This window comes from Bubalus kerabau, chromosome 2, assembly GCF_029407905.1.
Source record: "Bubalus kerabau isolate K-KA32 ecotype Philippines breed swamp buffalo chromosome 2, PCC_UOA_SB_1v2, whole genome shotgun sequence".
NCBI classification, from domain to species: Eukaryota; Metazoa; Chordata; class Mammalia; order Artiodactyla; family Bovidae; genus Bubalus; species Bubalus kerabau.
The window spans coordinates 46,390,864-46,462,952 of NC_073625.1; positions in this window are offsets into that span (position 1 = coordinate 46,390,864).

Consider the following 72,089-nt stretch of genomic DNA (forward strand, 5'->3'; position numbering starts at 1 on the left):
CAACACAGGCGCTGCAGCTCGGTAAAACCACCGAGACCCGCCGTCATCGTGAGATGAGGGCCTTCTTTTCCTGCATGTCCTGGAGTGCAATCACGAGTCCTCTCTCCAAACTCCAGAGGAGGCTTGACTCCCTTTAGTCCACTCAGTGGGCTCCAAGAAATACACGTCGCGACTCGAGAAGAGAGAGAAGTCCTTTGTTTCCCCTCGAGATGACGCCTGACTCCCGGGTGAGTCTGGAATGCAACCGCAAGATCCCAGTCATCCCTTGAGAGGAACATTAGGTCCTAGACACAAGCCTGGATGAGGTCTCTTTTGCCCTGCAGTGACTCGAGCGCAACCCCCGGCTCTCCCTCGCAACTCAAATGGAAGATTGGGCTTCCCTGGGCCAACACAAGAGGAAGCCAGAAATCCCCTTCATAACTCGAGAATCCTGCCGCAACTCGAGAAAAACCACGTGTTTCCAACGTCATCCCAAGATGAGGCCCTTGCCTGCTATGGCGTCTCAAGAAAAGAACCACGTTCCATCTTGAAGTGTGAAACGGTACTTTGCACCCTTGATGCGACACCAAATGTTCCCGGACACGCCGGTCTCACTCGACAGGAACACCGAGGTTCCCGCACCACTTCATCTGAGCACCTTCTCCCCTCCTGTTTGAGACAGGAGGGTCTATTCCCCTGCTTTGTATGGAAGGGGTTCCCCACATTCCCGGCGCACCTCAGGTTGAGGCCGGTCTCATGAGGAAATTCGAGACGTAGCGTCGTGGGTGGTGTCACATGCCGAAAGACCCCGATTTCCCGGCCCTCTCTTGAGAAGAACCCGATGCCCGGACACCTCTTCGAAGGCAACCCTGTGGACGAAGGCACAAAACGAAGGGTCACTGACACTCCCGTGCATCATTCGGTAAAAGCCGCAGGTTCCACACACAGCTCGAAAAGAGGCCTGTCATCCCATGAACAACTCGAGAGGCAAGCAGAGTTCCATTCCTCCACTCAAGACGAGGCCTGACTCTCTGGTCCCAACTCTGAAGGGACCCTGCGATCCGAGTCCGAAATGGAGAGGAACCCTGAGTTTCCTGACTCCACTCGACATGAGGCCCTCTTCCATTACACCAAAAACAGTGGAGGCCCGAGAGGCCCCTCCCAAATCCACAGTATCCCGACTTCTCAGAGGCACCCTTAGAAGCTCCCTGAGGTCACCGGCACAAGTCGAGGGAACACAGGGTTTCCTGACGCAACCCGAGAAAGACCTCGAAAATCCTCCTTCAACGCGTCTTGAATCCCGATTCCCCGACCATGACTCGAGAGCAATGACGCGTTCCCCCTCGCCACTCGCATGGAGACTTGACTTCCCTGGCGCCACACGAGAGGATCCCTGAGCTCCCCGTCATACCTCGTGAGAAATCCCACACTGGCTCCCCAGCTCGAGAAAACCCATGAGACGCCTCCATCATCGCAAGATGAAGGCCTTCTTTTCCTGCATGGCCTGGAGAGCAATCTCGAGGCCTCTCTTCAAACTCCACAGGAGGCCTGACTCCCTTTAGGCCACTCTGTGGGCTCCAAGAGATACCCGTTGGGACTCGAGAGGAGAGCGGAATTCTTTGCTTCCCCTATATACCAGGCCTGACTCCTCAGGTGAGTCTGGAATGCAACCCCGAGATCCCTGTCGCCCCTGGAGAGGAACATTAGGTCCTAGACACAAGCATAGATGAGGTCTCATTTGCCCTGAAGTGACTCGAGAGCAATCCCCTGCTCTCCCTCACACCTCGAATGGAGAATGGACTTCCCTGGGACAACACAAGAGGAAGAATGAATTCCCCGTCGTAATTCGAAAATCCCGCCGCAACTCGAGAAAAACCACGTGGTTCCCCCGTCATCGCAAGATGAGGCCCTTGCCAGCTACAGCGTCTCAGGAGAAGCCCCACGTTCCATCTTGAAGTTTAAAACGATAATTGGCAACCTTGATGTTACCACAAAAGTTCCCTGACACCCTGGTCTCACTCGAGGGGAACACCAAGGTTCGGTGCACCGCTTGTTCTGAGCCCCTTATCCCCTCCTGATCGCGACGGGAGGGTCGATTACCCTGCTTTGTCTGGAAGGGGTTCCGGACCTTCCCGGCGCACCTCAGGATGAGGCTGGTTTCACGAGGAAATTCGAGACATAGCCTTGTGGTTGGTGCCACACGCCGAAAGACCCCGATTTTCCTGTCTGCTCTTGATAAGAACCCAATGCTAGGACACCTCTTCGAAGGCAATCCTGTGGATGAAGGCACAAAACGAAGGGTCTGACACCCTCGTGCATCGTTGGAAAAGCCCGCAAGTTCCACATACAGATTGACAAGTGGCCTGTCACCCTGTGAACAACTCGAGAGGCAAGAGGAGTTCAATTCCTCCACACAAGACGAGGCCTGACTCTCCTGTCCCAACTCTGCATGGACACTGAGATCCGAATCAGAAATGCAGAGGAACCATGAGGTTCCTGCCTCAACTCGAGATAAGGCCCTCTTCTACTGCACCAAACTCAGTGGAGTTCGGAGCGGCCCCTCCCAACTGCACAGTATCCCTGACTTCTCAGAGGCACCCTGAGAAGCTCCCTGAGGTCACGGGCATAAGTCGATGGAACCCAGGGTTTCCTGCCATAACCTGAGAAAAACCTCGAGAGCCCTTCTTCACGAGTCTTGAGGCCCGATTCCCCTACCATGACTGGAGAAAAATGACGCGCTCCCCCTCGCCACGCGCATGAAGATCTGACTTCCCCGGCACCACATGAGAGGCTCCCTGAGCTCCCCATCGTACCTCGTGAGAAACCCCACACTGGCGCCGCAGCTCGAGAAAACCCACGAGACGCCCCTGTCATGGCGAAATGAGGGCCTTCTTTCCTGCATGACCTGAAGAGCAATCCCGAATCCTCTCTCCAAACTCCAAAGGAGGCTTGACTCCCTTTAGGTCACTCAGTGGGCTCCAAGAGATACCCGTCGATACTCAGGAGGAGAGCGGTGTCCTTTGCTTCCCCTCGAGATGAGGCCTGACTACGAGGGTGAGTCTGGAATGCAACCCTGGATCCCTGTCGCCCCTGTAGAGGAACCTTAGGTCCTGGACAAAACCCTAGATGAGGTCTCTTTGGCCCTGCAGTGACTCAAGCGCAACCCCTAGCTTTCCCTTGCAACTCGAATGGAAGATTGGCCTTTCTGGGCCAACACAAAAGGAAGCCTGAATTTCCAGTTGTAATGCGAGAAACCCGCCGCAAATCGAGAAAAATCACGTGGTTCCCCGTATTGCAAGATGAGGCCCTTGCCCCCTACAGCATCTCAAGAGAAGTCTCACATTCCGTCTTGAAGTGCAAAACAGTACTTGGCACCCTTGATGCGACCCCAAAAGTTCCCCTATATACCGATCTCTCTAGAGGGGACACTGAAGTTCCTGGCACCACTTCATCTGAGGCCTTTCTCCTCTCCTGATCGCGATAGGAGGGTCGATTCCACTGCTTTGTCTCAAAGGGGTTCCCAACCTTCCCGGCGCACCTCAGGATGAGGCCGGTCTCACGAGGAAATTCGAGACGTAGCCTCGAGGGCCATACTACATGCCAAAAGACCCCGATTCCATGGTCCACTTTTGATCAAAACCAGACTCCTGGACACCTCTTCGAAGGCAAGCCTGTGGATGAAGGCACAACACGTAGGGGCACTGACACCCCGTGCATCTTCCGGAAAAACCCGCAGGTTCCTCACACAGCTCCACAAGTGGTCTGTCACCTCGTGAACAACTCGAGAGGCAAGCGGAGTTCCATTCCTCCACACAAGACGATGCCTGACTCTCCTGTCACAACTCTAGGGACCTTGCGCACCGAGTCAGAAATGGAGAGGAAGCCTGAGGTTCCTGCCTCCACTCAAGACGAGGCCCTTTTCCATTGCCGCAAAACCAGTGGAGTCCCGAGAGGCCCGTCCCAAATCCACAGTATGCCTGTCTTCTCAAAGGCACCCTGAGAAGCTCCCTAAGGTCACCGGCAGAAGTCGACGGAACCCAGGGTTTCCTGCCGCAACCCGAGAAAGACCTCGAGAGTCCTGCTTTAACGTGTCTTGAGGCCCGATTCCCGTACCATATCTCGAGAGCAATGACGCGCTCCCCCTTGCCATGCGCATGGAGACCTGACTTCCCTGGCGCCACACGAAAGGCTCCCTGAGCTTCCCGTCGCACCTCGTCAGAAACCGCACACTGGCACCACAGCTCGAGAAAACCAACAAGACGCCCCTGTCATCGCGAGATGAGGGTCTTCTTTTCCTGCATGGCCTGGAGAGCAATCCCGAGTCCTCTCTCCAAACTCCACAGGGGGCTTGACTCCCATTAGGCCACTCAGTGGGCTCCAAGAGACACCTGTGGTGACTCGAGAGGAGAGTGGGGTACTTTGCTTCCTCTCGAGTCAGCTCTGACTCCCAGGATGCGTCTGGAATGCAACCCCGAGATCGCTGTCGCCCCTGGAGAGGAACATTAGGTCCTGGACACAAGCCTAGATGAGGTCTCTTTTGCCCTGCAGTGACTCGAGAGCAAACCCCAGCTCTCCCTCGAAACTCGAATGGAAGATTGGACTTCCCTGGGCCAACACAAGAGGAAGCCTGAATTCCCCGTCGTAACTCGAGAATCCCGCCGCACCTTGAGAAAAACCACGTGATTCCCCCGTCATCCCAAGATGAGGCCCTTGCCCTCTACAGCGTCTCCAGAGAAGCCCCAAGTCCGTCTTGAAGTGCAAAACGGTACTTGGCACCCTTGAAGCGACCCCAAAAGTTTCCCGGCACACCGGTCCCACTCGAGGGGAACACCGAGGTTCCCGGCACGACTTCAACTGAGCCCTTTCACTCCTCCTGATTGCGACAAGATGGTCGATTCCCCTGCTTTGTCTGGAAGGGGTTCCCGATCTTCATGGCGCACCTCAGGATGACACCAGTCTAACGAAGAAATTCGAGATGTAGCCTCATGGATGGTGCCACGTTCTGAAAGACCCTGATTTCCTGCTCCGCTATTGATAAGAACCCGATGTCCGGACACCTCTTTGAAGGCAACCCTGTGGATGAAGGCACAACACGAAGGGGCACTGACCCCCTCATGCATCTTATGGAAAAAACCGAAGGTTCCATTCACAGCTCGACAAATGGTCTGTTATCCTGTGAACAACTCGAGAGGCAAGCGGAGTTCCATTCCTCCACACAAGACGAGGCCTGACTCTCCTGTCCCAACTCTTCAGGGATCCTGTGGTCGGAGTTTGAAATGGAGAGGAACCCTTAGGTTCCTGCCTCAACTCGAGATGAGAACCTTTGCCATTGCACCAAACCCAGTGGAGTTCCGAGAGCCCCTCCCAAGTCCACAGTATGCCTGACTTCTCAGAGGCACCTTGAGAAGCTCCCTGAGGTCACTGGTACAAGTCGAGGGAACCCAGGGTTTCCTGCCTCAAACTGAGAAAGACCTCGAGACTCCTTCTTCAATGCGTCTTGAGTCGCGATTTCCCTACCATGACTCGAGAGCATTTATGGGCTCCCCCTCGTCACATGCATAGAGACCTGACTTTCCTGGCACCACACGAGAGGCTCCCTGAGCTCCCCGTCGTACCTCGTGAGAAAACTCATACTTGCACCCCAACTCGAGAAAACCCACAAGACGCCCCCGTCATTGCGAGCTGAGGGCCTTCTCTTCCTGCATGGCCTGGAGAGCAATCCCGAGTCCTCTCTCCAACTCCACAGGAGGCTTTACTCCGAGTAGGCCACTCAGTGGGCTCCAAGACATACCCGACGCGACTCGAGAGGAGAGTGGAGTACTTTGCTTTCCTTCGAGAAGAGGCCTGACTCCCCGTGTGAGTCTGGAATGCAACTCCAAGATCCCTGTCACCCCTGGAGAGGAAAATTAAGTCCTGGGCACAAGCCTAGATGAAGTATATTTTGCCCTGCAGTGACTCGAGAGAAATCCCAGCTCTCCCTCGAAACTCGAATGGAAGATTGGACTTCCCAGGACCAACACAAGAGGAAGCCTGAATTCCCCGTTGTAACGCGAGAATCCTGCCGCAACTCGAAAGAAACCACGTAGTTCCCCCGTCATCTCAAGATGAAGCCCTTTCACGTTAGAGCGTCTCAAGAAAAGTCCCACGTTCATGTTGAAGTTTGAAACATTACTTGGCACCCTTCATCAGACTCCAAAAGTTTCCTGACATACCGGTTTCACTCGAGGGGAACCCCGAGGTTCCCAGCACCACTTCATCTGAGCCCCTTCTCCCCTCCTGATCGCGACAGGAGGGTCGATTAACCTGCTTTGTCAGGAAGGCTTTCTCGACCTTCCCAGCGCACCTCAGGATGAGGCCAGTCTCAAGAGGAAATTCGAGAGGTAGCCTCGTGTGTGGTGCCACATGCCGAAAGACCCCGATTCTCTGGTCCTCTCTTCATAAGAACCCATGCCCGGACACCTCTTCGAAGGCAACCCTGTGGATGAAGTCACAACACGAAGGGGCATTGACAACCCTGTGCATCATCCGGAAAAACCCACAGGTTCCACATACAGCTCGACAAGTGGCCTGTCACCTCGTGAACAACTTGGGAGGCAAGCAGAGTTCCATTCCTCCACACAGCACGAGCCCTGAGTCTCCTGTCCCAACTCGGCAGGGACCCTGCAATCGGTGTCTGAAATGGAGAGAAACAGTAAGGTTCCTGCATCAACTCTAAATGAGGCCCTCTTCCATTGCACCAAACCCAGTGGAGTCCCGAGAGGCCCCTCCCAACTCCACAGTATCCCTGACTTCTCAGAGGCAACCTGAGTAGCTCTCTGAGGTCACTGGCAGAAGTCGAGGGAACCCAGCATTTCCTGCCACAACCCCAGAAAGACCTCGAAAGATCTTCTTCAACGCATCTTGAGGCCGGATTCCCCTAACATGACTCGAGAGCAATTACCCGCTCCCCCTCACCACGGGCATGGAGACCTGACTTCCCTGGCGCTGCACGAGAGGCCCCCTGAGCTCTCCATCGTACCTCATGAGAAACACAACGTGGCGCCCCAGCTGGATTAAACCCACAAGACGTCCACGTCATCGCGAGATGTGGGCTTTCTTTTACTGCATACCCTGGAGAGCAATCCGGAGTCCTCTCTCCAAACTCCACAGGAGGCTTGACTCCCTGGAGGCCACTCAGTGGGCTCCAAGAGATACCTATCGCGACCCAGGAGGATATCAGAATCCTTTGCTTCCCCTCGAGCAGAGGCCTGACTCACTGGGTTAGTCTGGAATGCGTCCCCGTGATCCCTATAGCCCCTGGAGAGGAACATTAGGTCCTGGACACAAGCCTAGATGAGGTCTATTTTGACCTGCCGTGACTCGAGAGCAATTCCCACCCAGCTCTCCCTGGCAACTCGAATGGAAGAATGGACTTCCCTGGGCCAACACAAGAGGAAGCCTGAATTCCCCGTCGTAAGTCAACAATCCCATCGCAACTCGAGAAAAACCACGTGGTTTCCCCTTCATCACAAGATGAGGCCCTTGCCCGCCACAGCGTCTCAAGAGAAGTCCCACGTTTCGTCTTGAAGTTTGAAACCGTATTTGGCAAGCTTCATGCGACCCCAAAAGTTCCCTGACATACCGGTCTCACTCGAGGGGAACACCGAGGTTCCCAGCACCACTTCATCTGAGCCCCTTCTCGCCTCCTGATCGCGACAGTAGGGTCGATTAACCTGCTTTGTCTGGAAGGCTTTCCCGACCTTCCAGGGGCACCTCAGCATGAGGCCCGTCTCACGAGGAAATTCGAGACGTAGCCTCGTGTGTGGTGCCGCATTCCAAAAGACCCCGATTTCCTGGTCCGCTCTTGATAAGAACCCGATGCCCGCACACCACTTCGAAGGCAACCCTGTGGATGAAAGCACATCACGAAGGGGCACTGACACCCCCGTGCATTGTCTGGAAAAAACCGCAGGTTCCACACACAGCTCGACAAGTGGCCTGTCACTCCTTGAACAACTCGAGAGGCAAGCGGAGTTCCATTCCTCCACACAAGACGAGGCCTGACTCTCCTGTCCCAACTCTGCAGGGACCCTGCGATCTGAGTCAGAAATGGAGAGGAACCCTGAGGTTCCTTCCTGATCTCGAGATTAGGCCCTCTTCCATTGCAGCAAACCCAGTGGAGTCCCGAGAGGCCTCTCCCAGCTCCATAGTATCCCTGACTTCTCAGAGGCACCCTGAGAAGCTACCTGAGGTCACAGGCACAAGTCGAGGGAACCCAGGGTTTCCTGCCGCAATCCGAGAAAGACCTCGAGCGTCCTTTTTCATTGCGTTGAGCCCTGATTCCACTACCATGACTCGAGAGCAATGACGTGCGCCCCCTCGCCACTCGTATGGAGACTTGACTTCCCTGACACCACACGAGAGGCTCCCTGAGCTCCCGGTCATACCTTGTGAGAAACCCCACACTGGCACCGCAGCTCCAGAAAAACCACGAGACTCCCCCGACATCACGAGATGAGGGCCTTCTTTTCCTGCATGGCCTGGAGAGCAATCCCGCGTGCTCTCTCCAAACTCCACAAGAGAGGAGCCAAGATTGCTGAGGAGTAGGACGGGGAGAACTCTTTCCCCCCCAAACAATTTCATCAAAAGAGCATTTAAACGTTGAGTAAATTCCACAATACAACTTATGAATGCTGCCAGAGGACATCAGGCACCCAGAAAAGCAACCCAACTCTTGGAAAGTAGGTAGGAAAAAGTATAAAAGACAAAAAAAGAGACAAAAGAGGGAGGGAGGGATTTCCGTCCCGGGAAGATAGTCTTAAAAAGAGAAAAGTTTCCAAACACCAGGAAAGCTTTTCACTGCCAAATCTTTGCCAAGCTTTGGAAGCACAAAGGGCAACATAAGGGGGATAAAAATAAATAAACAATTAAAACTCGCAGATTGCAAGCCCTACGGTAACTCCCCCAGCTGCGAAGCAGTGCAGACGCCTGCTCACACCATTAGCAAGCAGGGGCTGGGCAGGGAGGCGAGGCGCGGGCTGCATCGCTTAGAGTAAGAATCTGGCCTGAATACCCTGAGCGCTATCTGAACGAAATAACTTGGGCTAGCAAACCAGACTCTGGGATATCTACCACGCAAAAAGCCAGCCCTAACCTAAGACACAGCCAGGCCCGCGCACGGAACAAAGGACTGAACAGAGATAGCCGGCTGCAGACCTTCCCCCTCCGGTGACAGGCAGCCAGAGCCGGAAGGGGGCAATCGCAGCCCCAGAGAGACATTATCTATAAAACTGTAAGCAGGCTTCTTTGCTAACTAAAACTTCTTGGGGATCTGGACGGTCAACATCTGCCTGAGAAGGTGCGCCTGTTTTACACCCAGATAACCGAGTGGCGGGGAGGCGATAAGTCACAACATTGGCGCTCGCCAAACACCTCATCACCTGAGCTGCTCGGACCTGGGAAGAGCACAAAACGCAGGCCCAACCGAGTCTGTGCCTCTGAGGACTACCCGAGTGCCTGAACCTGAGTGGCTTGGACCTGGGAGGTGCATGCAGCCCAGGGCCAGCCTCGGATTGTTCCCGGTGGAACAACCTAGAGCCCGAGCAGTGTGGGCAGGGAGGCTACACGCACCGTGAGCGGGGGCAGACCCAGTGTGGCTGAGGCGCTGCGAGCGCACGCCAGTGTTATTTGTTTGCAGCATCCCTCCCTCCCTCCCCACAGCGCAACTGAACAAGTGAGCCTTAAAAAAAAAGTGTCCTCCACCGTCCCCTTTGTGTCAGGGCGTAAACCAGACACTGAAGAGACCAGCAAACAAAAGAAGCTATAACAGAGGGAATCGCCTTGGAAGCTACAGGCAATAGATTAAAACCCTGTGGTTACTAGGACTATATAGGAAGGCGCCTATAGATCTTGAGAAATATAAGTCGGACCAAGGAACTAGCCAAAAATGAACTGAACCCACGATACTCACAACAAAACCAGAGAAAGTCCTAGATATATTTTTATGATCATTCTTTCTTTTTTTTAATTTTTTTAATTTTAAGTCCTCTATTGTTCCTTTAATTTTCACTTTTATAACCTATTACTTTGCAAAAAAAAGACCCTATTTTTTTCTTCTTCAGCAAACTTCATATATATATATATATATATAAAATAATTTTTTGACCTTGTTTTTTTGTTTTGTTTTTTTTTTCTTCTTTTGTTTATCATTGTATTTTTGAAATTCCAAACTCTACTCTAGATTTTTAATTTATGTTTTTTGGTATTTGATATCATTTTGTACCTGTAGTTTCTTTATAATTTTTGCGACATTGCTTGTTTTTGTTTGTTTGTTTTCTCTTTAGTTTTCTTCTTCCTTTTTTTTAACATTGTATTTTTGAAATTCCAAACTCTACTCTAGATTTTTAATTTTTGCTTTTTGGTATTAGTTATCAATTTTGTACCTGTATTTTCTTGATAATTTTTGCGACCTTGTTTGTTTTTCTTTGTTCGTTTTTTCTCTCTTTCTTTTCCTTCTTCTTTTCTTTAACATCGTATTTTTGAAAGTCCAAACTCTACTCTAGATTTTTAATTTTTGCTTTTATGTATTTGTTACCAATTTTGTACCTTTAAGAACCCAATCTTCAGTACCCATTTTTCACTAGGGAGCGAGATTACTGGCTTGACTGCTCTCTCTCCCTTTGGACTCTCCTTTTTCTCCACCAGGTCGCCTGTGTCTCCTCCCTAACCCCTCTCTACTCTACCCAACTCTGTGAATTTCTGTGTATTCCAGACGGTGGAGAACACTTAGGGAACTGATTACTGGCTGGATCTGTCTCCCTCCTTTTCATTCCCCCCTTTTATCCTTCTGGCCACCTCTGTCTCCTTCCTCCTTCTTCTCGTCTCTGTATAACTCTGTGAACATCTCTGAGCGGTCCACTTGTGGAGTGCACATAAGGAAGTGACTACTGGCCAGCCCACTCTCTCCACTATTGATTCCACCTGATCTCATTTGGGTCACCTCTAACTCCCTCCTCCCTCTTCTCTTCTCCATGTAACGCTGTGAACCTTTCTGAGTGACCCTCACAGTAGAGAAACTTTTCTTCTTTAACGTAGATGTTTTATCAATGGTGCTGTATAGAAGGAGAAGTTTTGAAACTACTGTAAAAGTAAGACAGATAACTGGAAGCAGGAGGCTTAAGTCCAAACGCTGACTCCAGGGAACTCCTGACTCCAAGGAACATTAATTGACAGGAGCTCATCAAATGCCTCCATACCGACACTGAAATCAAGCACCACACAAGGGCCAACAAGTTCCAGGGCAAGACATACCAAGCAAATTCTCCAGCAACAAAGGAACACAGCCCTGAGCTTCAAGATACAGGCTGCCCAAAGTCACCCCAAAACCACAGACATCTCATAACTCATTACTGGACACTTCATTGCACTCCAGAGAGAAGAAATACAGCTCCACCCACCAGAACACGGACACAAGCTTCCCTAACCAGAAAACCTTGACAAGACACCTGTACAAACCCACACACAGCGAGGAAATGCCACAGTAAAGAACTCCACAAACTGCCAGAATACAGAAAGGACACCCCAAACTCAGCAATTTAAACAAGATGAGACAGAGGAATACCCAGCAGATAAAGGAACAGGATAAATGCCCACCAAACCAAACAAAAGAGGAAGAGATAGGGAATCTACCTGATAAAGAATTCCGAATAAGGATAGTGAAATGGATCTAAAATCTTGAAATTAAAATGGAATCACAGATATATAGCCTGGAGACAAGGATTGAGAAGATGCAAGAAAGGTTTAACAAGGACCTAGAAGAAATAAAAAAAGAGTCAATATATAATGAATAATGCAATAAATGAAATTAAAAACACTCTGGAGGCAACAAATAGTAGAATAACAGAGGCAGAAGATAGGATTAGTGAATTCGAAGATAGAATGGTAGAAATAAATGAATCAGAGAGGATAAATGAAAAACGAATTAAAAGAAATGAGCACAATCTCAGAGACCTCCAGGACAATATTAAACGCTACAACATTCGAATCATAGGGGTGCCAGAAGAAGAAGACAAAAAGAAAGACCGTGAGAAAATACTTGAGGAGATAATAGTTGAAAACTTCCCTAAAATGGGGAAGGAAATACTCACTCAAGTCCAAGAAACTCAGAGAGTCCCAAACAGGATAAACCCAAGGCGAAACCCCCCAAGACACATATTAATCACATTAACAAAAATCAAACACAAAGAACAAATATGAAAAGCAGCAAGGGAAAAACAACAAATAACACACAAGGGAATTGCCATAAGGATAACAGCTGATCTTTCAATAGAAACTCTTCAAGCAAGGAGGGAATGGCAAGACATACTTAAAATGATGAAAGAAAATAACCTACAGCCCAGATTATTGTACCCAGCAAGGATCTCATTCAAGTATGTATGAGAAATCAAAAGCTTTTCAGACAAGCAAAAGCTGAGAGAATTCTGCACCACCAAACCAGCTCTCCAACAAATACTAAACAGGAAACACAAAAACGGTGTATAAATTCGAACCCCAAACAATAAAGTAAATGGCAATGGGATCATACTTATCAGTAATTACCTTAAACGTAAATGGGTTGAATGCTCCAACCAAAAGACAAAGACTGGCTGAATGGATACAAAAACAAGACCCCTACATATGTTGTCTACAAGAGACCCACCTCAAAACAGGGGATACATACAGACTGAAAGTGAAGGGCTGGAAAAAGATTTTCCATGCAAATAGGGACCAAAAGAAAGCAGGAGTAGCGATACTCATATCAGATAAAATAGACTTTAAAACAAAGGCTGTGAAAAGAGACAAAGAAGGTCACTACATAATGATCAAAGGATCAATCCAAGAAGAAGATATAACAATTATAAATATATATGCACCCAACGCGGGAGCACCACAGTATGTAAGACAAATGCTAACAAGTATGAAAGGAGAAATTAACACTAACACAATAATAGTTGGAGATTTTAATACCCCACTCACACCTATGGATAGATCAACTAAACAGAAATTTAACAAGGAAACACAAACTTTAAATGATACAATAGACCAGTTAGACCTAATTGATATCTATAGGACATTTCATCCCAAAACAATGAATTTCACCTTTTTCTAAAGTGCACATGGAACCTTCTCCACGATAGATCACATCCTGGGCCATAAAGCTAGCCTTGGTAAATTCAAAAAAAATAGAAATCATTCCAAGCATCTTTTCTGACCACAATGCAGTAAGATTAGATCTCAATTACAGGAGAAAAACTATTAAAAATTCCAACATATGGAGGCTGAACAACACGCTGCTGAATAACCAACAAATCACAGAAGAAATCAAAAAAGAAATCAAAATTTGCATAGAAACGGATGAAAATGAAAACACAACAACCCAAAACTTGTGGGACACGGTAAAAGCAGTCCTAAGGGGAAAGTTCATAGCAATACAGGCACACCTCAAGAAACAAGAAAAAAGTCAAATAAATAACCTAACTCTACACCTAAAGCAACTAGAAAAGGAAGAAATGAAGAACCCCAGGGTTAGTAGAAGGAAAGAAATCTTAAAAATTAGAGCAGAAATAAATGCAAAAGAAACAAAAGAGACCATAAGAAAAATCAACAAAACCAAAAGCTGGTTCTTTGAAACGATAAATAAAATTGACAAACCATTAGCCAGACTCATCAAGAAACAAAGGGAGAAAAATCAAATCAATAAAATTAGAAATGAAAATAGAGAGATCACAACAGACAACACAGAAATACAAAGGATCATAAGAGACTACTACCAACAATTATATGCCAATAAAATGGACAACGTGGAAGAAATGGACAAATTCTTAGAAAAGTACAACTTTCCAAAACTGGACCAGGGAAGAAATAGAAAATCTTAACAGACCCATCACAAGCACGGAAATTGAAACTGTAACCAAAAATCTTCCAGCCAACAAAAGCCCAGGTCCAGACGGCTTCACAGCTGAATTCTACCAAAAATTTAGAGAAGAGCTAACACCTATCCTGCTCAAAGTCTTCCAGAAAATTGCAGAGGATGGTAAACTTCCAAACTCATTCTATGAGGCCACCATCACCCTAATACCAAAACCTGACAAAGATGCCACAAAAAAAGAAAACTACAGGCCAATATCACTGATGAACATAGATGCAAAAATCCTTAACAAAATTCTAGCAATCAGAATCCAACAACACATTAAAAAGATCATACACCATGACCAAGTGGGCTTTATCCCAGGGATGCAAGGATTCTTCAATATCCGCAAATCAATCAATGTAATACACCACCTTAACAAATTGAAAAATAAAAACCATATGATTTTCTCAATAGATGCAGAGAAAGCCTTTGACAAAATTCAACATCCATTTATGATAAAAACTCTCCAGAAAGCAGGAATAGAAGGAACATACCTCAACATAATAAAAGCTATATATGACAAACCCACAGCAAACATTATCCTCAATGGTGAAAAATTGAAAGCATTTCCTCTAAAGTCAGGAACAAGACAAGGGTGCCCACTTTCACCATTACTATTCAACATAGCTTTGGAAGTTTTGGCCACAGCAATCAGAGCAGAAAAAGAAACAAAAGGAATCCAAATTGGAAAAGAAGAAGTAAAACTCTCACTGTTTGCAGATGACATGATCCTCTACATAGAAAACCCTAAAGACTCCACCAGAAAATTACTAGAACTAGTCAATGACTATAGTAAAGTTGCAGGATATAAAATCAACACACAGAAATCCCTTGAATTCCTATACACTAATAATGAGAAAACAGAAAGAGAAATTAAGGAAACAATTTCATTCACCATTGCAACGGAAAGAATAAAATACTTAGAAATATACCTACCTAAAGAAACTAAAGACCTATATATAGAAAACTATCTGGTGAAAGAAATCAAAGAGGACACTAATAGATGGAGAAATATACCATGTTCATGGATGGGAAGAATCAATATAGTGAAAATGAGTATACTACCCAAGGCAATTTATAGATTCAATGCAATCCCTATCAAGCTACCAACAGTATTCTTCACAGAGCTAGAACAAATAATTTCACAATTTGTATGGAAATACAAAAAACCTCGAATAGCCAAAGCGATCTTGAGAAAGAAGAATGGAACTGGAGGAATCAACCTACCTGACTTCAGGCTCCGCTACAAAGCCACAGTTATCAAGACAGTATGGTACTGGCACAAAGACAGAAATATAGATTCGTGGAACAAAATAGAAAGCCCAGAGATAAATCCACACACATATGGACACCTTATCTTTGACAAAGGAGGCAAAAATATACAATGGATTAAAGACAATCTCTTTAACAAGTGGTGCTGGGAAATCTGGTCAACCACTTGTAAAAGAATGAAACTATAACATTTTCTAACACAATACACAAAAATAAACTCAAAATGGATTAAAGATCTAAACGTAAGACCAGAAACTATAAAACTCCTAGAGGAGAACATAGGCAAAACACTCTCTGAAATACATCACAGCAGGATCCTCTATGACCCACGTCCCAGAATATTGGAAATAAAAACAAAAATAAACAAATGGGACCTAATTAACCTTAAAAGCTTCTGCACATCAAAGAAAACTATTAGCAAGGTGAAAAGACAGCCTTCAGAATGGGAGAAAATAATAGGAAATGAAGCAACTGACAAACAACTAATCTCAAAAATATACAAGCAACACCTACAGCTCAACTCCAGAAAAATAAATGACCCAATCAAAAAATGGGCCAAAGAACTAAATAGACATTTCTCCAAAGAAGACATACAGATGGTTAACAAACACATGAAAAGATGCTCAAAATCACTCATTATCATAGAAATGCAAATCAAAACCACTATGAGGTACCATTTCACGCCAGTCAGAATGGCTGCAATCCAAAAGTCTACAAATAATAAATGCTGGAGAGGGTGTGGAGAAAATGGAACCCTCTTACACTGTTGGTGGGAATGCAAACTAGTACAGCCACTATGGAGAACAGTGTGGAGATTCCTTAAAAAACTGGAAATAGAACTGCCTTATGATCCAGCAATCCCACTGCTGAGCATACACACTGAGGAAACCAGAAGGGAAAGAGACACGTGTACCCCAATATTCATCCCAGCACTGTTTATAATAGCCAGGACATGGAAACAACCTAGATGTCCATCAGCAGATGAATGGATAAGAAAGCTGTGGTACATATACACAATGGAGTATTACTCCGCCATTAAAAAGAATAGAATGAATCAATTCTAATGAGGTGGATGAAACCGGAGCCTATTATACAGAGTGAAGTAAGCCAGAAAGAAAAACACCAATACAGTATACTAACGCATATATATGGAACTTTGAAAGACGGTAACAATAACCCTGAGTACGAGACAGCAAAAGAGACACTGATGTATAGAACAGTCTTATGGACTCTGTGGGAGAGGGAGAAGGTGGGAAGATTTGGGAGAATGGCATTGAAACATGTAAAATATCATGTATGAAAAGAGTTGCCAGTCCAGGTTTGATGCATGACACTGGATGCTTGGGGTAGTGCACTGGGACGACCCAGAGGGATGCTATGGGGGGGAGGAGGGAGGAGGGTTCAGGATGGGGAGCACATGTATACCTGAGGCGGATTCATTTTGATATTTGGAAAAACTAATACAATTATGTAAAGTTTAAAAATAAAATAAAATTTAAAAAAAAATCCACAGGAGGCTTGACTCCCTTTAGGCCACTCAGTGGTCTCCAAGAATACCCGTCGGGACTCAAGAGCAGAGCAGAGTCCTTTCCTTCCTCTCGAGATGAGGCCTGACTCCTCGGGTGCGTCTAAAATGCAACCCCGAGATCTCTGTCGCCCCTGGAGAGGAACATTAGGTCCTGGACACAAGCTTAGATGAGGTCTCTTTTGCCCTGAAGTGACTCGAGAGCAATCCCTAGCTCTCTCTCGCAACTCCAATGGAAGATTGGACTTCCCTGGGCCAACACAAGAGGAAGCCTGAATTCACCATCGTAACTCGAGAATCCCGCCAAAACTCGAGAAAAACCACATGGTTACCCCGTCATCGCAAGATGAGGCCCTTGCCCGCTACAGCGTCTAAAGAGAAGTCCCACGTTTCTTCTTGAAGTGTTTTCACACTTCAAGTGTGAAAACTTGGCACCCTTGATGCGATTCCAAAAGTTCCCCGACACCCTGGTCTCTCTCGAGGGGAACACCGAGGTTCCCGGTACGACTTCATCTGAGCCACTTCTCCCCTCCTGATTGCGACTGGAGGGTCGACTCCCGTGCTTTGTCTGGAAGGGGTTCCCAACCTTCCCGGCGCACCTCACGATGAGGCCGGTCTAACGAGAATATTTGAGACGTAGCTTCATGGGTGGTAACACATGCCGAAAGACCCCGATTCCCCGGTCCGCTCTTGATAAGAACCCGATGCCCAGACACCTCTTCAAAGGCAACCCTGTGGAAGAAGGCACAACACGAAGGGGCACTGACACCCTCGTGCATCGTCCGGAAAAACCCGCAGATTCCAAACACAGTTCGACAAGTTGCCTGTCACCCCGTGAATAACTCGAGAGGCAAGCGGAGTTCCATTCCTCCTTCAAGACGAGGCCTGACTCTCCTGTCCCAACTCTGCAGGGACCATGCGATCAGAGTCAGAAATGGAGACGAACCCTGAGGTTCCTGCCTCCACTCGAGATGAGGCCCTCTTCTATTGCACCAAACCCAGTGGGTCCTGAGAGGGCCCTCCCAACTCCAGGGTATCCTTGACTTCTCAGAGGCACACTGAGAAGCTCCCTGAGGCCACCGGCACTAGTCGAGGGAACCCAGGGTTTACTGCCGTGACCCGAGAAACACCTTGAAAGTCCTTCTTTAACGGTTCTTGAGGCCCGATACACCTACCATGACTCTAGAGCAATGACGCGCTCCCCCTCGCAATGCGCATGGAGACCTGACTTCCCAAGCGCCACATGAGAGGCTCCCTGAGCTCCCCGTAGTACCTCATGAGAAACCCCACACTGGCGCTGCAGCTCGAGAAAACCCACGAGACGCCCCCTTCATCGCGAGATGGTGGCCTTCTTTTCCTGCATGGCCTGGAGAGCAATCCCGAGTCCTCTCTCCAAACTCCACAGGAGGCTTGACTCCCTTTAGGCCACTCAGTGGGCTCCAAGAGATACCCGTCGCAACTCGAGAGGAGAGCAGAGTCCTTCGCTTCCCCTCGAGACAAGGACTGACTCCCCGGGTGCATCAGGAAAGCAACCCCGAGATCCCTGTCCCCCCTGGAGACGAACATTATGTCCTGGACACAAGCCTAGATAAGGTCTCTTTTGCCCTGCAGTGACTCAAGCGCAATCCCTAGCTCTCCCTCGCAACTCGAATGGAAGACTGGACTTCCCTGGGCCAACACAAGAGGAAGCCTGAATTTCCTGACCTAACTCGAGAATCCCGCCACAACTCGAGAAAAACGATGTGGTTAACCCATCACCACAAGATGAGGCCCTTGCCAGCTACAGCGTCTCAAGAGAAGTCTCACGTTCCGTCTTGAAGTTTGAAACGGTACTTAGCACCTTTCATGTGACTCCAAAAGTTCCGCGACATCCCAGTTTTACTCGAGGGGAACATCGAGGTTCCTGGCACCACTTCATCTGAGCCCCTTCTCCCCTCCTGATCGGGATAAGAGGGTCGATTCACTTGCTTTGTCTGAAAGGGTTACCGACCTTCCTGGTGCACCTCAGGTTGAGGTCCGTCTCAAGAAGAAATTCGAGACGTAGGCTTGTGGGTGGTGCCACATGCCGAAAGACCCTGATTTCCTGGTCTGCTCTTGATAAGAACCTGAAGGCTGGATACCTCTTCGAAGGCAACCCTGTGTATGAAGGCAAAAAACGAAGGGGAACTGACACCCCCATGCATCGTCCAGATAAAACCGCAGGTTCCACACACAGCTCGACAAGTGGCCTGTAATCCGGTGAACAAGTCGAGAGTCCAGTGGAGTTCCATTCCTCCACACAAGACGAGGCCTGACTCTCCTGTCCTAACTCTGTAGGGACTCTGTGTTCAGAGTCAGAAATGTAGAGCAACCCTGAGGTTCCTGCTTCAAATCGAGATGAGGCCCTCTTCTGACAAGGTCCAGCCTCGGCTGGTCCAGGGTTTTCGAAGGGGAGACAGAGTAGGCGACCTATTGATTTATTTATCAAAGATATAAAGAGTAATAGAATGAGGATAGCTCAGTAGGAAAATTTAGTGGAGAAAAGAAGCTCAGTAGCTTGGTTTATGCGGAAAATCAGTATAACCCGTGACACCAGGTTAGCTCTGACCACGGAGGCCGCAGGCTCCCTCTCGAATAGCGAAAAGTGCCCCACCTTAGACACCTTCTCAAGTGGTCTTCGAAGCCCAGGCAAATAAATGGTCGCAGAGGATATCCGCGCTCCAGATTGACACTCATCTGAAAATTGAGGGGAAGAATGACATTAGGAGACTAAGCGTTGGCAATCAAGGCCCGTAGCTTTATTTTCAACAGGGGTTTTTATACCCTAAGTTACACATAGAGGATAATGGGGATGCAAAGTCAGCAGCCTTTGATCCTTATCAAAAACCAGGGTTTCTTTCCTGCAAATGTATCGTATACAAATGGTTTAGGTGATTTACATCATCTTCTAGCCAGAAGGCCTATTAACATTTTATGACTCTTGACAAAGACTTATCAACCGTAAGACTTATTTTCTCTAAGAGTAATTATTTTAAGGTTTGGCCCCATCTTTCGAAGATAAAATTGCATTCCTATAGGGCAGATGTGTAATGGGTTTACAACAAAGGAAATAATTTATTACCTTAAGGGTCTAAAGTTAGTAATACCAAGGCCACTACTTATTTTTTCTACATACCAACTATATTAATTAATACACATTCAAGGATCCAATTCAGGGGATGTGGAAACTTGGCAACAAGCATTGGTTCATCAATGAAATCTTTTACTAGTTTTATTCTGACAGTTTCTAACTCTCTGAGAGGCTCTAAGCTATTTGAATATCTTAAGCATCCCGTGCCTCTCGAGGCTCGGAGACTGTAAACAATTGTATGCATTGCTGTAGGAGACCGGGTAAACTTGTCAGGCGAGTTAGAGAGCCATTTGACGTGTTTGGATTTAAACACTCCTAATTGCCCAGGAACTTTATTAATTGGAGCTGTAAGTTAGCTCTTTGACAGAGAGAGTGAGATGGTGGTGGGGGACAGCCCCCAGTAAAGTCAGAGGTGAGAGCACAAAGCAATAAAGTAGGCAGACTCTGGTTTTGGGGGGGTAGATGCTCAAGAATATCCGGGAGGACTCCCGAGGCTCGATCCCGCCTTTGTGTATGCCCAGCCTCCTTCCTCATGACCTTTGTCACGAGTGGAATGTCTCTCGCCGGCTCCCGGCATCTCCCCGTTTTTTATTTCTTAAAACAGCCAGATGTAGCTCAGTCGCGAGCCTCTGAATACTCTGCCGAAGAATCCTGACAATACAAGGAAGAATGATTATGAGAAGCAGAATTAAAGCAGCCACCGCAGCATAGCTAAAGACATTAGACAGAATATTCTTTCCTGAGATGTAGTTAGGGAAAGTATGGAATAAATCATTTGCTGTTCCAGCAGCAGTAAAATCTAATCGGGAGTGCTCCATGGTTGCTATTTGATAGTGAAGTTTCCCTATGTCTCAACCAATGTCAGAGCTGTTCCAGATACCGAAATATGGTTTTTAATCTTTTCCCATTCAAAATCTGTCTCATTTACTTTCAGGGGTGTTACACATATCCACCGATAGTCAGCATGACAAGACAATGCCATTTTCACCTTTAAAGCCTGCAATTCAGTCCCAATATGTATTACTGCTTCCTCTAGGGCGTCTACCCTCATTTCTAATTTTCTCTCTATAGCTTCCTGTGTTGCCAATGTTAAAGAAACATTTTTGGGCATAGAATCAACATATTGAGCAGTATGTACTTGTTGAGTCAATGATATTGCTGCCACAGTAACAGAAGTGATTGCACTTATCAAAGCTGCTGTTCCCAAGATAAGTAAGCCCAGAAACCGTCGTGTTTGCATTAAATCCTGTAGTTGTTGTAATACAGCAAGACCATAATTCAATAAGTGGTTACATCATAAGATAAGGTGGATGTTGTAGCATTACAAAGGAGCAAACATTATATTGAGGGTTTAAACAAGATGAACCAGGGAGCAGCTGTAGGCGTCAGCCCGGGGGAGCAGTGTCCCCAGCATCAGGAGGCAGAACGCGAGCGGCAGGCTGTGGGCCAAGGCGCCTATGGCGGGCGGAGGGGCAGGGTTTGTGGTTTAGGGCTAGCCGCCACCGCTTGGGCTCAGGGCGGTCCCCTCTTGCTGGTGGGGCCACGCTGGTCTGGACGGCACTCCGTGGGCGCGCTTTCCTCTCTGGCCCTCACTCGCTGCACAGACTTCTTTGCTCTAGGTCACGGGGTGCAGCGAGGTGGGTGCGAGGCGCTGCTGGTGGCACGGAGGCGAGAGCTCGCTGGGGGAGGGGGAGAGAGCGAGTGCGCGTGCCGCGAACCTGGTCTTTAGGGAATGTGACATGACGAATTTCTCTGAGATCCAAACCGGAGAATCTGCATTCTGTAGAAATATATAAGCATACCCTCTCCCACAAGTTAGCAACACATCTGGCCTTTTTCACTCTCCCGTAAGGAGGCCTTTTTACTTGACCAGGGGCCGAGTCGTAGCCTTTAATTCAGGCATCTAGTGTCTCATCATTGTAGTCTGCCCCTGTGTGTTTACGTTTAAGTGATTAATTACAATTGGAACATAACTTCACTATTTGTCTAGCTGTTTCCCTATGGATATGTTAATTTAGGTCTAATGTTTAGTTTAGGCCTCTGTATAAATTTAAGTAATAAATGTATAACCTCCTTATCTCATTTGGTATACAGGTATACAGATATACCTAAATGCAAAATGCATTTATATATGTATTTATATATGGCAACAAGTATAAAGTTATTGACATATGATATATATAAATCAATATACTTGAATTAATCTTTATAAATAATATATTAATTAATATATATTACAACAATACAACACATACACAGCTAATACCAACCAACACAAACCAATATACTGTAATAATACATGTCACATATTTATAATTATACAGTATATAGAACATATATCATCACAGCACATCAATCCATACCAATTAATATCAGCCACACACACATTATATTACTGCCATATATATTTAATTATACAGTATATATATATGTGTGTGTATATAGTATACATATTAATTTATATACAAATTAATTAAGTATAGATCTATAAATAGAATTAGGTATACCTTTATTATATTTTATTTATACCCATACCTAATTAGGCAAACTGTAATTAGGCAAATACATTTATATTATGTATTTATAACAATATATAAAGTATTGTTAAATGTACCACCTGTACAGCATCTCCACCCCACATACCACTTTCTCTAATCCCACCAACTCATTTTCAGTATTATGTGTTGGCCAGGAGCTGGGCCAGTCTTTCCCAGCAATGTTAAGAGACGTCTGTTCCTGTGTCTAATAGCCCTGGCGTTTTATTCTCTTGAATTAAAAGATCTTTTAAAGGCCTTGGAACTGTAATTTCCTGCACCCAAAAGGCTAGATCACTAGATCCAAATGTTTTGTGGCTCTTAGCTTGAGAAGTCAAGTTTTTCCTTGTCTGATAGTAAGGTAAAAGTAAAAGCTGTGTTACTCTTTGACCTTTATTAATTTGTACAGTTTTGATAGGCAGTGAGATCAAGACTTTAATTTCTCAATATCATCAGAATCTACTACACCATGCACCAGCGAAATTTCTTTTCTTTCTTTTTTTTTTATTTAATTTTTTTTTTAAAAGAAAGTGAGCTACACCCCAGGACAAATCTTACAATGTCCTCAGATAGGGGGCCAGCCACTCCGGTTGGAATTGGAGTAAGCGGCACATCAGGGGTTAATATTGTTATTAAATCTCCTTGCCTTTTCGCTTTTCTCCTAGCCTGGGTGAGACCCCCCTGAGGGAGTTTTCTCCAAGGAGCACGCTCTGCATATTGTGTACTAAAAGCTCCTTTGTTTAAAAATCTTTTTATCTTCCCCAGTCTTAGGCAACACTTTGGGAGGCTTTGGGGGCAAAGTGGGGAACTCCTGGGTCCTGGGAGGCACAATCGAAGGCGGTGGCGGTCGCCTTAAATCAGAAAGTGGTGGATAAGTTTTTGAAAGGTTTGGGCAGAGGGGGAGGGAGCTCGCCAGGGCTCTCGGCCGCAGCGTCCTGTAAGCCCTCTCCTTCCTCGGGAGGTAGACCACTTTCTCCCTCCTTTTTTTTTTTTCAATGGCAGAAAATATGATCTGTGCAGTAAATGGAGACTCACCACCATCCACCTCTATAGCCTTCCCCATAGGCTATTTAACAGCCTCGTGACGGAGGTCAGGACATTTCTAATCATATTCCACAGTCAATAAATATTTGTCTATTCTTAGATGCAGAGAAATCCATTTTTAATTTTTTTTTAATTTTAGAGAATATTTTTTATTTATTTTGTAACCTCTTTACCCTGGCTAAACTGCAGAGGGGACTAGAAAAGAAGCCTCAAGGTGAGGATCAAGTTCATCCTTGGGACTAGAGAAAATCCTTCTCCGGGAAACTCCTAGCGGTGGCCCTTTACCCCGACATGGAGGAGGAGGCATAGGGGGATGGGAGCATCCCGAAGTTTTCCTCTTCTGTTCCGGAGATCCTTTAACTGTTTGGTAACTAAATCTTATGAACTGTCTGATCGGGGATGTTTCCCTCAACCTCCTAGGAGCGGATGGTCTGATTAGGGATGTTTTCTTAAACTTTTAGGAGCATCTTTAGCTAAAAAAAACAATCCTCATCAGAATGGCATCGAGCTGCTCTTTCCTCTAAACCTTTTTCAAATTGAGGGGAGAGCTGATCTTTCTTTTCATCCCTATCTTTTACATGCTCATTGGCAGTCATAGCGGCTAGCCATTCATTTAGCTGTCGATAGCTAGGTATAGCCTCTTCATTTTCACTTTTCTTTATAACAGGTACCTTTTCAGATTTGCTTTTTTGTTTAACAGGTACTTTTCCAACTTTACTTTCCTCTTTAACAGGTACCTTTTCAAATTCATGAGCTGGATCTAAAACATCTCTAGTCATATTCCACAGAGGAAAGGTGTAAGTGGGGATTTTTTCCAAACCTTGCTGAGCACAATAAGCTCTTAGCTGTTTTCCTAGTTTTTTCAAGATATCGAGGTTAACAGTGCCTTGTTGTAGAAACCAAGGGCAGTGGTCTTGTACAAATGTAAAAAATGATTGAATGGAAGATTTTTTAACCTTGATTCTTCTTTTACTTAATAACTGTAAAATTACCCCTATAAAGAGCTGTCTTTCATTTGATTCAGTGTTGCCCATGTCAGAAAATTAAGGATAGTAAAAGATTTTGCTTTTAGCTATCTAAAGATTAGGCCTTTTTTGTCAGCCTTTTTAGAAACCGTTTTTTCTCTCTAACTCTTCAACACTTCCCACTCCTCTCGCCCTGTCTATTCTACAGGGGGATCTGCAGCCCCCTAAGTGGGATCCTATCTGTCCCCAAAACTGAACACTGGGGGAATGGGGTTGGGGATTTACCTTCGAAATGCCTGTCTCGGGCGCCACCTGCAGAGGTCCAGCCCCAGCTGATCCAGGGTATTCGAAGGGAAGATGGAGTAGGCGACCTATTTATATATTTATTTATTCATCAAAGATATAAAGAGTAATAGAATGAGGATAGCTCAGTAGGAAAATTCAGTGGAGAAAAGCAGCTGAGTAGCTTGGTTTACGTGGAAAATCAATATAACCCGTGACACCAGGTTAGCTCTGACCACGGAGGCTGCAAGTGCCCTCTAGAATAGAGGAAGGTGCCCCACCTTAGACACCTTATCGAGTGGGTCTTCGAAGCCCAGGCAAATAAATAGTCGCAGAGGATATCCGCGCTCCAGATGGACACTCATCTGGAAATTGAGGGGAATAATGACATGGGGAGACCAAGCGTTGGCGAGCAAGGCCCGTAGCTTTATTTTCAACACAGGTTTTAATACCCTAAGTTACACATAGAGGATAATAGGGGATGCAAAGTCAGCAGTCTTTAATCCTTATCAAAAACCAGGGTTTCTTTTCTGCAGATTTATCATATAAAAATGGTTTAGATGATTTACATCATCTTCTGGCCAGAAGACCTATTAACATTTTATGACTCTTGACAAAGACTTATCAACCATAAGAGTTATTTTCTCTAAGAGTAATTGTTTAAGGTTTGGCGCCATCTTTCGAAGATAAAATTGCATTCCTATAGGGAGGATGTGTAATGGGTTTACAACAAAGAAAAGAATTTATTACCTTAAGGGTCTAAAGTTACTAACATCAAGGCCACTACTTATGTTTTCTACATACCAACTATATTAATTAACACACATTCAAGGATACAATTCAGGGGATGTGGAAACTTGGCAAAAAGCATTGGTTCATCAATGGAATCTTTTACTAGTTTTATTCTGACAGTTTCTAACTCTCTGAGAGGCTCTAAGCTATTTGAATATCTTAAACTTCCCGTGCATCTCGAGGCTGGGAGACTGTACACAATCGTATGCATACCTGTAGGGGACCGGGTAAACTTGTAAGGCGAGTTAGAAAACCATCTGAGGGGTTTGGATTTAAACACTACTAATTGCCCAGGAACATTATTAGTTGGAGCTGTAAGTTAGCTCTTGGACAGAGAGAGTGAGATGGTGGTGGGGGACATCCCCAGTAATGTCAGAGGTGAGAGAACAAAGCAATAAAGAAGGCAGACTTTGGTTTTGGGGGGTAGATGCTCAAGAATATATGGGGGAACTCCCGGAGGCTCGATCCCACCTTTGCGTATGCCGAGACTCTTTCCTCATGATATTTGTCACGAGTGGAATGTCTCTCGCTGGCTCCCGGCAATCTTCCATTGCACCAAACGCAGTGGAGTCCCGAGAGGCCCCTCCCAACACCACAGTATCAGTGTCTTCTCAGAGGCACCCTGAGCAACTCCCTGAGGTCACCGGCACAAGTCGAGGGAACACAGGGTATCCTGCTGCAACCCGAGAAAGACCTCAAGAGTCCGTCTTCAACGTGTCTTGAGGCCGGATTCCCCTACCATGACTCGAGAGCAATGACACGCTCCCCCTCGCCATGCGCATGGACACCTGACTTCCCTGGTGCCACATGAGAGGCTCCCTGAGCTCCCCGTCATACCTCGTGAGAAACCCCACACTGGCGCCACAGCTCGGGAAAACCCACGAGACGCCACCGTCATCGGGAGATTGGGGACTTCTTTTCCTGCCTGACCTGGAGAGCAATCCCTGGTCCTTTCTCCAAACTTCACAGGAGGCTTTACTCCCTTTAGGCCACTCAATGGGCTCCAAGAGATACCTGTCGCGACTTGAGAGGAGAGCAGAGTACTTTGTTTCCCCTCGAGATGAGGCCTTACCTCGGGTGAGTCTGGAATGCAACCCCAAGATCCCTGTTGCCCCTGGAGAGGAACATTATGTCCTGGACAAAAGCCTAGATGAGGTCTATTTTGCCCTACAGTGACTCGAGAGCAACACCCATCTCTCCCTCGCAATTCGAATGGAAGATTGGTCTTCACTGGGCCAACACAAGAGGAAGTCTGAATTTCCCCTTGTAACTCGAGAATCCCCCCACAATTCTTAAAAACCACGTGGTTCCCCATTCATCGCAATATGAGGCCTTTGCCCGCTACAGAGTCTCAAGAGAAGTCCCATGTTTCGTCATAAATTTCGAAATGCTACTTGGCACCCTTGATGCGACCCCAAAAGTTCCCTAATATACCGGTCTCACTCCAAGGGAACACCGAAGTTCCTGGCACCACTTCATTTGAGCCCCTTCTCCCCTCCTGATCACGGCAGGAAGGTCGATTCCCCTGCTTTGTCTAGAAGGGGTTCCCGACCTTCATGGCGCACCACAGGATGAGGCCAGTCTCACGAAGAAATTCGAGACGTAGCCTCGTGTTGGTGCCACGTGCCAAAAGACCCCGATTTCTCGGTCTTGCTCTTGATAAGAACCCGATGCCCGGACACCTCTTCTAAGGCAACCCTGTGGATGAAGGCACTACACGAGGGGGCACTGGCAACCCTGTTCATCGTCCGGAAAATCCCACAGGATCCACATACAGCTCCACAACTGGCCTGTCACCCCTTAAACAACGAGAGAGGCAAGCGGAGTTCCCTTCCTCAGACAAGACGAGGCCTGAGTATCCAATCCCAACTCTGCAGGCATGCTTCGATATGAGTCAGAAATGGAGAGGAAACCTGAGGTTCCTGCCTCAACCTGAGATGAGGCCCTCTTCCATTAAAACAAACCCAGTGGAGTCCCGAGAGGCCACTCCCATCTCCACAATATCCCTGATTTCTCATAGGCATTCTGAGAAGCTCCTTGAGGCCACCGGCAAACGTCGAGGGAAATAAGGGTTTCCTGCCACAACCGAAGAAAGACCTCGAGAGTCCTTCTTCAACGCGTCTTGAGGCCCTAGTCACTTCCCATGACTCAAGAGTGATGACCAGCTCCCCCTCGCCATGGGCATAGAGACATGAGTTTCCTGGCGCTGCACGAGAGGCTCCCTGAGGTCCTCGTCGTGCCTCGTGAGAAAACCCCCAAGGGCGCCGCAGCCTGAGGAAACCCATGAGACGCCCCCGTCATCGCGAGATGAGGGCCTTCTTTTCCTGCCTGGCCTGGAGAGCAATCCCGAGTCCTCTCTCCAAACTGAAGAGGAGGCTCGACACCCTTGAGTCCACTCATTTGGCTCCAAGAGATCCGTGTCGCGACTTGATAGGAAAGCGGAGTCCTCTGCTTCCCCTCGAGGCGAGGCCTGACTCCCCGGGGGAGTCTGGAATGGAAACCCGAGATCCCTGTCTTCCCTTGAGAGGAATATTAGGTCCTGGACACACGCCTCGATGAGGTCTCTTTGGCCCTGTAGTGACTCGAGCAGAACCCCCAGCTTTCCATCGCAACTCCAGGGGAAGATTGGGCTTCCCAGGGCCAACCCAAGAGGAAGCCTGAAATCCCCGTCGTTTTCGAGAATCCAGACGCAACTCGAGAAAAACGACGTGGTTCCAACGTCTTCACATGATGAGGCCCTTGCCCGCTACAGCATCTCCAGGGAAGTCCCATGTTCCGTCCTGAAGTGGGAAACGGTACTTGGCTCCCTTGATGCGACCCCTAAAGTTTCCTGAAACGCCGGGTTCCCTCGAGTGGAACACCTAGAGTCCCGGCACCACTTCATCTGAGCCCCATCTCCCCTCCTGATCGCGACAGGAGAGTCGATTCCCCTGCTTTGTGTGGAAGGTGTTCCCGGCCTTCCCGGCGCACCTCAGGATGATGCTGGTCTCACGAGGAAATTCGAGATGAGCCACATGGGTGGTGCCACATGCCGAACGACCCCAATTTCCCGGTACGCTCTTGAAATGAACCCGATGCCTGGACACCTCTTTGAAGGCAACCCTGTGGGGGAAGGCACAAAATGAAGGGGCAATGACACCCCCGTGCATCTTCTGGAAACACCCGCAGGTTCCACACACAGCTCGACAAGGGGCCTGAGACCCACTGAACGACTCGAGAGGCAAGCAGAGTTCCATTACTCAGACAAGACGAGGCCTGACTCTCCTGTCCCAACCCAGCAGGGACCCTGTGGTCGGAGTCAGAAATGGAGAGGAAGCCTGAGGTTCCTGCCTCCAATCGAGATGAGGCCCTCTTTCATTTCGTCAAACCTAGTGGAGTCCCGAGAGGCCCCTCTATCTCCTCAGTATCCCTCACCTCTCAGAGGCACCTGGGAAGTTCCCTAAGGTCCCCGGTAGAGGTCGAGGGAAACGAGTGTTTCCCGCCCCAACCCAAGAAAGACCTCGAGAGTCCTTCTTAAATGCGTCTTGAGGCCCTAGTCCCTCCCATGACTCGAGAGCAATGACGCGATCCGCCTGGCCACACGCATGGAGGCCTGACTTCTCTGGCGCCGCACGAGAGGCTCCCTGAGCTCCCCATCATATCTCGTGAGAAACCCCACACTGGCACCGCAGCTCGAGAAAACCCATGAGACGCTCCCGTCATCACGAGAGGAGGGCCATCTTTAACTGCATGGTATGCAGATCAAGCGTGAACCTTCTGTCCAAGCTACACAGGACGCTTGACTCCCTTTAGGCCACTCATTGGGCTCCAAGAGTTACGCGTCGCGACTCGAGAGGATAGTGGAGTCCTTTGCTTCCACTCGAGACGAGGCGTGACCCACCGGGTGAGACTGGAATGCGACCCCGATATCCCTGTTGCCCCTGGAGAGGAACACTACGTCCTGGACCCAAGCCTAGATGAGGACTCTTTGCCCTGAAGTGACTCGAGAGCAACCCACAGCTCTCTCTGACAAGTTGAATGGAAGATTGGACTTCCTGGGCCAACACAAGAGGAAGCCTGAATTCCCCGTCGTAACTCGAGAATCCCGCCGCAACTCGAGAAAAACCACGTGTTTCCCTCGTCATCGCAATATGAGGCCCTTGCCCGCTAGAGCATCTCCAGAGAATTCCCACGTTCCGTCTTGAAGTGAGAAACTGTACTTGGCACCCTTGATGCGACCTCAAAAGTGCCGTTACATACCGGTCTCACTCGAGGGACCACCGAGTTTCCCGGCACCACTTCATCTGAGTCCCTTCTCCCCTTCTGATCGCGACCATTGGGTCGATTCCCCTGCTTTGTCTGCAAGGGGTTCCCTACCTTCCCGGCGAACCTCAGGATGAGGCCGGTCTCCCGAGGAAATTCGAGACGTAGCCTCGTGGGTGGTAACACATGCTGAAAGACCCCAATTTTCTGGTACACTCTTGAAAAGAACCCGATGCCCGGACACCTCTTTGAAGGCAACCCTGTGGATGAAGACACAACACGAAGGGGCACTGACACCCCTGTGCATCGTCCGGAAAAACCCGCAGGTTCCACACACAGCTCAACAAGTGGCCTGTCACTCCGTGAACAACTCGAAAGGCAAGCGGAGATCCATTCCTCCACAGAAGACGAGGCGAGACTCTCCTGTCCATACTCGGCAGGTACTCTGCGACCCGAGTCAGAAATGGAGAGGACCCCTGAGGTTCCTGCCTCCGTTCGAGATGAGGCCCTCTTCGATTGCACCAAACCCAGTTGAGTAACGAAAGGCCCCTCCCAAATCCACAGTGTCCCTGACTTCTCAGAGGCACCCTGAGAAGTTGCCTGAGGTCACCGACACAAGTCGAGGGAACCCAGGGTTCCCTGCCACAACCCGAGAAAGACCTCGAGAGTCCTTCTTCAATGCGTCTTGACGCCCGATTCGCCTACTATGACTCGAGAGCAATCACGCACTCCCCTTCACCACACGCACGGAGACCTGACGTCCCTAGCACCACACGAGAGGCTCTCTGAGCTCCCCGTCGTACCTCGTGAGAAATCTGATACTGGCGCTGCAGCTGGAGAAAACCCACGAGACGCCCCTGTCATCGCGAGATGAGGGCCTTTTTTCCTGCATGGCCAGGAAAACAATCCTGAGTCATCTCTCCAAACTCCATAGGAGGCTTCACTCCCTTTACACCACTCAGTGGGCTCCAAGAGATACCCGTCGCGACTCGACAGGAGAGCGGAGTCCTTTTTTTCCCCTCAAGACGAGGCCTGACTCTCCGGGTGAGTCGAGAATGCAACCCTGAGATCCCTGTCGGCCCAGTAGTGGAACACTAGGTCCTGGACACAAGCGTAGATGAGGTCTATTTTGCCCTGCAGTGACTGGAGAGCAATCCCCAGTTCTAACTCGCAACTCGAATGGAATACTGGATTTTCCTGGCGCCACACAAGAGGCTCCCTGAGACCCCGTGGTACTTCATGAGACACCCCACACTGGCGCCGCAGCTCGAGAAAACCCACGAGATGTCACCATCATCTCGAGATGAGGGCCTTCTTTTCCTGCATGGCCTGGAGTCCAATCCCGAGTCCTCTCTCCAAACTCCACAGGAGGCTTGACTCCCTTTAGTACACACATTGGGCTCCAAGAGATACCCATCGCGACTCGAGACGAGAGCGGAATTCTTTGCTTACCCTCGAGGTGAGAACTGACTCCCCGGATGAGTCTGGAATGCAAACCCGAGATCCCTGTCACCCCTGGAGAGCAACATTAGATCCTGGACACAAGCCTAGATTAGGTCTCTTTTGCCCTGCAGTGACTCTAGCGCAATCCCCAGCTCCCCCTCACAACCCGAATGGAAGATTGGATTTCAAGGCCAACAAGAGGAAGCCTAAATTCCCGGTCATAACTCGAGAATCCCGCCGAACTTGAGCAAAACCACGTGGTTCTCCCGTCATCACAAGATGAGGCCCTTGCCCGCTACAGCGTTTCAAAAGATGTCCCAGGTTCTGTCTTGAAATGCGAAACGGTACTTGGCACCCTTGATGTGACCCCAAAAGTCCCCGAACACGCCGGTCTCACTGAAGGGGAACACCGAGGTTCCCGGCACCACTTCATTTAAGCCCCTTCTCCCCTCCTGATCATGTCCGGTGGGTCGATTCCCCTGCTTTGTCTGCAAGGGGGCGTGACCTTCCCTGCACAACTCAGGATGAGGCCGGTCTCATGGGGAAATTCGATACGTAGCTTTGTGGGTGGTGCCACTTGCTGAAAGACTCCAATTTCCCGGTCCGCTCTTGATAAGAATCCGATGCTCGGACACCTCTTGGAAGGCAGCCTTGAGTATGAAGGTACAACACGAAGGGGCACTAACACACCTGTGCATCATCCGGAAAAACGGGCAGGTTACACACACAGCTCGACAAGTGGCCTGTCACCTCGAGAACAACTCGAGAGGCAAGAGGAGTCCCATCCTCCAGAAAAGACGAGGCCTGACTCTCCTGTACCAACATGCAGGGACCTTGCGATCTGAGTTAGAAATGGAGAGGAACACTGAGGTTCCTGCTTCAACTCGAGATGAGTCCCTCTTACATTCCACCAAATGCAGAGGAGTCTCGAGAGGCCCCTCCAAACTGCACAGTATCCCTGACTTCTCAGAGGCACTCTGAGAAGCTCCCTGAAGTCGCAGGCACAAGTCAAGGGAACCCTGGGTTTTATGCAGTGACCCGAGAAAGACCTCGAGAGTCCTTCATCAACCCGTCTTGAGGCCCGATTACCCTACCATGACTCGAGAGCAATGACGAGCTCCCCCTAGCCATCTCATGGGGACCTGACTTCCCTGGCGCCACACGAGAGGCTCCCTGAGCTCCCTCTCGTACCTCGTCAGGAACCCGGCACTAGCGCGGCAGTCTAGAAAACCCACGAGACGCCGCCGTCATCGAGAGATGAGGGCCTTCTTTTCCTGCATGGCCTGGAGAGGAATCCCGAGTCCTCTATCCAAACAGCACAGGAGGCTTGACTCCCTTTAGGGCACACAGTGGGCTCCAAGAGATACCCATCGCGACTCAAAAGGACAGCGGAGTTCTTTGCTTCCCCTCGAGACGAGGCCTGATTCGCCGGGTCAGTCTGGTATGCAAGCCCGAGATCCCTGTCGCCCCTAGGGATGAACATTAAGTCCTGGACAGAAGCCTAGATGAGGTCTATTTTGCCCTGCAGTGACTCGAGGGCAATCCCCAGCTCTCCCTTTAAACTCGAATGGAAGATAGGACTTCCCTGGGCCAACACATGAGGAAGACTGTATTCCCCGTCGAAACTCGAGAATCCCGCCACAACTCGAGAAACGCCACGTGGTTCCCCCGTCATCGCAAGATGAGGCCCTTGCCCCCTACAGCGTCTCAAGAGAAGTCCCACGTTCCGTCTTGAAGTGCGAAACAGTATTGGCACCCTTGATGCGACCTCAAAAGTTCCTCGACACACCGGTCTGACTCGAGGAGAACACTGAGGTTCCCGGCACCACTACATCTTGGCCCCTTCTCCCCTCCTGATCGCGACAGGAGGGTCGATTCCCCTGTTTTGTCTTGAAGGGGTTCCCGCCTTTCCCGGTGCATCTCAGGATGAGGCCGGTCTCACGAGGATATTGGAGACATAGCCTCGTGGATGGTGACACATGCCGAAAAACCCCGATTTCGCGGTTCGCTCTTGATAAGATCCCAATGCCCGGACACCTCTTTGAAGATAACCCTTTTGATGAAGGCACAACACGAAGGGGCACTGACACCCCTGGGTATCGTCCGGAGAAACCCGCAGGTACCACACACAGCTCGAGAAGTGACCCGTCACCCCGTGAACAACTGGAGAGGCAAGCAGAGTTCCATTCCTCCACACAAGTCGAGGCCTGACTCTCCTGTTCGAACTCTGCAGCAAAACTGCGATCCGAGTCAGATCTGGCCCAGGGGAAGTCAGGAGAGGAAACATGAGTTTCCTGCCTCCACTCGAGATGAGGCCCTCTTCCATTGCACCGAACCCAGTGGAGTCCCGAGAGGCCCCTCCCAACTGCACAGTATCCCTGACTTCTCAGAGGCACCCTTAGACCTTCCTGAGATCACCAGCACAAGTCGAGGGAACCAAGGGTTTCCTGCCCCAACCCGTAAAAGACCTCGAGAGTCCTTCTTCAACGCGTCTTGAGGTGCGATTCCCCTACCATGACTCGAGAGCAATGACGCGCTCCCCCTAGCCACGCACATAGAAACCTGACTTCCCTGGCGCCACAGGAGAGGCTCCCTGAGCTCCCCATTATACCTCGTGAGCAACACCACACTGGAGCCGCAGCTCGAGAATACCCACGAGACGCCCCAGTCCTCACGAGATGAGGGCCTTCTTTTTCTGTATGGCCTGGAGAGCAATCCTGAGTCCTCTCTCCAAACTCCACAGGAGGCTTGACTCATTTTAGGCCACAGAGTGAGCTCCAAGATATACCCGTCGCGACTCGACAGGAGAGCGGTGTTCTTGGCTTCCCCTCGAGACGAGGCCTGATTCCCCGGGTGAGTCGAGAATGCAATGCCGAGATCGCTGTCGCCCCAGCAGAGGAACATTAGGTCCTGGACACAAGCCTAGATGAGGTCTATTTGGCCCTGCAGTGTCTCGAGAGAAATCCCCAGTTCTAACTCGCGATTCGAATGAAAACTGGACTTCCCTGGGCCAGTTGAAGAGGAAGCCTGAATTCCCCGTCGTAACTCGAGAATCCCGCCCCAACTCAAGAAAAACCACGTGGTTAGCCCGTCATCGAAAGATGAGGCCCTTACCCGCTACAGCGTCTCAAGAGAAGTCCCACGTTCCTTATTGAAGAGCGAAAAGTTACTTGGAACCCTTGATGCGACCCCAAAAGTTCCCCGACATACCATTCTCACTTGAGGAGAACACCGAGGTTCCCGGCACCACTTCATCTGAGACTCTTCTCCCCTCTTGATCGCGACAGGATGTTCGATTCCCCTGCTTTGTCTGGAAGGCGTTCCCGACCTTCCTGGCGCACATCAAGATGAGGCCAGTCTCACGAGGAAATTCGAGACATAGCCTCGTGGGTGGTGCGACATGCCAAAAGACCCCGATTCCCTGGTCCGCTCTTGATAAGAACCCGATGGCAGAACCCAACTTGAAGGCAATCCTGTGGATCAAGGCACAACATGAAGGGGCAGTGACACCCCGGTGCATCGTCCAGAAAAACCCGCAAGTTCCACATACAAATTGACAAGTGGCCTGTCACCCTATGAACAACGCGAGAGTCAAGCGGAGTTCCATTCCTCCACACAAGACGAGGCCTGACTCTCCTGTCCCAACTCTGCAGGGACTCTGTGATCCGAGTCAGATCCGGCGCATTCGAAGCCAGGAGAGGAACCCTGAGGTTCCTGCCTCAACTTGTCATCAGGCCCTCTTCCATTGCACCAAACCCAGTGGAGTTCCGAGAGGCCCCTCCCAACTCCACAGTGACCCTGACTTCTCAGAGGCACGCTGAGAAGCTTCCTGAGGTCACTGGCACTAGTCGATGGAACCCAGGGTTTCCTGCTGCAACCCAAGAAAGACCTCGAGAGTCCTTCTTTAACACGTCTTCAGGCCCAATTCCCCTACCATGACTCGAGAACAATGAAGGGCTCCCTCTCACCACGTGCATAGAGACCTGACTGCCCTGGCACCACGTGAGAGGCTCACTGAGCTCCCAGTCTTACTTCGTGAGAAACCCCACACTAGCGCCACAGCTCGAGAAAACCTATGAGACGCCCCAGTCATCGGGAGATGAGGGCCTTCATTTCCTGCATTGCCTGGAGAGCAATCCCGTGTCCTCCCTCCAAACACCAGAGGAGGTTTGACTCCCTTTAAGCCACTCAGTGGGCTCCAAGACATACCCGTCCGACTCGAGAGGAGAGCAGAGTCCTTTGCTTCCCCTCGAGATGAGACCTGACTCCAAGGTGAGTCTGGAATGCAACCCCGAGATTTCTGTCGAGCCTTGACATGAACATTAGGTCCTGCACACAAGCCTTGGTGGGGTCTCTTTTGCCTTCAGTGACTAGAGCGCACATCCAGCTATTCCTCGAATCTCGAATGGAAGATAAGACTTTTGTGGGCCAACACAAGAGGAAGCATGAATTCCCTGTGGTAACTCAAATATCCCACCGCAACTCGAGAAAAACCAAGTGGTTCCTCAGTCATTCCAAGATTAGGCCCTTGCCCGCTGGAGCACCCCAAGAGAAGTCCAACGTTCCATTTTGAAGAGCGAAACGGTACTTGGAATGCTTTATGTGACCCCAAAAGTTACACGACATACCTGTCTCACTTGAGGGAAACACCGAGCTTCCCAGCAGCACTTCATGTGAGCCACTTCTCCCCTCCTGATCGCCACAGGAGGGTCGATTCCTCTTCTTTGTCTGGAAGAGTTTCATGACCTTCGCGGCACACCTCAGGATGAGGCCGGTTTCATGAGGAAATTCGAGACTACCCACGTGGGTTGTGCCACATGCCGAAAGACCTCGATTTCCCGGTCCGCTCTTGAGAAGAACCCGATGCCCGGACACCTCTTCGAAGGCAACCCTGTGGGGAAAACACAACACAAAAGGGCACTGACTCCCCCGTGCATCGTCCGGAAACACCCGCGGGTTCCACACACAGCACGACGAGGGGCCTGAGACCCCCTGAGCACCTCGAGAGGCAAGCGGAGTTCCCTTCCTCAGACAAGACGAGGCCTGACTCTCCTGTCCCAATTCTGCAGGGACCGTGGGATCTGAGTCAGAAATGTAGACGAACCTTGAGGATCCTGCCTGCACTCGAGATGAGGCCCTCTTCTATTGCACCAAACCCAGTGGAGTCCCGAGAGGCCCCTCCCAACTGCACAGTATCCCTGACTTTTCAGAGGCACACTGAGAAGCTCCCTGATACCACCAGCACTAGTCGAGGGAACCCAGGGTTTACTGCCGTGACCCAAGAAGCACCTCAAAAGTCCTTCTTTAACAGTTCTTGAGGCCCGATACACCTACCATGACTCTAGAGCAATGACGCGCTCCCCCAGGCAATGTGCATGGAGACCTGACTTCCCAAGCGCCACATGAGAGGCTCCCTGAGCTCCCCGTAGTACCTCATGAGAAAACCCACACTGGCACTGCAGCTCGAGAAAACACACGAGACGCCCCCTTCATCGCGAGATGAGGGCCTTCTTTTCCTGAATGGCTTGGAGAGCAATCCCGAGTCCTCTCTCCAAACTCCACAGGAGGCTTGTCTCCCTTTAGGCCACTCAGTGGGCTACAAGATATACCCGTCGCAATTCGAGAGGAGAGAAGAGTCCTTTGCTTCCACTCGAGACAAGGACTGACTCCCCGGGTGCATCGGCAAAGCAACCCCGAGATCCCTGCCCCCCTGGAGACGAACATTATCCTGGACACAAGCCTAGATAAGGTCTCTTTTGCCCTGCAGTGACTCGAGCACAATCCCCAGCTCTCCCTCGCAACTCGAATGGAAGACTGGACTTCCCACGGTCAACACAAGAGGACGTCTGAATTTCCCGTCGTAACTCGAGAATCCAGCCTCAGCTCTTAAAAACCATGTGGTTCCCCCTTCATCGCAATATGAGGCCCTTGCCAGCTAGAGTCTCAAGAGAAGTCCCACGTTCCATCTTAAAGTTCGAAATGCTACTTGGCACCCTTGATGCGACCCCAAAGTTCCCGAACATACTGGTCTCACTCCAGGGGAACACCGAAGTTCCTGGCGTCTCCAGGGAAGTCCCATGTTCCGTCCTTAAGTGCGAAACGGTACTTGACACCCTTGATGTGACCGCAAAAGTTCCCCGACACGCTAGGTTCCCTGGAGGGGAACACCGAGGGGCCCGGCACCACTTCATCTGAGGCCCTTCTCCCCTCCTGATCGCGACACAAGAGTCGATTCCCCTGCTTTGTCTGGAAGGGGTTCCCGGCCTTCCTGGCGCACCTCAGGATGAGGCCGGTCTCAGGAGGAAATTCGAGACTAGCCACGTGTGTGGTGCCACGTGCGGAACGACCCTGATTTTCCGGTCCGCTCTTGATAAGAACCCGATGCCTGGACCCCTCTTCGAAGGCAACCCTGTGGGTGAAGGCAAAACACGAAGGGGCACTGACACCCCTGTACATCATCCGGAAAAACCTGCAGGGTCTACACACAGCTCGACAAGGGGCCTGAGACTCCCGGAACAACTCGAGAGGCAACCGGAATTCCATTCCTCAGACAAGACGAGGCCTGACTCTCCTGTCCCAACACTGCAGGGACCGTGCAGTCGGAGTCAGAATCGGAGAGGAAGCCTGAGGTTCCTGCCTCCCCACGAGATGAGGCCCTCTTCCATTGCGCCGAACCCACCGGAGTCCCGAGAGGCCCTGCCAACTCCACAGAATCCCTCACCTCTCAGAGGCACCCTGGGAAGTTCCCTCAGGTCCCCGGAAGAACTCGAGGGAAACGAGGGTTTCCCACTGCAACCCGAGAAAGACCTCAAGAGTCCTTCTTCAATGCGTCTTCAGGCCCTAGTCCCTTCCCATGACTCAAGAGTGATGACCAGCTCCCCCCGCCATGCGCATGGAGACCTGACTTCCCTGGCGCCGCACGAGAGGCTCCCTTAGGTCTTCGTCGTGCCTCGTGAGAAAACCCCCACGGGCGCCGCAGCTCGAGGAAACCCATGAGACGCCCCCGTCATCGCCAGAGGAGGGCCTTCTTTAACTGCATGGCATGCAGATCAAGCGTGAACCTTCTGTCCAAGCTACACAGGACGCTTGACTCAATTTAGGCCACTCAGTGGGCTCCAAGAGTTACACGTCGCGACTCGAGAGGATAGTGGAGTCCTTTGCTTCCACTAGAGATGAGGCGTGACCCACCGGGTGAGACTGGAATGTGACCCCGATATCCCTGTCGCCCCTGGAGAGGAACATTACGTCCTGGACCCAAGACTAGATGAGGACTCTTTGCCCTGAAGTGACTCGAGAGCAACCCCCAGCTCTCTCTGACAAGTTGAATGGAAGACTGGACTTCCTGGGCCAACACAAGAGGAAGCCTAAATTCCCCGTCGTAACTCAAGAATCCCGCCTCAACTCGAGAAAAACCACGTGTTTCCCTCGTCATCGCAATATGAGGCCCTTGCCCGCTACAGCATCTCCAGAGAATTCCCACATTCCGTCTTGAAGTGCGAAACTCCTTGGCACCCTTGATGCGACCTCAAAACTGCCGGGACATACCAGTCTCACTCGAGGGGACCACCGAGGTTCCCAGCACCACTTCATCTGAGCCCCTTCTCCTTTCCTGATCGCGACCGGTGGGTCGATTCCCCTGCTTTGTCTGCAAGGGGTTCCCGACCTTCCCAGCGCAACTCAGGATGAGGCCGGTCTCCCGAGGAAATTCGAGACGTAGCCTCGTGGGTGGTACCACATGCTGAAAGACCCCAATTTTCTGGTACGCTCTTGAAAAGAACCCGATGCCCGGACACCTCTTTGAAGGCAACCCTGTGGATGAAGGCACAACACGAAGGGGCACTGACACCCCTGTGCATCTTCCAGAAAAACCCACAGGTTCCACACACAGCTCAAAAAGTGGCCTGTCACTCCGTGAACAACTCAAAAGGCAAGCGGAGATTCATTCCTCCACAGAAGACGAGGCGTGACTCTCTTGTCCGTACTCTGCAGGTACCCTGCGACCTGAGTCAGAAATGGAGAGGACCCCTGAGGTTCCTGCCTCCGTTCGAGATGAGGCCCTCTTCGATTGCACCAAACCCAGTTGAGTAACGAAAGGCCCCTCCCAAATCCACAGTGTCCCTGACTTCTCAGAGGCACCCTGAGAAGTTGCCTGAGGTCACCGACACAAGTCGAGGGAACCCAGGGTTCCCTGCCGCAACCCGAGAAAGACCTCGAGAGTCCTTCTTCAATGCGTCTTGACGCCCGATTCGCCTACTATGACTCGAGAGCAATCACGCACTCCCCTTCACCACACGCACGGAGACCTGACGTCCCTAGAACCACACGAGAGGCTCTCTGAGCTCCCTGTCGTACCTCGTGAGAAATCTGATACTGGCGCCGCAGCTGGAGAAAACCCACTTGACGCCCCCGTCATCGCGAGATGAGGGCCTTTTTTCCTGCATGGCCAGGAAAACAATCCCGAGTCATCTATCCAAACTCCATAGGAGGCTTCACTCCCTTTATGCCACTCAGTGGGCTCCAAGAGATACCCGTCGCGACTCGGCAGGAGAGCGGAGTCCTTTTTTTCCCCTCAAGACGAGGCCTGACTCTCCGGGTGAGTCGAGAATGCAACCCTGAGATCCCTGTCGGCCCAGTAGTGGAACACTAGGTCCTGGACACAAGCGTAGATGAGGTCTATTTTGCCCTGCAGTGACTGGAGAGCAATCCCCAGTTCTAACTCGCAACTCGAATGGAATACTGGATTTTCCTGGCGCCACACAAGAGGCTCCCTGAGACCCCGTGGTCCTTCATGAGACACCCCACACTGGCGCCGCAGCTTGAGAAAACCCACGAGACGCCACCGTCATCTCGAGATTAGGGCCTTTTTTTCCTGCATGGCCTGGAGTCCAATCCCGAGTCCTCTCTCCAAACTCCACAGGAGGCTTGACTCCCTTTAGTACACACAGTGGGCTCCAAGAGATACCCATCGCGACTCGAGATGAGAGCGGAATTCTTTGCTTACCCTCGAGGCGAGAACTGACTCCCCGGATGAGTCTGGAATGCAAACCCGAGATCCCTGTCGCCCCTGGAGAGCAACGTTAGATTCTGGACACAAGCCTAGATTAGGTCTCTTTTGCCCTGCAGTGACTCTAGCGCAATCCCCAGCTCCCCCTCGCAACCCGAATGGAAGATTGGATTTCAAGGCCAACAAGAGGAAGCCTGAATTCCCGGTCATAACTCGAGAATCCCACCGCAACTCGAGCAAAACCACATGGTTCCCCCATCATCGCAAGATGAGGCCCTTGCCCGCTACAGCGTTTCAAAAGATGTCCCAGGTTCCGTCTTGAAGTGCGAAACGGTACTTGGCACCCTTGATGCGACACCAAAAGTCCCCCAACACACCGGTTTCACTCGAGGGGAACACCGAGGTTCCCGGCACCACTTCATTTAAGCCCCTTCTCCCCTCCTGATCGCGACCGGTGGGTCGATTCCCCTGCTTTGTCTGCAAGGGGGCCCGGCCTTCCCTGCACAACTCAGGATGAGGCCGGTCTCATGGGGAAATTCGATACGTAGCTTTGTGGGTGGTGCCACTTGCTGAAAGACTCCAATTTCCCGGTCCGCTCTTGATAAGAATCCGATGCTCGGACACCTCTTGGAAGGCAGCCTTGAGTATGAAGGTACAACACGAAGGGGCACTAACACACCTGTGCATCATCCGGAAAAACGGGCAGGTTACACACACAGCTCGACAAGTGGCCTGTCACCTCGTGAACAACTCGAGAGGCAAGAGGAGTCCCATCCTCCAGAAAAGACGAGGCCTGACTCACCTGTACCAACATGCAGGGACCTTGCGATTTGAGTCAGAAATGGAGAGGAACACTGAGGTTCCTGCTTCAACACGAGATGAGTCCCTCTTACATTCCACCAAATGCAGAGGAGTCTCGAGAGGCCCCTCCAAACTGCACAGTATCCCTGACTTCTCAGAGGCACTCTGAGAAGCTCCCTGAGGTCACAGGCACAAGTCAAGGGAACCCTGGGTTTTATGCAGTGACCGAGAAAGACCTCGAGAGTCCTTCTTCAACCCGTCTTGAGGCCCGATTACCCTACCATGACTCGAGAGCAATGACGAGCTCCCCCTAGCCATCTCATGGGGACCTGACTTCCCTGGTGCCACACGAGAGGCTCCCTGAGCTCCCTCTCGTACCTCGTCAGAAACCCGGCACTAGCGCAGCAGTCTAGAAAACCCACGAGACGCCGCCGTCATCCCGAGATGAGGGCCTTCTTTTCCTGCATGGCCTGGAGAGGAATCCCGAGTCCTCTATCCAAACACCACAGGAGGCTTGACTCCCTTTAGGGCACACAGTGGGCTCCAAGAGATACCCATCGCGACTCAAAAGGACAGCGGAGTTCTTTGCTTCCCCTCGAGACGAGGCCTGATTCCCCGGGTGAGTCTGGTATGCAACCCCGAGATCCCTGTCGCCCCTAGGGACGAACATTAAGTCCTGGACACAAGCCTAGATGAGGTCTATTTTGCCCTGCAGTGACTCGAGAGCAATCCCCAGCTCTCCCTTTAAACTCGAATGGAAGATAGGACTTCACTGGGCCAACACATGAGGAAGACTGTATTCCCCGTGGAAACTCGAGAATCCCGCCACAACTCGAGAAACGCCACTTGGTTCCCCCGTCATCGAAAGATGAGCCCCTTGCCCCCTACAGCGTCTCAAGAGAAGTCCCACGTTCCGTCTTGAAGTGCGAAACGGTATTGGAACCCTTGATGCGACCTCAAAAGTTCCTCGACACACCGGTCTGACTCGAGGAGAACACCGAGGTTCCAGGCACCACTACATCTGGGCCCCTTCTCCCCTCCTGATCGTGACATGAGGGTCGATTCCCCTGTTTTGTCTTGAAGGGGTTCCCGCCTTTCCCGGTGCATCTCAGGATGAGGCCGGTCTCACGAGGATATTCGAGACATATCCTCGTGGATGGTGACACATGCCGAAAGACCCCGATTTCCCGGTCCGCTCTTGATAAGATCCCGATGCCCGGACACCTCTTTGAAGATAACCCTTTTGATGAAGGCACAACACGAAGGGGCACTGACACCCCTGGGTATCGTCCGGAGAAACCCGCAGGTACCACACACAGCTCGAGAAGTGACCTGTCACCCCGTGAACAACTGGAGAGGCAAGCAGAGTTCCATTCCTCCACACAAGACGAGGCCTGACTCTCCTGTTCGAACTCTGCAGCAAAACTGCGATCCGAGTCAGATCTGGCCCAGGGGAAGTCAGGAGAGGAAACATGAGTTTCCTGCCTCCACTCGAGATGAGGCCCTCTTCCATTGCACCGAACCCAGTGGAGTCCCGAGAGGCCCCTCCCAACTGCACAGTATCCCTGACTTCTCAGAGGCACCCTTAGACCTTCCTGAGATCACCAGCACAAGTCGAGGGAACCAAGGGTTTCCTGCCCCAACCCGTAAAAGACCTCGAGAGTCCTTCTTCAACGCATCTTGAGGTGCGATTCCCCTACCATGACTCGAGAGCAATGACGCGCTCCCCCTAGCCACGCACATAGAAACCTGACTTCCCTGGCGCCACAGGAGAGGCTCCCTGAGCTCCCCATTATACCTCGTGAGCAACACCACACTGGAGCCGCAGCTCGAGAATACCCACGAGACACCCCAGTCCTCACGAGATGAGGGCCTTCTTTTTCTGTATGGCCTGGAGAGCAATCCTGAGTCCTCTCTCCAAACTCCACAGGAGGCTTGACTCATTTTAAGCTACACAGTGAGCTCCAAGATATACCCGTCGCGACTCGACAGGAGAGCGGTGTCCTTGGCTTCCCCTCGAGACGAGGCCTGACTCCCCGGGTGAGTCGAGAATGCAATGCCGAGATCGCTGTCGCCCCAGCAGAGGAACATTAGGTCCTGGACACAAGCCTAGATGAGGTCTATTTGGCCCTGCAGTGTCTCGAGAGAAATCCCCAGTTCTAACTCGCGATTCGAATGAAAACTGGACTTCCCTGGGCCAGTTGAAGAGGAAGCCTGAATTCCCCGTCGTAACTCGAGAATCCCGCCGCAACTCAAGAAAAACCACGTGGTTCCCCCGTCATCGAAAGATGAGGCCCTTGCCCACTACAGCGTCTCAAGAGAAGTCCCACGTTCCGTATTGAAGAGCGAAAAGTTACTTGGAACCCTTGATGCGACCCCAAAAGTTCCCCGACATACCAGTCTCACTTGAGGAGAACACCGAAGTTCCCGGCACCACTTCATCTGAGACTCTTCTCCCCTCTTGATCGCGACAGGAGGTTCGATTCCCCTGCTTTGTCTGGAAGGCGTTCCCGACCTTCCTGGCGCACATCAAGATGAGGCCAGTCTCACGAGGAAATTCGAGACATAGCCTCGTGGGTGGTGCAACATGCCAAAAGACCCCGATTCCCTGGTCCGCTCTTGATAAGAACCCGATGGCAGAACCCAACTCTAAGGCAATCCTGTGGATCAAGGCACAACACGAAGGGGCAGTGACACCCCGGTACATCGTCCAGAAAAACCCGTAAGTTCCACATACAAATCGACAAGTGGCCCGTCACCCCATGAACAACGCGAGAGTCAAGCGGAGTTCCATTCCTCCACACGAGACGTGGCCTGACTCTCCTGTCCCAACTCTGCAGGGACTCTGCGATCCGAGTCAGATCCGGCGCATTCGAAGCCAGGAGAGGAACCCTGAGGTTCCTGCCTCAACCTATCATGAGGCCCTCTTCCATTGCACCAAACCCAGTGGAGATCCGAGAGGCCCCTCCCAACTCCACAGTGTCCCTGACTTCTCAGAGGCGCGCTGAGAAGCTTCCTGAGGTCACTGGCACAAGTCGATGGAACACAGGGTTTCCTGCTGCACCCCAAGAAAGACCTCGAGAGTCCTTCTTTAACCTATCTTCAGGCCCAATTCCCCTACCATGACTCGAGAACAATGAAGGGCTCCCTCTCACCACGTGCATAGAGACCTGACTGCCCTGGCACCACGTGAGAGGCTCACTGAGCTCCAAGTCTTACTTCGTGAGAAACCCCACACTAGCGCCACAGATCGAGAAAACCTATGAGACACCCCAGTCATCGGGAGATGAGGGCCTTCATTTCCTGCATTGCCTGGAGAGCAATCCCCTGTCCTCCCTCCAAACACCAGAGGAGGTTTGACTCCCTTTAAGCCACTCAGTGGGCTCCAAGATATACCCGTCCGACTCGAGAGGAGAGCAGAGTCCTTTGCTTCCCCTCGAGACGAGGCCTGACTCCAGGGTGAGTCTGGGATGCAACCCCGAGATGCCTGTCGCCCCTTGACAAGAACATTAGGTCCTGCACACAAGCCTTGGTGGGGTCTCTTTTGCCTTCAGTGACTAGAGCGCACCTCCAGCTCTTCCTCGAATCTCGAATGGAAGATAAAACTTTTGTGGGCCAACACAAGAGGAAGTATGAATTCCCTGCCATAACTCAAATATCCCACCACAACTCGAGAAAAACCAAGTGGTTCCCCAGTCATCCCAAGATGAGGCCCTTGCCCACTGGAGCAGCCCAAGGGAAGTCCTACGTTCCATTTTGAAGAGGAAACGGTACTTGGAACGCTTTATGCGACCCCAAAAGTTACCCGACATACCTGTCTCACTTGAGGGAAACACCGAGGTTCCCAGCAGCACTTCATCTGAGCCACTTCTCCCCTTCTGATCGCCACAGGAGGGTCGATTCCTCTGCTTTGCCTGGAAGGGTTTCCCGACCTTCCCGGCGCACCTCAGGATGAGGCTAGTTTCATGAGGAAATTTGAGACAAGCCACGTGGGTGGTGCCAAATGCTGAACGACCCCGATCCCGGTCCGCTCTTCATAAGAACCCGATGTCCGGACACCTCTTTGAAGGCAACCCTGTGGATGAAGACACAAAACGAAGGGTCACTGACACCCCCGTGCATCGTCTGGAAAAACCTGCAGATTCCACACAGTTTGACAAGGGGCCTGAAACCCCCTGAACAACTCGAAAGGCAAGCGGAGTTCCATTCCTCAGATAAGACGTGGCCTGACTCTCCTGTCCCAACTCTGCAGGTACACTACGATCGGAGTCAGAATTGGAGAGGAAGCCTGAGGTTCCTGCCTCCACTCGAGATGAGGCCCTCTTCAATTGCGCCAAACCCAGTGGAGTCCCGAGAGGCCACGCTAACTCCACAATATCCCTGAGCACTCAGAGGAACCCTAGGAGTTCCCTAGGTCACCGTCATAAGTCGAGGCAAACGAGGGTTTCCTGCCACAACCCGAGAAAGAACTAGGGAGTCCTTCTTCAATGCGTCTTGAGGCCCTAGTCCCCTACAATGACTCAAGAGCAATGAAGCGCTCTCCCTAGCCACTAGCATGGAGACCTGACTTACCTGGCCACACAAGAGAGGCTCCCTGAGATCCTCGTCTTGCCTCATGAGAAAACCCCCACGTGCGCAGCAGCTCGAGGAAAAACACGCAGATTCCAAACACAGATCGACAAGTGTCCTGTCATCCCCTGAAGAACTAGAGAGGCATGCGGAGTTCCGTTCCTCCACACAAGAGAAGGCCTGACTCTCCTTTCCCAACTCTGCAGGGACCGTGCGATCGGAGTCAGAAATGTAGATGAAACCTGACGTTCCTGCATCAACTCGAAATGAGGCCCTCTTCCATTGCGCCATACCCAGTGGAGTCCCGAGAGGCCCCTCCCAACTCCACAGTATCCCTGACTTCTCAGAGGCACCCTCAGAAGCTCTCTGCAGTCACTGGCACAAGTCGAGTGAACCCAGGGTTTCCTGCTGCATTCTGAGAAAGACCTCGAGAGTCCTTCTTTACCGCGTCTTGAGGCCCGATACCCTACCATGACTGGAGAGCAATGACACATTCCCCTCGCCACGCCCATTGAAACCTAACTTCCCTGGCGCCACACGAGAGGCTCCCTGCGCTCCCCGTCCTACCTCGTGAAAACCCCACACTGGCACCGCCGCTCGAGAAAACTCACGAGACGCCCCCGTCATCGTAAGATGAGGGCCTTCTTTCCTACATGACCTAGAGAGCAATCCCGAGTCCACTCTCCAAACTCCACTGGAGGCCTGACTCCCTTTAGGCCACTCAGTAGCCTCCAAGAGATACACGTCGCTACTCTAGAGGAGAGCGGAGTCCGTTGCTTCCCCTCGAGCCTAGGCCTGACTACTTGGGTGAGTCTGGAATGGGATCCCGAGATCCGTGTCGCCCCTCTAGAGGAAAACTCGGTCCTGGACACAAGCCTAAATGAGGTCTTTTTTTGTCCTGCATTGACTCAAGTGCAATCCCCAGCTCTCCCTTGCAACTCGAATGGATGATTGGACTTCCTTGGGCCAACACAAGAGGAAGCCTGTATTCCCCGTCGTAATTCGAGAATCCCGCGGCAACTGGAGAAAAACAACGTGGTTCCTCCGTCATCGAAATATGAGGCCCCTGTCAGCTATAGCGTCTCCAGGGAAGTCCCATGTTCCGTCTTGAAGTGTGAAACGGTACTTGGCACCCTTGATGCGACCCCCAAATTTCCCTGACACCCCGGTCTCACTCGAGGAGAACATGGAGGTTCCCAGCACTGCTTCAGCTGAGCCTCTTCTCCCCTCCTGATGGCGACAGGAGGGTCGATTCCCCTGCTTTGTCTGGAAGGGGTTCCCAGACTTCCCGGTGAACCTCAGGATGAGGCCAGTCTCACGAGGGAATTCGAGACGTAGCCTCGTGGGTTGTGCCACATGCCAAAAGACCCTGATTTCCCGGTCCGCTATTGATAAGATCCCCATGCCCAGTCACCTCTTCGAAGGGAACCCTGTGGATGAAGGCACAACACGAAGGGGCACTGACACCCCCGTGCATCGTCCCCCAAAACCGCAGGTTCCACATACAACTCGACAGGTGGCCTGTCATCCCGTGAACAACTCGAGAGGCAAGCGGAGTTCCATTACTCCACACAAGACGAGGTCTGACTCTCCTGTCCCAACTCTGCAGGGACCCTGCTATCCGAGTCAGAAATGGAGAGGAACCCTGACGTTACTGCCTCAATCCGAGATTAGGTCCTCTTCAATTTCACCAGTCCCTGTGAAGTCCCGAGAAGCCCCTCTCAACTCCACAGTATCCCTGTCTTCTCAGAGGAACCCCGCTAAGCTCCCTGAGGTCATGGGCACAAGTCGAGGGAACCCAGGGTTTCCTGCCACACCCCGTAAAGAGCTCGAGATTTCTTCTTCGAAGCGTCTTGAGGCTCGATTCCCCTACCATGACTCGAGAGCAATGAGGCGCTCCCCCTCGCCACGTCCATGGAGACCTGACTTCCGTGGCACCACAGGAGTCTCCCTGAGCTCCCCGTCCTATCTCGTGAGAAACCCCAACCAGGCACTGCACCTTGAGAAAACCCACGAGACGCCCCCGTCATCGCGAGACGAGGGCCTTCTTCTCCTGCATGGCCTAGAGAGCAATCCCGAGTCCTCTCTCCAAACTCCACAGGAGGCTTAACTCCATTTAGGCCACTCTTGGGCTCCAAGGGATACCCGTCGCGACTCGAGAGGAGAGCGGAGTCCATTCATTACCTTCGAGACGAGGCCTGACTCCCTGAGTGAGTCTGGAATGCAACCCCGCGATCCCTGTCGCCCCTGGAGAGAAAAACTCGGTCCTGGACACAAACCTAGATGAGCTCTATTTTGCCCTGCAGTGACTCGAGAGCAATCTCCAGATCTCACTTGCAACTCGAATGGAAGATTGGACTTCCCTGGGCCAACACAAGAGGAAACCTGTATCCCCCGTCGTAACTCAAGAATCCTGCCGCAACTCGAGAAAAAACACGTGGGTCCCCCGTCAGCGCTAGATGAGGCCCTTGCCCACTACAGCGTCTCAAGAGAAGTCCCAGGTTCTGTCTTGAAGTGCGAAACGGTACTTGGCACACTTGATGCAACCCGAAAAGTTACCCGACTTACCAGTTTCACTCAAGGGGAACACCGAGGTTCCCGGCACTACTTCATCTGAGCCCTTTCTCTCCTCCTGATCCCGAAAGGAGGGTCAATTCCCCTGCTTTGTCTGGAAAGGGTTCCTGGCCTTTCCTGCGCGCCTCAGGATGAGGCCGGTCTCATGAGGAAATTCGAGACGTAGCCTTGTCGGTGCTGCAACATGCTGAAAGACCCCGATTTCCCGGTCCGCACTTGAGGAGAACCCGATGCCCAGACACCTCTTCGAAGGCAACCCTGTGGATGAAGGCACAACACGAAGGAGCACTGACACCCCCGTGCATCTCCGAAAAACCCGCAGGCTCCACACACATCACGAAAAGTGGTGTCATCCTTGAACAACTTGAGAGGTAAGCGGAGTTCCATTCCTCCGCAGAACATGAGACCTGACACTCCTGAGCAAACTCAGCAGGGACCCTGCGATCTGAGTCAGATCCGGCTCCAGGAAGTCAGGAGCAGAACCCTGAGGTTCCTGCCTCAACTCGAGATGAGGCCCTCTTCCATTGCACCAAACCCAGAGGAGTCCCGAGAGGCCTCTCCCAAATTCACAGTATCCCTGACTTCTCAGAGGCACCCTGAGAAGCTCCCTGAGGTCACCGGCACAAGTCAAGGGAACCCAGGGTTTCCTGCCGCAACCCTAGAAAGACATCGAGAGTCCTTCTTCAACCCGTCATGAGGCCCGATTCCCCTACCCTGACTTGAGAGCAATGACACGCTCCCCCTTGTCCCGCCCATGGAGACCTGACTTCCCTCTTGCCACACGAGAGGCTACCTGAACTCCCCGTCGTACCTCGTGAGAAACCCTACACTGGCGCCGCAGCTCGAGAAAACCCATGAGACGCCCCCGTCATCTCGAGCTGTGGGCCTTCTTTTCCTGCATGGCCTGGAGAGCAATACCGAGTCCTCTCTCCAAACTGAAGAGGAGGCTTGACTCCCTTTAGACCACTCAGTGGGCTCCAAGAGATACGCGTCGCAACTCGAGAGGAGAGCCGAGTCCTTTGCTTCCCCTCGAGAGGAGGCCTAACTCCCAGGGTGAGTCTGTAATGCAACCCCGAGATCCCTGTCGCCCCTGGAGAGGATCATTGGGTCCTGAACACAAGGCTAGATGAGGTCGCTTTTGCCCTGCAGTAACTCGAGAGCAATCCCCAGCTTTCCCTCGCAACTCGAATGGAAGATTGGACCTCCCTGGGCCAACACAAGAGGAAGCCTGAATTCCCAGTAGTAATTCGAGAATTCCGCCTCAACTCGAGAAAAACCACGTGGTTCCCCCGTCATCGCAAGATGAGGCCCTTGCCCGCTCCAGCGTCTCAAGAGTGGTCTCACGTTCCATCTTGAAGTGCGAAATGATATTTGGCACCCTTAATGCTACCCCAAAAGTTCCCCGACATACGGGTCGCACTCGAGGGGAACACCGAGGTTCCTGGCACCACTTCATCTGAGCCCCTTCTCCCCTCATGATCGCGAAAGGAGGGTCGATTCCCCTGCTTTGTCTGCAAGGGGTTCCCGACCTTCTCCGGGCACCTCAGATGAGGCTGTCTCACGAGGAAATTCGAGACGTAGCCTCGATGGTGTTGCCACATGCCGAGAGACCGCGATTTCCCCATCCACTCTTGATAAGAACCCGATGCCCAGACACCTTTTCGAAGATAGTGTGGATGAAGGAACAACACGAAGGGGCACTGACACCCCCGTGCATCCTCCGGAAAAGACCGCAGGTTACTCATACAGCTCAACAAGTGCCTGTCACCCAGTGAACAACTCGAGAGGCAAGCGGAGGTCCATTCCTGCACACAAGACGAGGCCTGACTCACCTCTCCCAACTATGCAGGGACGCTGCGATCGGAATCAGAAATGCAGAGGAACCCTGAGGTTCCTGCCTCCCCTCGAGATGAGGCCCCCTTCCATTTCACCAAACCCAGTGGAGTCCCGAGAGGTCTTTCCCAACTCCACAGTATCCCTGACTTCTCAGAGGCACCCGGAGAATCCCCCTGAGATCACCGGCACAAGTCGAGGGAACCCAGGTATTCTTGCCGCGACCCGAGAGAGATCTTGAGAGTCCTTCTTCAATGCGTCTAGAGGCCCGATTCCCCTACCATGACTCGAGAGCAATGACGCGCTCCCCCTCGCCTAACGCATCGAGACATAACTCCCCTGGCACCACACAAGAGGCTCCCTGAGCTCCCCATCGTACCTCCTGAGAAACCAACACAGGCGCTGCAGCTCGGTAAAACAACCGAGACCCCCCCCCCGCCCCCACGTCATCGTGAGATGAGGGCCTTCTTTTCCTTCATGTCCTGGAGTGCAATCCCGAGTCCTCTCCCCAGACTCCACAGGAGGCTTGCCTCCCTTTATTCCACTCAGTGGGCTCCAAGAAATACCTGTCGGGACTCGAGAAGAGAGAGAAGTCCTTTGTTTCCCCTCGAGACAACGCCTGACTCCCGGGTGAGTCTGGAATGCAACCCCAAGATCCCAGTCATCCCTTGAGAGGAACATTAGGTCCTAGACACAAGCCTGGATGAGGTCTCTTTTGCCCTGCAGTGACTTGAGCGCAACCCCCAGCTCTCCCTCGCAACTCGAATGGAAGATTGGGCTTCCCTGGGCCAACACAAGAGGAAGCCAGAAATCCCCTTCGTAACTCGAGAATCCCGCCGCAACTCGAGAAAAACCACGTGTTTCCAACGTCATCCCAAGATGAGGCCCTTGCCTGCTATGGTGTCTCAAGAAAAGAACCACGTTCCGTCTTGAAGTGCGAAACGGTACTTTGCACCTCTGATGCGACACCAAATGTTCCCGGACACGCCGGTCTCACTCGACGGGAACACCGAGGTTCCCGCACCACTTCATCTGAGCACCTTCTCCCCTCCTGTTCGCGACAGGAGGGTCTATTCCCCTGCTTTGTTTGGAAGGGGTTCCCCACATTCCTGGCGCACCTCAGGATGAGGCCGGTCTCACGAGTAAATTCAAGACGTAGCCTCGTGGGTGGTGTCACATGCCGAAAGACCCCGATTTCCCGGCCCACTCTTGAGAAGAACCCGATGCCCGGACACCTCTTCGAAGGCAACCCTGTGGACGAAGGCACAAAACGAAGGGTCACTGACACTCCCGTGCATCATTCGGTAAAAGCCGCAGGTTCCACACACAGCTCGACAAGAGGCCTGTCATCCCATGAACAACTCGAGAGGCAAGCAGAGTTCCATTCCTCTACTCAAGACGAGGCCTGACTCTCCTGTCCCAACTCTGAAGGGACCCTGCGATCGGAGTCTGAAATGGAGAGGAATCCTGAGGTTCCTGACTCCACTCGAGATGAGGCCCTCTTCCATGACACCAAAAACAGTGGAGGCCCGAGAGGCCCCTCCCAAATCCACAGTATCCCGACTTCTCAGAGGCACTCTTAGAAGCTCCCTGAGGTCACCGGCACAAGTCGAGGGAACACAGGGTTTCCTGACGCAACCCGAGAAAGACCTCGAAAATCCTCCTTCAACGCGTCTTGAATCCCGATTCCCCGACCATGACTCGAGAGCAATGACGCGTTCCCCCTCGCCACTCGCATGGAGACTTGACTTCCCTGGCGCCACACGAGAGGCTCCCTGAGCTCCCCGTCATACCTCGTGAGAAATCCCACACTGGCTCCCCAGCTCGAGAAAACCCACGAGACGCCTCCATCATCGCAAGATGAAGGCCTTCTTTTCCTGCATGGCCTGGAGAGCAATCTCGAGGCCTCTCTTCAAACTCCACAGGAGGCCTGACTCCCTTTAGGCCACTCTGTGGGCTCCAAGAGATACCCGTTGGGACTCGAGAGGAGAGCGGAATTCTTTGCTTCCCCTATATACCAGGCCTGACTCCTCAGGTGAGTCTGGAATGCAACCCCGAGATCCCTGTCGCCCCTGGAGAGGAACATTAGGTCCTAGACACAAGCATAGATGAGGTCTCATTTGCCCTGAAGTGACTCGAGAGCAATTCCCTGCTCTCCCTCGCACCTCGAATGGAAGAATGGACTTCCCTGGGACAACACAAGAAGAAGCCTGAATTCCCCGTCGTAATTCGAAAATCCCGCCGCAACTCGAGAAAAACCACGTGGTTCCCCCGTCATCACAAGATGAGGCCCTTGCCAGCTACAGCGTCTCAGGAGAAGCCCCACGTTCCATCTTGAAGTTTAAAACGATAATTGGCAACCTTGATGTTACCACAAAAGTTCCCCGACACCCTGGTCTCACTCGAGGGGAACACCAAGGTTCGGTGCACCGCTTGTTCTGAGCCCCTTATCCCCTCCTGATCGCGACGGGAGGGTCGATTACCCTGCTTTGTCTGGAAGGGGTTCCGGACCTTCCCAGCGCACCTCAGGATGAGGCCGGTCTCACGAGGAAATTCGAGACGTAGCCTCGTGGTTGGTGCCACATGCTGAAAGACCCCGATTTCCGTGTCTGCTCTTGATAAGAACCCAATGCTAGGACACCTCTTCGAAGGCAATCCTGTGGATGAAGGCACAAAACGAAGGGGTCTGACACCTTCGTTCATCGTTGGAAAAGCCCGCAAGTTCCACATACAGATTGACAAGTGGCCTGTCACCCCGTGAACAACTCGAGAGGCAAGAGGAGTTAAATTCCTCCACACAAGACGAGGCCTGACTCTCCTGTCTCAACTCTGCATGGACACTGAGATCCGATTCAGAAATGGAGAGGAACCATGAGGTTCCTGCCTCAACTCGAGATAAGGCCCTCTTCTACTGCACCAAACCCAGTGGAGTTTCGGAGCGGCCCCTCCCAACTGCACAGTATCCCTGACTTCTCAGAGGCACCCTGAGAAGCTCCCTGAGGTCACGGGCATAAGTCGAGGGAACCCAGGGTTTCCTGCCGTAACCTGAGAAAAACCTCGAGAGCCCTTCTTTACGAGTCTTGAGGCCCGATTCCCCTACCATGACTGGAGAAAAATGACGCGCTCCCCCTCGCCACGCGCATGAAGATCTGACTTCCCCGGCACCACATGAGAGGCTCCCTGAGCTCCCCATCGTACCTCGTGAGAAACCCCACACTGGCGCCGCAGCTCGAGAAAACCCACGAGACGCCCCTGTCATGGTGAAATGAGGGCCTTCTTTCCTGCATGACCTGAAGAGCAATCCCGAATCCTCTCACCAAACTCCAAAGGAGGCTTGACTCCCTTTAGGTCACTCAGTGGGCTCCAAGAGATACCCGTCGATACTCAGGAGGAGAGCGGTGTCCTTTGCTTCCCCTCGAGATGAGGCCTGACTACGAGGGTGAGTCTGGAATGCAACCCTGGATCCCTGTCGCCCCTGGAGAGGAACCTTAGGTCCTGGACAAAACCCTAGATGAGGTCTCTTTGGCCCTGTAGTGAGTCGAGCGCAACCCCTAGCTTTCCCTTGCAACTCGAATGGAAGATTGGCCTTTCTGGGCCAACACAAGAGGAAGCCTGAATTTCCAGTCGTAACTCGAGAAACCCGCTGCAACTCGAGAAAAACCACGTGGTTCCCCGTAGCACAAGATGAGACCCTTGCCCCCTACAGCATCTCAAGAGAAGTCTCACATTCCGTCTTGAAGTGCAAAACAGTACTTGGCACCCTTGATGCGACCCCAAAAGTTCCCCTATATACCGATCTCACTAGAGGACACTGAAGTTCCCGGCACCACTTCATCTGAGGCCTTTCTCCTCTCCTGATCGTGATAGGAGGGTCGATTCCACTGTTTTGTCTCGAAGGGGTTCCCGACCTTCCCGGCGCACCTCAGGATGAGGACGGTCTCACGAGGAAATTCGAGACATAGCCTCGAGGGCCATACTACATGCCGAAAGACCCCGATTCCATGGTCCACTTTTGATCAAAACCAGACTCCTGGACACCTCTTCGAAGGCAAGCCTGTGGATGAAGGCACAACACGTAGGGGCACTGACACCCCGTGCATCTTCCGGAAAAACCCGCAGGTTCCTCACACAGCTCCACAAGTGGTCTGTCACCTCGTGAACAACTCGAGAGGCAAGCGGAGTTCCATTCCTCCACACAAGATGATGCCTGACTCTCCTGTCACAACTCTAGGGGCCTTGCACACCGAGTCAGAAATGGAGAGGAAGCCTGAGGTTCCTGCCTCCACTCAAGACGAGGCCCTTTTCCATTGCCGCAAAACCAGTGGAGTCCCGAGAGGCCCGTCCCAAATCCACAGTATGCCTGACTTCTCAGAGGCACCCTGAGAAGCTCCCTAAGGTCACCGGCAGAAGTTGATGGAACCCAGGGTTTCCTGCCACAACCCGAGAAAGACCTCGAGAGTCCTTCTTTAACGTGTCTTGAGGCCCGATTCCCGTACCATATCTCGAGAGCAATGACGTGCTCCCCCTCACCATGCGCATGCAGACCTGACTTCCCTGGCGCCACACGAAAGGCTCCCTGAGCTTCCCGTCGCACCTCGTCAGAAACCGCACACTGGCACCGCAGCTCGAGAAAACCAACAAGACGCCCCTGTCATCGCGAGATGAGGGTCTTCTTTTCCTGCATGGCCTGGAGAGCAATTCCGAGTCCTCTCTCCAAACTCCACAGGGGGCTTGACTCCCTTTAGGCCACTCAGTGGGATCCAAGAGACACCTGTGGCGACTCGAGAGGAGAGTGGGGTCCTTTGCTTCCCCTCGAGTCGAGCTCTGACTCCAAGGATGTGTCTGGAATGCAACCCCGAGATCGCTGTCACCCCTGGAGAGGAATATTAGGTCCTGGACACAAGCCTAGATGAGGTCTCTTTTGCCCTGCAGTGACTCGAGAGCAAACCCCAGCTCTCCCTTGAAACTCGAATGGAAGATTGGACTTCCCTGGGCCAACCCAAGAAGAAGCCTGAATTCCCCGTCGTAACCCGAGAATCCCGCCGCACCTTGAGAAAAACCACGTGATTCCCCCGTCATCCCAAGATGAGGCCCTTGCCCGCTACAGCGTCTCAAGAGAAGCCCCAAGTCCGTTTTGAAGTGCAAAACGGTACTTGGCACCCTTGAAGCGACCCCAAAAGTTTCCCGGCACACCGGTCCCACTCGAGGGGAACACCGAGGTTCCCGGCACGACTTCAACTGAGCCCTTTCACTCTTCCTGATTGCGACAAGATGGTCGATTCCCCTGCTTTGTCTGGAAGGGGTTCCCGATCTTCATGGCGCACCTCAGGATGACACCAGTCTAACGAAGGAATTCGAGACGTAGCCTCATGGATGGTGCCACATTCTGAAAGACCCCGATTTCCTGCTCCGCTATTGATAAGAACCCGATGTCTGGACACCTCTTTGAAGGCAACCCTGTGGATGAAGGCACAACACGAAGGGGCACTGACCCCCTCATGCATCTTACGGAAAAAACCGAAGGTTCCACTCACAGCTCGACAAATGGTCTGTTATCCTGTGAACAACTCGAGAGGCAAGCGGAGTTCCATTCCTCCACACAAGACGAGGCCTGACTCTCCTGTCCCAAATCTTCAGGGACCCTGTGGTCGGGGTTTGAAATGGAGAGGAACCCTTAGGTTCCTGCCTCAACTCGAGATGAGAACCTTTGCCATTGCACCAAACCCAGTGGAGTTCCGAGAGCCCCTCCCAAGTCCACAGTATGCCTGACTTCTCAGAGGCACCCTGAGAAGCTCCCTGAGGTCACCGGTACAAGTCGAGGGAACCCAGGGTTTCCTGCCACAGCCTGAGAAAGACCTCGAGACCCCTTCTTCAACGCGTCTTGAGTCCCGATTTCCCTACCATGACTCGAGAGCATTTATGGGCTCCCCCTCGTCACACGCATAGAGACCTGACTTTCCTGGTGCCACACGAGAGGCTCCCTGAGCTCCCCATCGTACCTCATGAGAAAACTCATACTTGTGCCCCAACTCGAGAAAACCCACAAGACTTCCCCGTCATTACGAGCTGAGGGCCTTCTCTTCCTACATGGCCTGGAGAGCAATCCCGAGTCCTCTCTCCAACTCCACAGGAGGCTTTACTCCGAGTAGGCCACTCAGTGGGCTCCAAGACATACCCGACGCGACTCGAGAGGAGAGTGGAGTCCTTTGCTTTCCTTCGAGAAGAGGCCTGACTCCCCGTGTAAGTCTGGAATGCAACTCCGAGATCCCTGTCACCCCTGGAGAGGAAAATTAAGTCCTGGGCACAAGCCTAGATGAAGTATATTTTGCCCTGCAGTGACTCGAGAGAAATCCCAGCTCTCCCTCGAAACTCGAATGGAAGATTGGACTTCCCTGGACCAACACAAGAGGAAGCCTGAATTCCCCGTTGTAACGCGAGAATCCTGCCGCAACTCGAAAGAAACCACGTAGTTCCCCCGTCATCTCAAGATGAAGCCCTTTCACGTTAGAGCGTCTCAAGAAAAGTCCCACGTTCATGTTGAAGTTTGAAACATTACTTGGCACCCTTCATCAGACTCCAAAAGTTCCCTGAGATACCGGTCTCACTCGACGGGAACCCCGAGGTTCCCAGCACCACTTCATCTGAGCCCCTTCTCCCCTCCTGATCGCGACAGGAGGGTCGATTAACCTGCTTTGTCTGGAAGGCTTTCTCGACCTTCCCAGCGCACCTCAGGATGAGCCCAGTCTCAAGAGGAAATTCGAGAGGTAGCCTCGTGTGTGGTGCCACATGCCGAAAGACCCCGATTCTCTGGTCCTCTCTTCATAAGAACCCATGCCCGGACACCTCTTCGAAGGCAACCCTGTGGATGAAGTCACAACACGAAGGGGCATTGACAACCCCGTGCATCATCTGGAAAAACCCACAGGTTCCACATACAGCTCGACAAGTGGCCTGTCACCTTGTGAACAACTTGGGAGGCAAGCAGAGTTCCATTCCTCCACACAGCACGAGCCCTGAGTCTCCTGTCCCAACTCGGCAGGGACCCTGCAATCGGTGTCTGAAATGGAGAGAAACAGTAAGGTTCCTGCATCAACTCTAAATGAGGCCCTCTTCCATTGCACCAAACCCAGTGGAGTCCCGAGAGGCCCCTCCCAACTCCACAGTATCCCTGACTTCTCAGAGGCAACCTGAGTAGCTCTCTGAGGTCACTGGCAGAAGTCGAGGGAACCCAGCGTTTCCTGCCACAACCCCAGAAAGACCTCGAAAGATCTTCTTCAACGCATCTTGAGGCCGGATTCCCCTAACATGACTCGAGAGCAATTACTCGCTCCCCCTCACCACGGGCATGGAGACCTGACTTCCCTGGTGCTGCACGAGAGGCCCCCTGAGCTCTCCATCGTACCTCGTGAGAAACACAACGTGGCGCCCCAGCTGGATTAAACCCACGAGACACCCACGTCATCGCGAGATGTGGGCTTTCTTTTACTGCATACCCTGGAGAGCAATCCGGAGTCCTTTCTCCAAACTCCACAGGAGGCTTGACTCCCTGGAGGCCACTCAGTGGGCTCCAAGAGATACCTATCGCAACCCAGGAGGATATCAGAATCCTTTGCTTCCCCTCGAGCCGAGGCCTGACTCACTGGGTGAGCCTGGAATGCGTCCCCGTGATCCCTATCACCCTTGGAGAGGAACATTAGGTCCTGGACACAAGCCTAGATGAGGTATATTTTGACCTGCCGTGACTCGAGAGCAATTCCCACCCAGCTCTCCCTGGCAACTCGAATGGAAGAATGGACTTCCCTGGGCCAACACAAGAGGAAGCCTGAATTCCCCGTCGTAAGTCAACAATCCCATCGCAACTCGAGAAAAACCACGTGGTTTCCCCTTCATCACAAGATGAGGCCCTTGCCCGCCACAGCGTCTCAAGAGAAGTCCCACGTTTCGTCTTGAAGTTTGAAACAGTATTTGGCAAGCTTCATGCGACCCCAAAAGTTCCCTGACATACCGGTCTCACTCGAGGGGAACACCAAGGTTCCCGGCACCACTTCATCTGAGCCCCTTCTCGCCTCCTGATCGCGACAGTAGGGTCGATTAACCTGCTTTGTCTGGAAGGCTTTCCCGACCTTCCAGGGGCACCTCAGCATGAGGCCCGTCTCACGAGGAAATTCGAGACATAGCCTCGTGTGTGGTGCCGCATTCCAAAAGACCCCGATTTCCTGGTCCGCTCTTGATAAGAACCCGATGCCCGCACACCACTTCGAAGGCAACCCTGTGCATGAAAGCACATCACGAAGGGGCACTGACACCGCCGTGCATTGTCTGGAAAAAACCGCAGGTTCCACACACAGCTCGACAAGTGGCCTGTCACTCCTTGAACAACTCGAGAGGCAAGCGGAGTTCCATTCCTCCACACAAGACGAGGCCTGACTCTCCTGTCCCAACTCTGCAGGGACCCTGAGATCTGAGTCAGAAATGGAGAGGAACCCTGAGGTTCCTTCCTGATCTCGAGATTAGGCCCTCTTCCATTGCAGCAAACCCAGTGGAGTCCCGAGAGGCCTCTCCCAGCTCCATAGTATCCCTGACTTCTCAGAGGCACCCTGAGAAGCTACCTGAGGTCACAGGCACAAGTCGAGGGAACCCAGGGTTTCCTGCCGCAACCCGAGAAAGACCTCGAGCGTCCTTTTTCATTGCGTTGAGCCCTGATTCCACTACCATGACTCGAGAGCAATGACGTGCGCCCCCTCGCCACTCGTATGGAGACTTGACTTCCCTGACACCACACGAGAGGCTCCCTGAGCTCCCTTCATATATATATATATATATATATATATATATATAATAATTTTTTGACCTTGTTTTTTTGTTTTGTTTTGTTTTTTCTTCTTTTCTTTAACATTGTATTTTTGAAATTCCAAAATCTACTCTAGATTTTTAATTTATGCTTTTTGGTATTTGATATCAATTTTGTATCTGTAGTTTCTTTATAATTTTTGCGACATTGCTTGTTTTTGTTTGTTTTCTCTTTAGTTTTCTTCTTCCTTTTTTTTAACATTGTATTTTTGAAATTCCAAACTCTACTCTAGATTTTTAATTTTTGCTTTTTGGTATTAGTTATCAATTTTGTACCTTTATTTTCTTGATAATTTTTGCGACCTTTTTTGTTTTTCTTTGTTCGTTTTTTCTCTCTTTCTTTTCCTTCTTCTTTTCTTTAACATTGTATTTTTGAAATTCCAAACTCTACTCTAGATTTTTAATTTTTGCTTTTATGTATTTGTTACCAATTTTGTACCTTTAAAAACCCAATCTTCAGTACCCATTTTTCACTAGGGAGCGAGATTACTGGCTTGACTGCTCTCTCTCCCTTTGGACCCTCCTTTTTCTCCACCAGGTCACCTGTGTCTCCTCCCTAACCCCTCTCTACTCTACCCAACTCTGTGAATTTCTGTGTATTCCAGACGGTGGAGAACACTTAGGGAACTGATTACTGGCTGGAACTGTCTCCGTCCTTTTCATTCCCCCCTTTTATCCTTCTGGCCACCTCTGTCTCCTTCCTCCTTCTTCTCGTCTCTGTATAACTCTGTGAACATCTCTGAGCGGTCCACTTGTGGAGTGCACATAAGGAAGTGACTACTGGCCAGCCCACTCTCTCCACTATTGATTCCACCTGATCTCATTTGGGTCACCTCTAACTCCCTCCTCCCTCTTCTCTTCTCCATGTAACGCTGTGAACCTTTCTGAGTGACCCTCACAGTAGAGAAACTTTTCTTCTTTAACGTAGATGTTTTATCAATGGTGCTGTATAGAAGGAGAAGTTTTGAAACTACTGTAAAAGTAAGACAGATAACTGGAAGCAGGAGGCTTAAGTCCAAACGCTGACTCCAGGGAACTCCTGACTCCAAGGAACATTAATTGACAGGAGCTCATCAAATGCCTCCATACCGACACTGAAATCAAGCACCACACAAGGGCCAACAAGTTCCAGGGCAAGACATACCAAGCAAATTCTCCAGCAACAAAGGAACACAGCCCTGAGCTTCAAGATACAGGCTGCCCAAAGTCACCCCAAAACCACAGACATCTCATAACTCATTACTGGACACTTCATTGCACTCCAGAGAGAAGAAATACAGCTCCACCCACCAGAACACGGACACAAGCTTCCCTAACCAGGAAACCTTGACAAGACACCTGTACAAACCCACACACAGTGAGGAAATGCCACAGTAAAGAACTCCACAAACTGCCAGAATACAGAAAGGACACCCCAAACTCAGCAATTTAAACAAGATGAGACAGAGGAATACCCAGCAGATAAAGGAACAGGATAAATGCCCACCAAACCAAACAAAAGAGGAAGAGATAGGGAATCTACCTGATAAAGAATTCCGAGTAAGGATAGTGAAATGGATCTAAAATCTTGAAATTAAAATGGAATCACAGATATATAGCCTGGAGACAAGGATTGAGAAGATGCAAGAAAGGTTTAACAAGGACCTAGAAGAAATAAAAAAAGAGTCAATATATAATGAATAATGCAATAAATGAAATTAAAAACACTCTGGAGGCAACAAATAGTAGAATAACAGAGGCAGAAGATAGGATTAGTGAATTCGAAGATAGAATGGTAGAAATAAATGAATCAGAGAGGATAAATGAAAAACGAATTAAAAGAAATGAGCACAATCTCAGAGACCTCCAGGACAATATTAAACGCTACAACATTCGAATCATAGGGGTGCCAGAAGAAGAAGACAAAAAGAAAGACCGTGAGAAAATACTTGAGGAGATAATAGTTGAAAACTTCCCTAAAATGGGGAAGGAAATACTCACTCAAGTCCAAGAAACTCAGAGAGTCCCAAACAGGATAAACCCAAGGCGAAACCCCCCAAGACACATATTAATCACATTAACAAAAATCAAACACAAAGAACAAATATGAAAAGCAGCAAGGGAAAAACAACAAATAACACACAAGGGAATTGCCATAAGGATAACAGCTGATCTTTCAATAGAAACTCTTCAAGCAAGGAGGGAATGGCAAGACATACTTAAAATGATGAAAGAAAATAACCTACAGCCCAGATTATTGTACCCAGCAAGGATCTCATTCAAGTATGTATGAGAAATCAAAAGCTTTTCAGACAAGCAAAAGCTGAGAGAATTCTGCACCACCAAACCAGCTCTCCAACAAATACTAAACAGGAAACACAAAAACGGTGTATAAATTCGAACCCCAAACAATAAAGTAAATGGCAATGGGATCATACTTATCAGTAATTACCTTAAACATAAATGGGTTGAATGCTCCAACCAAAAGACAAAGACTGGCTGAATGGATACAAAAACAAGACCCCTACATATGTTGTCTACAAGAGACCCACCTCAAAACAGGGGATACATACAGACTGAAAGTGAAGGGCTGGAAAAAGATTTTCCATGCAAATAGGGACCAAAAGAAAGCAGGAGTAGCGATACTCATATCAGATAAAATAGACTTTAAAACAAAGGCTGTGAAAAGAGACAAAGAAGGTCACTACATAATGATCAAAGGATCAATCCAAGAAGAAGATATAACAATTATAAATATATATGCACCCAACGCGGGAGCACCACAGTATGTAAGACAAATGCTAACAAGTATGAAAGGAGAAATTAACACTAACACAATAATAGTTGGAGATTTTAATACCCCACTCACACCTATGGATAGATCAACTAAACAGAAAACTAACAAGGAAACACAAACTTTAAATGATACAATAGACCAGTTAGACCTAATTGATATCTATAGGACATTTCATCCCAAAACAATGAATTTCACCTTTTTCTAAAGTGCACATGGAACCTTCTCCAGGATAGATCACATCCTGGGCCATAAAGCTAGCCTTGGTAAATTCAAAAAAATAGAAATCATTCCAAGCATCTTTTCTGACCACAATGCAGTAAGATTAGATCTCAATTACAGGAGAAAAACTATTAAAAATTCCAACATATGGAGGCTGAACAACACGCTGCTGAATAACCAACAAATCACAGAAGAAATCAAAAAAGAAATCAAAATTTGCATAGAAACGGATGAAAATGAAAACACAACAACCCAAAACCTGTGGGACACGGTAAAAGCAGTCCTAAGGGGAAAGTTCATAGCAATACAGGCACACCTCAAGAAACAAGAAAAAAGTCAAATAAATAACCTAACTCTACACCTAAAGCAACTAGAAAAGGAAGAAATGAAGAACCCCAGGGTTAGTAGAAGGAAAGAAATCTTAAAAATTAGAGCAGAAATAAATGCAAAAGAAACAAAAGAGACCATAGCAAAAATCAACAAAACCAAAAGCTGGTTCTTTGAAAGGATAAATAAAATTGACAAACCATTAGCCAGATTCATCAAGAAACAAAGGGAGGAAAATCAAATCAATAAAATTAGAAATGAAAATGGAGAGATCACAACAGAAAACACAGAAATACAAAGGATCATAAGAGACTACTACCAACAATTATATGCCAATAAAATGGACAACATGGAAGAAATGGACAAATTCTTAGAAAAGTACAACTTTCCAAAACTGGACCAGGGAAGAAATAGAAAATCTTAACAGACCCATCACAAGCACGGAAATTGAAACTGTAACCAAAAATCTTCCAGCCAACAAAAGCCCAGGTCCAGACGGCTTCACAGCTGAATTCTACCAAAAATTTAGAGAAGAGCTAACACCTATCCTGCTCAAACTCGTCCAGAAAATTGCAGAGGAAGGTAAACTTCCAAACTCATTCTATGAGGCCACCATCAGCCTAATACCAAAACCTGACAAAGATCCCAAAAAAAAAGAAAACTACAGGCCAATATCATTGATGAACATAGATGCAAAAATCCTTAACAAAATTCTAGCAATCAGAATCCAACAACACATTAAAAAGATCATACACCATGACCAAGTGGGCTTTATCCCAGGGATGCAAGGATTCTTCAATATCCCAAATCAATCAATGTAATACACCACCTTAACAAATTGAAAAATAAAAACCATATGATTTTCTCAATAGATGCAGAGAAAGCCTTTGACAAAATTCAACATCCATTTATGATAAAAACTCTCCAGAAAGCAGGAATAGAAGGAACATACCTCAACATAATAAAAGCTATATATGACAAACCCACAGCAAACATTATCCTCAATGGTGAAAAATTGAAAGCATTTCCTCTAAAGTCAGGAACAAGACAAGGGTGCCCACTTTCACCATTACTATTCAACATAGCTTTGGAAGTTTTGGCCACAGCAATCAGAGCAGAAAAAGAAACAAAAGGAATCCAAATTGGAAAAGAAGAAGTAAAACTCTCACTGTTTGCAGATGACATGATCCTCTACATAGAAAACCCTAAAGACTCCACCAGAAAATTACTAGAACTAGTCAATGACTATAGTAAAGTTGCAGGATATAAAATCAACACACAGAAATCCCTTGAATTCCTATACACTAATAATGAGAAAACAGAAAGAGAAATTAAGGAAACAATTTCATTCACCATTGCAACGGAAAGAATAAAATACTTAGAAATATACCTACCTAAAGAAACTAAAGACCTATATATAGAAAACTATCTGGTGAAAGAAATCAAAGAGGACACTAATAGATGGAGAAATATACCATGTTCATGGATGGGAAGAATCAATATAGTGAAAATGAGTATACTACCCAAGGCAATTTATAGATTCAATGCAATCCCTATCAAGTACCAACAGTATTCTTCACAGAGCTAGAACAAATAATTTCACAATTTGTATGGAAATACAAAAAACCTCGAATAGCCAAAGCGATCTTGAGAAAGAAGAATGGAACTGGAGGAATCAACCTACCTGACTTCAGGCTCCGCTACAAAGCCACAGTTATCAAGACAGTATGGTACTGGCACAAAGACAGAAATATAGATTCGTGGAACAAAATAGAAAGCCCAGAGATAAATCCACACACATATGGACACCTTATCTTTGACAAAGGAGGCAAAAATATACAATGGATTAAAGACAATCTCTTTAACAATTGGTGCTGGGAAATCTGGTCAAACACTTGTAAAAGAATGAAACTAGAACACTTTCTAACACAATACACAAAAATAAACTCAAAATGGATTAAAGATCTAAAGGTAAGACCAGAAACTATAAAACTCCTAGAGGAGAACATAGGCAAAACACTCTCTGAAATACATCACAGCAGGATCCTCTATGACCCACGTCCCAGAATATTGGAAATAAAAACAAAAATAAACAAATGGGACCTAATTAACCTTAAAAGCTTCTGCACATCAAAGAAAACTATTAGCAAGGTGAAAAGACAGCCTTCAGAATGGGAGAAAATAATAGGAAATGAAGCAACTGACAAACAACTAATCTCAAAAATATACAAGCAACTCCTACAGCTCAACTCCAGAAAAATAAATGACCCAATCAAAAAATGGGCCAAAGAACTAAATAGACATTTCTCCAAAGAAGACATACAGATGGCTAACAAACACATGAAAAGATGCTCAAAATCACTCATTATCATAGAAATGCAAATCAAAACCACTATGAGGTACCATTTCACGCCAGTCAGAATGGCTGCGATCCAAAAGTCTACAAGTAATAAATGCTGGAGAGGGTGTGGAGAAAAGGGAACCCTCTTCCACTGTTGGTGGGAATGCAAACTAGTACAGCCACTATGGAGAACAGTGTGGAGATTCCTTAAAAAACTGGAAATAGAACTGCCTTATGATCCAGCAATCCCACTGCTGGGCATACACACTGAGGAAACCAGAAGGGAAAGAGACACATGTACCCCAATGTTCTTCGAAGCACTGTTTCTAATAGCCAGGACATGGAAGCAACCTAGATGTCCATCAGCAGATGAATGGATAAGAAAGCTGTGGTACATATACACAATGGAGTATTACTCCGCCATTAAAAAGAATAGAATGAATCAATTCTAATGAGGTGGATGAAACTGGAGCCTATTCTACAGAGTGAAGTAAGCCAGAAAGAAAAACACCAATACATTATACTAACGTATATATATGGAATTTTGAAAGATGGTGACAATAACCCTGAGTACGAGACAGCAAAAGAGACACTGATGTATAGAAGAGTCTTATGGACTCTGTGGGAGAGGGAGAAGGTGGGAAGATTTGGGAGAATGGCATTGAAACATGTAAAATATCATGTATGAAAAGAGTTGCCAGTCCAGGTTTGATGCATGATACTGGATGCTTGGGGCTAGTGCACTGGGACGACCCAGAGGGATGCTATGGGGGGGAGGAGGGAGGAGGGTTCAGGATGGGGAGCACATGTATACCTGAGGCGGATTCATTTTGATATTTGGAAAAACTAATACAATTATGTAAAGTTTAAAAATAAAATAAAATTTAAAAAAAAATCCACAGGAGGCTTGACTCCCTTTAGGCCACTCAGTGGTCTCCAAGAAATACCCGTTGGACTCAAGAGCAGAGCAGAGTCCTTTCCTTCCTCTCGAGATGAGGCCTGACTCCTCGGGTGCATCTAAAATGCAACCCCGAGATCTCTGTCGCCCCTGGAGAGGAACATTAGGTCCTGGACACAAGCTTAGATGAGGTCTCTTTTGCCCTGAAGTGACTCGAGAGCAATCCCTAGCTCTCTCTCGCAACTCCAATGGAAGATTGGACTTCCCTGGGCCAACACAAGAGGAAGCCTGAATTCCCCATCGTAACTCGAGAATCCCGCCGAAACTCGAGAAAAACCACATGGTTACCCTGTCATCGCAAGATGAGGCCCTTGCCCGCTACAGTATCTAAAGAGAAGTCCCACGTTTCTTCTTGAAGTGTTTTCACATTTCAAGTGTGAAAACTTGGCACCCTTGATGCGATTCCAAAAGTTCCCCGACACCCTGGTCTCTCTCGAGGGGAACACCGAGGTTCGCAGTACGACTTCATCTGAGCCACTTCTCCCCTCCTGATTGCGACTGGAGGGTCGACTCCCGTGCTTTGTCTGGAAGGGGTTCCCAACCTTCCCAGCGCACCTCAGGATGAGGCCGGTCTAATGAGAATATTTGAGACGTAGCTTCATGGGTGGTAACACATGCCGAAAGACCCCGATTCCCCGGTCCGCTCTTGATAAGAACCCAATGCCCGGACACCTCTTCAAAGGCAACCCTGTGGAAGAAGGCACAACACGAAGGGCCACTGACACCCTCGTGCATCGTCCAGAAAAACCCGCAGATTCCAAACACAGTTCGACAAGTTGCCTGTCACCCCGTGAATAACTCGAGAGGCAAGTGGAGTTCCATTCCTCCTTACAAGACGAGGCCTGACTCTCCTGTCCCAACTCTGCAGGGACCCTGCGATCAGAGTCAGAAATGGAGACGAACCCTGAGGTTCCTGCCTCCACTCGAGATGAGGCCCTCTTCTATTGCACCACACCCAGTGGAGTCCCGAGAGGGCCCTGCCAACTCCAGGGTATCCCTGACTTATCAGAGGCACACTGAGAAGCTCCCTGAGGCCACCGGCACTAGTCGAGGGAACCCAGGGTTTACTGCCGTGACCCAAGAAACACCTTGAAAGTCCTTCTTTAACGGTTCTTGAGGCCCGATACACCTACCATGACTCTAGAGCAATGACGCCCTCCCCCTCGTAATGCGCATGGAGACCTGACTTCCGAAGCGCCACATGAGAGGCTCCCTGAGCTCCCCGTAGTACCTCATGAGAAACCCCACACTGGCGCTGCAGCTCGAGAAAACCCACGAGACGCCCCCTTCATCGCGAGATGGTGGCCTTCTTTTCCTGCATGGCCTGGAGAGCAATCCCGAGTCCTCTCTCCAAACTCCACAGGAGGCTTGACTCCTTTTAGGCCACTCAGTGTGCTCCAAGAGATACCCGTCGCAACTCGAGAGGAGAGCAGAGTCCTTTGCTTCCCCTCGAGACAAGGACTGACTCCCCGGGTGCATCAGGAAAGAAACCCCGAGATCCCTGTCCCCCCTGGAGACGAACATTATGTCCTGGACACAAGCCTAGATAAGGTCTCTTTTGCCCTGCAGTGACTCAAGCGCAATCCCTAGCTCTCCCTCGCAACTTGAATGGAAGACTGGACTTCCCTGGGCCAACACAAGAGGAAGCCTGAATTTCCTGACCTAACTCGAGAATCCCGCCACAACTCGAGAAAAACGACGTGGTTAACCCATCACCACAAGATGAGGCCCTTGCCAGCTACAGCGTCTCAAGAGAAGTCTCACGTTCCGTCTTAAAGTTTGAAACGGTACTTAGCACCTTTGATGCGACACCAAAAGTTCCCTGACATCCCAGTTTTACTCGAGGGGAACATCGAGGTTCCCGGCACCACTTCATCTGAGCCCCTTCTCCCCTCCTGATCGGGATAAGAGGGTCGATTCACTTGCTTTGTCTGAAAGGGTTACCAACCTTCCTGGTGCACCTCAGGTTGAGGTCCGTCTCAAGAAAAAATTCGAGACGTAGGCTTGTGGGTGGTGCCACATGCCGAAAGACCCTGATTTCCTGGTCTGCTCTTGATAAGAACCTGAAGGCTGGATACCTCTTCGAAGGCAACCCTGTGTATGAAGGCAAAAAACGAAGGGGAACTGACACCCCCATGCATCGTCCGGATAAAACCGCAGGTTCCACACACAGCTCGACAAGTGGCCTGTTATCCGGTGAACAACTCGAGAGTCCAGCGGAGTTCCATTGCTCCACACAAGATGAGGCCTGACTCTCCTGTCCTAACTCTGTAGGGACTCTGTGTTCAGAGTCAGAAATGGAGAGCAACCCTGAGGTTCCTGCTTCAAATTGAGATGAGGCCCTCTTCTGACAAGGTCCAGCCTCGGCTGGTCCAGGGTTTTCGAAGGGGAGACAGAGTAGGCGACCTATTGATTTATTTATCAAAGATATAAAGAGTAATAGAATGAGGATAGCTCAGTAGGAAAATTTAGTGGAGAAAAGAAGCTGAGTAGCTTGGTTTACGCGGAAAATCAGTATAACCCGTGACACCAGGTTAGCTCTGACCACGGAGGCCTCAGGCTCCCTCTTGAATAGCGAAAAGTGCCCCACCTTAGACACCTTCTCAAGTGGTCTTCGAAACCCAGGCAAATAAATGGTCGCAGAGGATATCCACGCTCCAGATGGACACTCATCTGAAAATTGAGGGGAAGAATGACATTAGGAGACTAAGCGTTGGCAATCAAGGCCCGTAGCTTTATTTTCAACAGGGGTTTTTATACCCTAAGTTACACATAGAGGATAATGGGGATGCAAAGTCATCAGCCTTTGATCCTTATCAAAAACCAGGGTTTCTGTCCTGCAAATGTATCGTATACAAATGGTTTAGGTGATTTACATCATCTTCTGGCCAGAAGGCCTATTAACATTTTATGACTCTTGACAAAGACTTATCAACCGTAAGACTTATTTTCTCTAAGAGTAATTATTTTAAGGTTTGGCCCCATCTTTCGAAGATAAAATTGCATTCCTATAGGGCAGATGTGTAATGGGCTTACAACAAAGGAAATAATTTATTACCTTAAGAGTCTAAAGTTAGTAACACCAAGGCCACTACTTATTTTTTCTACATACCAACTATATTAATTTATACACATTCAAAGATACAATTCAGGGGATGTGGAAACTTGGCAACAAGCATTGGTTCATCAATGAAATCTTTTACTAGTTTTATTCTAACAGTTTCTAACTCTCTGACAGGCTCTAAGCTATTTGAATATCTTAAGCTTCCCATGCCTCTCGAGGCTCGGAGACTGTAAACAATTTTATGCATTGCTGTAGGAGACCGGGTAAACTTGTCAGGCGAGTTAGAGAGCCATCTGACGTGTTTGGATTTAAACACTCCTAATTGCCCAGGAACTTTATTAATTGGAGCTGTAAGTTAGCTCTTTGACAGAGAGAGTGAGATGGTGGTGGGGGACAGCCCCCAGTAAAGTCAGAGGTGAGAGCACAAAGCAATAAAGTAGGCAGACTCTGGTTTTGGGGGGTAGATGCTCAAGAATATCCGGGGGCACTCCCGAGGCTCGATCCCGCCTTTGTGTATGCCCAGCCTCCTTCCTCATGACCTTTGTCACGAGTGGAATGTCTCTCGCCGGCTCCTGGCATCTCCCCGTTTTTTATTTCTTAAAACAGCCAGATGTAGCTCAGTCGCGAGCCTCTGAATACTCTGCCGAAGAATCCTGACAATACAAGGAAGAATGATTATGAGAAGCAGAATTAAAGCAGCCACCGCAGCATAGCTAAAGACATTAGACAGAATATTCTTTCCTGAGATGTAGTTAGGGAAAGTATGGAAGAAATCATTTGCTGTTCCAGCAGCAGTAAAATCTAATCGGGAGTGCTCCATGGTTGCTATTTGATAGTGAAGTTTCCCTTCGTCTCAACCAATGTCAGAGCTGTTCCAGACACCTGAAATATGGTTTTTAATCTTTTCCCATTCAAAATCTGTCTCATTTACTTTCAGGGGTGTTACACATATCCACCGATTGTCAGCATGACAAGACAATGCCATTTTCACCTTTAAAGCCTGCAATTCAGTCCCAATATGTATTACTGCTTCCTCAAGGTTGTCTACCCTCATTTCTAATTTTCTCTCTATAACTTCCTGTGTTGCCAATGTTAAAGAAACATTTTTGGACATAGAATCAACATATTGAGCAGTATGTACGTGTTGAGTCAATGATATTGCTGCCACAGTAACAGAAGTGATTGCACTTATCAAAGCTGCTGTTCCCAAGATAAGTAAGCCCAGAAACCGTCGTGTTTGCATTAAATCCTGTAGTTGTTGTAATACAGCAAGACCATAATTCAATAAGTGGTTACATCATAAGATAAGGTGGATGTTGTAGCATTACAAAGGAGCAAACATTATATTGAGGGTTTAAACAAGATGAACCAGGGAGCAGCTGTAGGCGTCAGCCCGGGGGAGCAGTGTCCCCAGCATCAGGAGGCAGAACGCGAGCGGCAGGCTGTGGGCCAAGGCGCCTATGGCGGGCGGAGGGGCAGGGTTCGTGGTTTAGGCCTAGCCGCCACCGCTTGGGCTCAGGGAGGTCCCCTCTTGCCGGTGGGGCCACGCTGGTCTGGACGGCACTCCGCAGGCGCGCTTTCCTCTCTGGCCCTCACTCGCTGCACAGACTTCTTTGCTTTAGGTCACGGGGTGCAGCGAGGAGGGTGCGAGGCGCTGCTGGCGGCAAGGAGGCGAGAGCTGGCTGGGGGAGGGGGAGCAAGCGAGTGTGCGTGCCGTGAACCTGGTCTTTGGGGAATGTGACATGACGAATTTGTCTGAGATCCAAACCGGAGAATCTGCATTCTGTAGAAATATACAAGCATACCCTCTCCCACAAGTTAGCAACACATCTGGCCTTTTTCACTCTCCCGTAAGGAGGACTTTTTACTTGACCAGGGGCCAAGTCATAGCCTGTAATTCAGGCATCTAGTGTCTCATCATTGTAGTCTGCCCCTGTGTGTTTACGTTTAAGTGATTAATTACAATTGGAACATAACTTCACTATTTGTCTAGCTGTTTCCCTATGGATATGTTAATTTAGGTCTAATGTTTAGTTTAGGTCTCTGTATAAATTTAAGTAATAAATGTATAACCTCCTTATCTCATTTTGGTATACAGGTATACAGATATACCTAAATGCAAAATGCATTTATATATGTATTTATATATGGCAACAAGTATAAAGTTATTGACATATAATATATATAAATCAATATACTTGAATTAATCTTTACAATTAATATATTAATTAATATATATTACAGCAATACAACACATACACAGCTAATACCAACCAACACAAACCAATATACTGTAATAATACATGTCACACATTTATAATTATACAGTATATAGAACATATATCATCACAGCACATCAATCCATACCAACTAATATCAGCCACACACACATTATATTACTGCCATATATATTTAATTATACAGTATATATATATGTGTGTGTATATAGTATACATATTAATTTATATACAAATTAATTAAGTATAGATCTATAAATAGAATTAGGTATACCTTTATTATATTTTATTTATACCCATACCTAATTAGGCAAACTGTAATTAGGCAAATACATTTATATTATGTATTTATAACAATATATAAAGTATTGTTAAATGTACCACCTGTACAGCATCTCCACCCCACATACCACTTTCTCTAATCCCACCAACTCATTTTCAGTATTATGTGTTGGCCAGGAGCTGGGCCAGTCTTTCCCAGCAATGTTAAGAGACGTCTGTTCCTGTGTCTAATAGCCCTGGCGTTTTATTCTCTTGAATTAAAAGATCTTTTAAAGGCCTTGGAACTGTAATTTCCTGCACCCAAAAGGCTAGATCACTAGATCCAAATGTTTTGTGGCTCTTAGCTTGAGAAGTCAAGTTTTTCCTTGTCTGATAGTAAGGTAAAAGTAAAAGCTGTGTTACTCTTTGACCTTTATTAATTTGTACAGTTTTGATAGGCAGTGAGATCAAGACTTTAATTTCTCAATATCATCAGAATCTACTACACCATGCACCAGAGAAATTTCTTTTCTTTATTTTTTTTTATTTAATTTTTTTTAAAAGAAAGCGAGCTACGCCCCAGGACAAATCTTACAATGTCCTCAGATAGGGGGCCAGCCACTCCAGTTGGAATTGGAGTAAGCAGCACATCAGGGGTTAATATTGTTATTAAATCTCCTTGCCTTTTCGCTTTTCTCCTAGCCTGGGTGAGACCCCCCTGAGGGAGTTTTCTCCAAGGAGCACGCTCTGCATATTGTGTACTAAAAGCTCCTTTGTTTAAAAAACTTTTTATCTTCCTCAGTCTTAGGCAACACTTTGGGAGGCTTTGGGGGCAAAGTGGGGAACTCCTGGGTCCTGGGAGGCACAATGGAAGGCGGTGGCAGTCGCCTTAAATCAGAAAGTGGTGGATAAGTTTTTTAAAGGTTTGCGCAGAGGGGGAGGGAGCTCGCCAGGGCTCTCGGCCGCAGCGTCCTGTAAGCCCTCTCCTTCCTCGGGAAGTAGACCACTTTCTCCCTCCTTTTTTTTTTTCAATGGCAGAAAATATGATCTGTGCAGTAAATGGAGACTCACCACCATCCACCTCTATAGCCTCCCCCATAGGCTATTTAACAGCCTCATGACAGAGGTCCAGGACATTTCTAATCATATTCCACAGTCAAT